The sequence below is a fragment of the Phascolarctos cinereus genome, unplaced genomic scaffold (genome assembly GCF_003287225.1).
Source record: "Phascolarctos cinereus isolate Bilbo 61053 unplaced genomic scaffold, phaCin_HiC Scaffold_3;HRSCAF=262, whole genome shotgun sequence".
Taxonomy (NCBI): domain Eukaryota; kingdom Metazoa; phylum Chordata; class Mammalia; order Diprotodontia; family Phascolarctidae; genus Phascolarctos; species Phascolarctos cinereus.
The window spans coordinates 88069323-88141411 of NW_027555736.1; positions in this window are offsets into that span (position 1 = coordinate 88069323).

Consider the following 72089-nt stretch of genomic DNA (forward strand, 5'->3'; position numbering starts at 1 on the left):
ATTATTAGCCCCATTTTATTTTAAATACTGTTAGATGAAATTAAATATATAAAAGTATTACATTAGATATAATTCATCTAATATTTGAAACGGAGACAGACAGAAGTGAAGTGACCTTCCCAGAGTCACACAGCTAGGCAGTATCTGAGGCTGGGTTTGTACTACAGAGCATATCTTCCTACCTCCAGGCCCAGTGCTTTATCCACTGTGCCACCTCATATAAAGACTACTGTCTCCTTTTTATAGTGGAGGAGACTGAGGGTTAAAGAGGCAAAAAGGCTGGTAAGAGATCTAGGAATAGAACCCAGGTATCTTGATATTCAGCCTTGTGTTCATTTTACTGCAACATGTTGACTTCAGAATTAATCCTTTAGTGAAGATTTTGGTTTACTTCCCTGTAGCTCAAGGTCCCCTTTATCAGGTACACAGTGGCTAGGAATGATTCTTGGGACATATAATAACGACTCATTTCTATGGCACTTTAAGGTTTGTGGAGCCCTTTGGAATCATTATATCATCTGATGTTTGCAATAACATTAGCAACACTCTAAGGTTTTTAAAGAGCTGCACATATATTATTTGATTCTCCCAACAATCTTAAGGAGGTGCCACTGTTATTGTTGTTCATCCTTTGGTCTTGAAGAGGACCAATGGTATCATGGGGTAATATCTTGACTTTTAAGTCAATTGGATTTGAGTGAGGCACAGTTGTCAGCCTCTCTCTTCCACAGTTATCAAAGTCCAGTGACAAGACAAAAGTCAAGATGAATGACGATGGCCCAGGATGCAACAGATGACCTTGGTGTCTTTGATGTCTGACCAAGCTCTAAGCACTGCCCATCACCTGCTTCAGTCACCTTTCATGGCTGTTGGAACAACTTGTTCTCATCCTCCCATTCTGCCATGGGAAGTCTTCATATAGAACCCCGTATACCTCTGCTGCTGTTATAATGTCTATTTGACAAATGAGGATCTGGCAAAAGCCCTGCAGTGGTTAGAACCTTGTTCACAATTGCCAAAGTCACCCCAAATTGCTAGTGTCTGAGGCAGATATTCTGACTCTATGGCAAGCTCTTTCCTTTTACTGGTACAGGCAAACATTTCCAAGAGCCACAAGTTTATTTTTGGCCTTCTCTGCCAAATACAAGTGGCCACTGGTAAGGAAATCCTATTTTGAATATTGATAAAATGACAAATGGGAACTTTGGCTGAGACAGAGAAATGGCAAACAGCCCACATTAAATACAAACTATAAAATCTTATAAAGGGTCAGCCTCCTTCCTGCTGCAGTCAGATTTTTTTTTCTTCTATGCTTTCTTTTTCTTTTAATGAGCTACAGGAAATTGATATCAGGAGTGAGAACAGGAGCTAGATGCTAAGCAGCGCCATGTTCTCACAATCCCACTGAACTACTTCATTGCTTCCTGTCAGAAGAATGCTTTTGTAAGTCCATTTATAGGTAGTCAAGCACCTATTAGTTGGAGGAGGGTTTGGCGGCTTTTCAATGTGGCAGTACAGATTTAAAGACTCTTGACAAGACGTGACAACTTTATATCAATTCTTCTGGCTGCATTTAGTTTCCTTGCTTTGTGAGTCAAATTCTTGTTCCTTACTTAGCTTTAAGTGTCTCTTTGGGTCCGTAGCTCTTGGCATTATAAGGCTCTCATGACAAGGCTCATGGCTTTTGGTCAGGTGAAGGCAGAGAGACAAGACCCCACCAGTCAGTAAAGTATATTCCTTATGGTCCTTCTAAGCCAAGGAATATCCACATTTAAAGGGGAGGAAAAAAAATAGCATGTAGTTAAGTTATTCCTGTGACTTGATACTCAAACCAAAATCTTCCAAATGGACAGGTGTAACTTACCCAAATGTATCTACTTCTAGGACTGTTAAAAGCAGAATGAAGCAAGTAGTAGATTCTGAAGGTACTTGCCTTTGCCTGAAGCTAAGCAGATCAGACGACAGACCCAACCCATTAGAAGCTACTTCCGTGATACTCTAAAAAGTAAAAACTTTGGTGACTTTGAGAGGTAAAGTAAAGCAACTGGACTAATTCCTACTTGGAAAGGATTCCTTAATCTTTTTACATTTTTGCTAATGCCTCTCTGATTGGAATGACCCTAAATGATCTTCGAAACTTGGACAGAGCCCATTGGACAGAAACAAAGCTATCAGAGCAGCCTAGCATCAAGGCTAGAAGGTTCTCCAGAAGTCATAAAATCCAATCTCATCATTTTACTGGGGAGGAAACAGGCTCAGAGACACTAGATTGCTAGCCCAGGGTCACATAGCTATCAAGTGATTTAGGCAGGATTTGAATTCAGTTCTTCCTGACTCCATATATTATCTTACCTGCATAGATAACACCTGTTTTTTAATGCAATGGGAACAGACCTGGAGTTAGATGGGCTTTCAGTGGCCATCTAGTCCAACCCTGTCATTTAGTAGATGAAGAAATTGAGGTACAGCTAAGGTTAGCGACTTGTCCAGAGTCACACAGGTAGTGTGCCTGGCACAGAGAAGGTGTTTAATAAATGCTCACTGACTGACTGCCAGGTGTCAGAGGCAGGATTGAAACTTTAGTCCTCAGATTTCAAAGCCAGTTGTCTTTCCCCTGTATCATGGAGGGACTTTAATGATAGTTATAAATAATTGTGGAGAGCTGAAGGGACTATCTATATGATGGGATCTTTCAAAATGTCAAAGTATCTCTTCTTTATCAACGTTTAGAAGTACCAATATATTGGCATTCTCCTGTGCATACAGTAACACCCTCGTTCACACATATCACAGATTTGGAGATACCATGAATTAAATCTCAGTTCCTTTGCATGTAGTACATCATACTGCACCCCTTTCATTATAACAAGGCAAGATTCTAACCTGGGACTTCCCTTTACCCCTGGCCATCTGCACTATACTTTTGAAGAAATGGGAGCCAAATAAATAGATTTTTTTGGACAGTTTTAAAAGCTGTTCACAACAGAAACTTCTTCTTTCCTTTATAAAACTAAAGGCAAAGAAAGTACCTCTGGTGGCTATGTGAATAAGTGTCCACAAATTCTTATCCTCTGCCTCAAGGGGATATTAATAAATCCTAAAAGTTGAGAGAAAGCTGGTCCAGGAGGAGACTGCCTTAGTACTTCCTAGGAAGCCTAAAGGTGTGGACCTCCTTCAGGAGCTAAGAGGGCTCTGTAAGGGAAGAAGTTATTGATCTCCAAGTGTGAATTCTTTGGCTTTAGGGAGATCAAATTCCTCCTGACTCTACCCAAAGGACCATAATTCTTTCACCTGTTTGATGAGCCTCCACATTATGAACTAACTTCAGACCCAGAGATCTGGCCACTCACACAGCCTTCAAAAAGTCTTTTCTCTCATCATGGACACTCTTTGTGCTTAGAAGATAGTGAATTCAATTGCCTGGGAAGGATTATTTGTGAGGTATTATCAATTAGTTATTCTGGAAAACTACTGTATGTAATGCTCCAAAGAAAAGAGTATTTCATTGTAAGTAAGAAGTGGATGGATGCCTCATCATTCCTGTTTGGTGCCAAAGAATAGTGCTAATCTTTACAGGCCCACTTGCTATGGCAGTGGCATAGCAATGAACTGCTTCCCATCCAGATCTTGAATGACTTTGAGCACAGACATCTAGGGATAGGATAAGATTATCCCATGGACAATCTGCAAACAAAAGGAAAGATACATGGCTTCTTGGAATAAAGCCATCAAACATGGTTGCTTGGAGCAACCAATCAAGTATTTCTGAAGTATCTCCTACATGCCCTGTACATGGTTTGGCTTTATTATAATAGGAAACATTTTAAAAGTCTTTAAAATTTTAGTAAATGCTTCACATCTGTTGTCTCACTTGAATCTCACAAATCTATGAGCTAGGTACTATACTTACCCCCATTTTATGCTGAAAAAAAGGAGACTGAGGGAGGTTAAGTGACTTGTGCAAGGTCACACAGGTGACTAATAGGTGCCTAGAGTAGGATTCTACCTCAGATCTTCTTGACTCCAACTATAGCAATCTATCCACTATGTCCTGTAGCTAACTGTTTCTACCTGCTGGAGGTGTGTGCTCCCTGCAACAATACCTGATCTAAGGTATATTCGTATGTTTAAAAGAATTGCCCATCTGTGGCTAGACTACAACATGGGGCTCAGTCTACTAAAATGGAATTTAATGGGAATGAATGTAAAGCTTTAGATTTTGATTTAAAAAATCAACTTGTTTCACTGCAAGATGGGGGAGGTATCACTAAAGTGTAGTTCAGTTAAAAAAGATTCAGAGATTTGAGTAGTGTTTCAGGTCAATATGAATCGATAGAGTGATATGGGAGCCAAGAGAGCTCCCACCATTTTTGGCTACATCGAGATACGTAACGGACGTGAGTAGGATGGTGATAGTTCCATTGTACTCTGCCCTGGTCAGTCCACATCTGGAAAATAATGATCTGTTCTGGGTTCCACATTTTAGGATGGATATTGATAAGTCAGAGATCATCCAACAGTAGGCAGTCAGCATGGCAAAGAGTCTCAAGACTATGTCATTTGACCAAAGCCTCCGAGAAAAATATGAATTGGTCCCAGGCCATGGAAGCGCTCAAAAACGATTTTGAGAAGCAAGTTAGAGAAGTAGAGGAAAAACTGAGAGTGATGCTAAAGGAGACCCAAAAATATACTGAAGAAAATAACACCTTAAAAAATAGCCTAACCCAAATGGCAAAAGAGGTCCAAAAAGCCAATGAAGAGAAAAATGCCCTAAAAAGCAAAATTGGCCAGATGGAAAAGGAAGTCCAAAAGATTACTGAAGAAAATACTTCCTTAAAAATTAGAATAGAGCAATTGGAAGATAGTGACTTTATGAGAAATCACGACACAGTAGAACAAATCCAAAAGAATGAAAAATTAGAAAACAGTGTGAAATATCTCACTGGAAAAACAACTGACCTGGAAAATAGATCCAGGAGAGAGAATTTAAAAATTATTGGACTATCTGAAAGCCATGATCAAAAAAAGAGCCTAGACATCATCTTTCAAGAAATTATCAAGGAAAACTGCCCTGATATATTAGAACCAGAGGGTAAAATAGAAATGGAAAGAATCTACAGATCTCCTCCTGAAAGAGATCCCCAAAGGAAAACTCCTAGGAATATTGTAGCCAAATTCCAGAGTTCCCAGGTCAAGGAGAAAATATTACAAGCTGCCAGAAGGAAACAGTTCAAGTACTGTGGAACACATCAGGATAACACAAGATTTAGCAGCTTCTACATTAAAGGACCGCAGGGCATGGAATATAATCCAAAGGGCAAAGGAGATAGGATTACAACCAAGAATCACCTACCCAGCAAAACTGAGTATAATCCTTCAGGGGAAAAAATGGTCATTCAGTGAAATAGAGGACTTTCAAGCATTCTGATGAAAAGACCAGAGCTGAATAGAAAATTTGACTTTCAAATACAGGACTCAAGTGGAACATGAAGAGGTAAACAGGAAAGAGAAATCATAAGAGACTTATTAAGATTGAACTGTTTACATTCCTGCATGGAAAGATGATATTTATAACTCATGAGACCTTTGTCAGTATCAGGGTAGTTGGAGGAAAAAAATTATGTATGTATATATAGATAGATAGATAGAGGGCACAGGGTGAGTTGAAGATTAAGGGATCATACCTGGAGAATAAAAATTAAGGTATGAGAGAGGATTGTAAGAAGAAGAAAGGGAGAGGTAGAATGGGGTAAATTATCTCACAAAAAATAAAAAAAACAACAGAAAAGTCTCTTACAGTGGAAGGGGAAACAGGGGAAGGTGAGAGGGAATGAGTGAATCTTATTCTCATAGGATTTGGCTTAAGGAGGGAATAACATACACATTCAATTGGGTATGGAAATCTGTCTTACCCTACAGGAAAACAGGGGGAAAGGGACAAGAGAGCAGGGGGATGATAGAGAGAGGGCAGATTGGGAAAGGGGTAATCAGAAGTAAATACTTTTGAGGAAAGACAGGATCAAAAGAAAGAATAGAATAAATGGGAGGGCAGGATAGGATTAAGGGAAATAGAGTTAGTTTTTCACAACATGTCTACTATGGAAATGTTTTGCATAACTGCACATGTACAACTTATGTTGAGTTGCTTGCCTTTTCAATGAGGGTGGGTGGGGAGGGAGGAAGAGAGAAAATTTGAAACCTAAAGTTTTAAAAACATATGTTTAAAAAAATGTTTTCACATGCTACTGGGAAATAAATATAGGAAATGGGGTACAGAAGTCTATCCTGCCCTACAGGAAAATAGAAGGGGAAGGGGATAAGAGAAGGGGAGAGAGATAGAAGAGAGGACAGAGTAGGGGAAGGGATATTCAGAATGCATGCCATCTTGGGGTGGGGGGAGGGGGGAGATAGGATGAAAATTTGGAACTCAAAAACTTGTGGAAGGGAATGTTGAAAACTAAAAATAAATAAATTTATATTAAGACTATGTCATTTGATAAGTGATTAAAGGAACTGAAGAAGAGAAGACTTAGAGGGATCATAATAGCTCTCTTTAAATATCCAGCTCTTTGTGTAGAAGAATTTGTCTTCTGTGGGCCAAGTGGATAGAAGGATATTCAATGAGGGTGAGTTGCAAGAAGGCCATTTTATTACAGAAATAAACAACAACAACAACAACAACAACAACAAACTTTCCAACAACTAAAATTAACCAAAAATGGAATGGATTTCCTCAAGACATAATGCCATTGGTGGCCTCCAAGTAAAGATGATGCAAAGACTTGAGAACAGGTTGTATGTTCTTTTTGGACTGTAGGTTGTACAAGATTGCCCCTGGGGTCTCTTACAACTATGAGAGTCTGTGATTCTCCCTCCCTTCCTTGATGGGAATCTTGCTGGAATCAATCTACCTGCTCTACATACAGTATTAAATGTGGCTGAGGAAGAGAACAGGAAGATTCTAAAAATTAGTAAACACTGTATTTTAACACTTTAAGGAACAATTTTGTTGCTAAATAGTTTTAAAAACACAGAAGAGCATTATTTTGATTGTTAATCAAAATCAGAAAGAAATTACTAATGTTAAAGTTTTTATGAAGTAGTTGTTGAAATTATCTTTATCCTATACTGTTGTTTTAGAAAAATAATCACATGCACATTGACTGCTCCTTTTAATTTATCTCATTCCTACTTATACCATCATGATTCTTTAGATGTCTTACCCTCACTACTAGACTGTAAAATCTTTGAGGTCAGAATCTATGTTATATTTCATGATTATATGCCCTGTGCCTGTAGAACAGGGCCTTGCATACAATAAGCATTAATTAAATGCTTATTAAATCAAATTGAATAATGCATACATTTATTTAATGCATGGCTTGCCTGAAGAAAGTTTGACATGGAAACTGGTTAATCCAGATCATCTTAGGAGCATTTTATAAATATAATTAGGAGTATAATGAATAGATAAGAAGTGAAACAGATTTACCGGTATATCTATGGTGATTTATTTGTTATGGTAGTTCCAATGGAACTACCACCTATCACTACCAATGGAACAATTGAAACTGGACACATAAAAGAAAGTCATACTGGTGATAACATAATTTTGAATTCACTAAGTGAATCAGTTATAAAGAGGTATCATGGAAAGGAAGATGCTAAAAGAATAGAAACAATCACCACCCATAACATAGCTTAAAGAGGTGATTGAAAATACATATCAGCATCTACCAATACGTATTTACATAGTTATAAATTTTTTTTATGAGAAGGGTCTATGGATATATCAAGGATATTCTTTATGAAAATATGAGAAGAGAACAGGCAGAGATTCATGAGGTTTTTGTAACAGACTAAATCTTTATGAAGGCAGAATTGGCTAAGAAGTATTACAGAAGGTAAGATCCTGTTGTGTTTATGGTATATTGTTCATAACAAAGCATTTTAGTTGGTAGGACAAAGTGTTGCCTTAAGAATTACCCTTCAGAGAACAGAAGAATTCATGACCAAACAGAAAATAAAGAACATTACAAAAAGCAAAATGGATAACTTTGATTACATTAAATTGAAAAGTTTTTGCACAAACAAAGCCAATGCAACTAAGATTAGAAGGAAGGTAGAAAATTGGGAAAGAATTTTTACAACCAGTCTCTATGATAAGGCCCTCATTTCTAAAATATATGGAGAATGAAGACAAATTTATAAGAATACAAGCCATTCCCCAATTGATAAATGGTCAAAGGATATGAACAGACAGTTCTCAGATGAAGAAATTAAAGCCATCTACAATCATATGAAAAAATGCTCTAAATCATTATTGATTAGAGAAATGCAAATCAAAACAACTCAGAGGTACCATATCATACCTATCAGATTGGCCAACATGACAAAACAGGAAAATGATAAATGTTAGAGAAGATGTGGGAAAATTGGAACACTAATGCATTGTTGGTGGAGTTGTGAAATGATCCAACCATTTTGGAGAACAATTTGGAACTATGCCCAAAGGGCTAAAAAATGTGCATACCCTTTGACCAGCAATAGCACTTCTAGGGCTATATCCCAAAGAGATCATACAAATGGGAAAAAGACCCACATGTACAAAAATATTCATAGCACCTCTTTTTGTGGTGGCAAAGAATTGGAAACTGAGAGGATGCCCATCAATTGGGGAATGGCTGAGCAAGTTGTGGTATATGAATGTAATGGAATACTATTGTGCTATAAGAAATGATGAACAGGCTGATTTCGGAAAAAACTTGTATGGTCTGATGCTGAGTGAAGTGAGCAGAACCAAGAAAAACCTTGTACACAATAACAGCCATGTTGTGCTTTGACTAATATTAATAAACTTAACCCTTCTCAGCAATACAAGGATCTAAGACATCTCCAGAAGCCTTGTGATGGAAAGTGCTGTCCACATCCAAAGAAAGAACTATGGAAGTCGAATTGCTATCACTTATTTTTACCTTCTGCTGAGTTTTGTTTCATTTTTCTGATGGTTCCTCCTATGGGTTTTAATTTTTACTTACAACTTCACTAATGTGAAAATATGTTTAATAGGAATGTAAATGTATAGCATATATCAGATTGTGTGCTGTCTTCGGGAGGGTGGGGGGGAGGAAGGGGGAGAAAAATTTTAAACTCAAAAGCATATGGAAGTGATTTTTGACAAATCAAAATAAATTGATAAAATTTAAAGAAAAAAATAATTACCCTTCAGGGCAGCTAGGTGGCACAGTGGATAGAGCGCTGGCCCTGCAGTCAAGAGGACCTGAGTTCAAATCTGACCTCAGACCAAACACTTCACATTTACTAGCTGTGTGATGCTGGGCTAGTCACTTAATCCCAATTTCCTTTTTTAAAATGGAAAAAAAGAACTACCCATCAAAAAAAAATGTCAGTCACTAAACATTTATTAAGTACTTATTATGTGCCAGGCACTATGTTAAATGCTAGGGATACAAAGAAAGACAAAAAAAAAACCCCGAAAACAAAAACAGTCCCTGCCCTCATAGAAGTTCACAGTCTAACAGGGGAGACAATATAGAAACAATTATTTATGAACAGATACACACAGGAAAAAATAGAGATAATCTGGGAGGGAAGGCACTAGAATTTAGGGTGACTGGGAAAGGCTACCTGTAGAAAGTGAGATTTTAAATTAAAAAGAAAGATGTTCATATCATAAAAGATTTCTTGGTAGGTGTAACCACAGAGACACTTTGTTCTAGCAGTTTAAGATTTTCACCAAAAAAAGACACAAAGAACATTCCCTTTGTAATCTCCTTTCATTATTTGTCACATTTCTCTTTATCTTCTGATGATGTATTGATATTCATTTTCATTTCAAAAGCATGACACTGGTCTGTAGGTTTGCATGATTTCTCTCTAAAGCATGTCCAGAAGAGAGTTTCCTCAATTCTGCATATCAGGTAATTGAGAGAGGTCTAATAGAGCAGAAGGCAGTGTTAAAGAAGTTATTACATTATTTTCCTATGAATAAAGTTCAATAGAAATGCATAGTCCAGTTCACTCAATATTTGACTGGCATTGAAGTACAGACCTCAATGAGATCTGTGGAAAGTATTTTATTATATTGTTTGGAAAATTATATTGTTTAAGTCTAACTTTACGTGACTAGAGATTGTTTGAACCCAGAATGTCACTCTGACCTCAGTAACTCTCCAGGAATGCCAGAGATGGCTGCGAGGAATTTTGGGTTCCCATAGGTCCTAGATCCACTCAAAACATTTATATTTTGAGTCTACTCACCCAGGTCTTGTTTTGGGCCCACCCAAATGCACATTTTGGATTTTGCTTGTGTTTTGGCTCTACCCAAATTTTATCAAATGTTTATATTTACTAGTATCCATTTCAATTTACCTTGCTTTAGAGTTGCATTCTCAGCAAAACTGTTTAACTGTGTATGTGTAGCTTGTGTGTAAGTACCTTTGTCTAAATCCTATATAATATAAACCTTCTAGAGCCTGGAAAAGAGGAAGCCCCACCTTTTTTCTGGCTTAGTCTCCTCCACCAAACGACATGATTAATTTCTTTCTAAAACTATTTCAAATTTTAGAGTTTGTACTCACAAATGACAGATCATAGATCCCATGAATATACACCAAGGTGTATATTCCCTCCCCTGGTGCAAGCCTTCTTCTCCTGAGATCCTTGTCCATGTTGTCCCATAATTCTTCTATGTCCCGGAATGGATCTATCCAATGTACTGAAAAGCCTTCTCTAGATGTTTTAAAATCTTATGCATACCACTGCAATATTGAGCTATTAGCTCGTTCTTGTTGTTCATTCTTGCTATTCTTATTACTCTGCGTAATATACTACCTCATATGTAGTAGGTGCTTAATAAATGCTTATTGGTTGAATGAACTAACTTCCTTTCCCAAGGATACATTTTCTGAGTGGTATCTCTTAAGTCACTTCTTGCATAATTCATCACCGTAATGTACTGCAGCTTATACATAATCGCCAAGCATCTCTCCATTACTTTGCATGTGTCACCAATTGTTTTGAATCATCAAAAATGATAGCATTTCATTTCTTATTGCTGGGTAGCATCACTGCAGGAACATTCATGTAAAAGGATAGGTTATTGTTGGGGACCAACTTGTAATAATTAAAAGACTGTTTAATATCCTAAATGAAAACTAGCTCACACTCTTCCTCTTATTTGATTTTGAGCCTCAGTCATTTTCCTTTTGCAATGCCTGGCTGAGATTTTGACATACTAACTCACAGCACTGTACATCCAACTGCTTAGAAGATGAATTAGAGGGGGGAAAGATTGGCTACAAGAACGCTTATTAGAAGGCTGTTGCAATAGTGCATGAGAGAGATGATCATGACATAAACTAGACTGATGGCCATGTGAGTGGAAAGAAAAGGACAAATGTGGAGGATGAATTGACAAAACTTGGCAAATGATTAGGTGTGGGCTAAGGGAGATGAGTGAGAGTAAACAGCTGAGGATAACTCCAAGTGGATAAATCAAGGTGGTTGTAAGATTTGTGGCCCTCTGTTTTATTTCTCAGTGGTTATGGTATACCCTGAACCCAAGTCACTTTTGTCAATCTCAGCAAGAGACTATAAACATATAAAGATGCCACCTCCTCCCTTCCCCTTGACCTATTATCAGCTTTTCTTCTATTAAATAACCTGTCTGCATAATTAGCAATTGAAAAATGCATTTGTTTTGGGTTTTTTGGGAAATCCCCTTTAGTTAGGAGTCTTTACACTTTGTCTTCCTTTCACAATAGCCTTATGATCATACTGCTTTACACTTGATATGTTATTATCATTTAGTCATTCAGACATGTCTGACTCTTTGTGACACAGAAGTGGCTTGCCCAGGTAGCAGATGACCAGTATTTCAGAGACACAGACTGAATCCCAATCTTTCTGCCTCTGAGCATAGTTGTCTAACCCCAGTTTTGTGCTGACTATACCTGCACTGTATTGTTACAAGGCACTTTGTATACATTATCCCATTTGGCCATCGAAGCAACTCAGTACAACTAGGACAAATGTCATTACCCCTGTTTTACAGATGAAACTAATTGGTAGTAGAGCTGGTTTTGGACATAGGTTTTTTGTTCTTTCTATATATACAACTATATCCAATGCTGCCTCTTTAAGGGTTCACTGACTATATGTACAGCACTCTGTGATGCCCGGAAAGTCATCAAAATATAAAAGCAAAAATCTATCATATTGCTAGGACAAAGGAATCCACAGTGTCTGAATCAGAAGCCCATTGCTCTAATAATGGAGCAACCATCCTGGATATATCCTAAAAATGGGGACAAGAGCAGAGGGTTCAGAGGAGAAGAGTTGGGGAAATCACTAAAAAGCATTCACCTCCTGCTACATAATTTCACATGCAGCCCTGGTACCATCACTTCCTTGGGTGTGCTCCAGGGTAAAGCCAGAGGCAGCATTCAATCACCAGTGCCCAAGGCTCATGCAAATTTCAGTCTGGGATGAGAAACCATCCTTGATTATTATTCATCCTAAGATGAATATGTATAACTCTTCCAATCACTCCTCCTCCTAAAGGAAAAAAAAAAGTATTATGTGTCCTCCCTTCACCAATGAGACTGTTAGCCAGCTTTCATAACTATAGGAATGTATCCATTTTTATAGAATTATTAAGTTGTAGGAAGGGTTGATTCTAGATGCATCATTAATGTATATAATTTCCAACAGCTTCATCAGTTTCTCTTAAATAGACTGGGCTAATATTGACAGCTTACTACATGATCTGCTCTATTGAGTCCTTATAGGTGGTGAAAACCGAGACCTCCCTCACCAAAGGTCACCCTTCAGTTAATTTGCAATCTATTTGATGCTGGGGTAATCTAGGAGATAAGTTGCTTGGCAGCTGCTGGGAAGACTGCACAGTCTCAAGGGTCATTCGTGCAAAATTCATTGTAAATGTGACAGTCTACCTGACTCTATTTTGTGAGGGTATGTGAGGAAGAACCCCCTGGCCTGATGTGATAGAAATCTACTTCCCATGGCTCTTTTTCTATCCATTTAAGGCTTTATTGTGAGCACTTGTGATGGGAGGCCTTGGTCCATTCATCATAGGGTAATAGGTGCTTAAAGCTAGAAGTAACCTTAGAAATAATCTAGTCCACTTTATCCCTTCATTTTACTAATGAGGAAACTGAGAAGCAGAGACTTTGAATAACTTATCTAAGATCATACAACATGTAGCAGAGCTAGAATTCAAAGTGAAGGCCCTTAGCTCTGTTCTTTCCTTCTTTTACCTAATGTATATTCCCTTCTCATCACTCACAGAGATCTGCTTTCTTTTTTTCCCATGGTGCAATGAGAAGCAGTCTGGTATAATGGAATGAGTGTTGAGCTTGGAACCTGAGGACCTGATTTCAAAACGTGTTTCTACTTTTTACTTCCTAGAGAATATAAAAGAAGTTATTTAACTGTTCTCAACCTGTTTCCTTGTGGGTAAATGGAGAGGTCACAGTATATGACCTTGAAAGTTGCTTCTAGCGCTAACTCTTCACTCTAGGTACCCAACAGAAATAAAGCCAAAGCCAAGGATGACTGAAGAGAAGGAGAAAACTTGAAGAATCAGCCCCTTAAATAAGTAGTTGTTCTAGTTATGGTTCCACATTTGGAGCAATGGACTTCTCAGAGCCTGATAATTAAACTATGCAGTTCCTTTAATCAAAACATATTCAGCAATTCTCAGTATAAGTGTTCCACCAGGTGGTAAAAAGCAGTTCACAAAATTATAAAAGCAGATAAGCAGCCTGTAAGGAGATAAAAGTGGTTCCATAAGGAAATTCTGTGAGATCTCAGATCTCCACCAGAGTTTAGTGCTATCTTTATATATCCATTGTCCAAAGGACCTGAAGTTACATCCTATGACAGTCCACCTAGGAGTAATGTTAACTCAGAGTGGCACAGGTCTTTAAGTGTCCCAATTAGTATTATGGGAGTGGGGGCATGGGAAGGTAACTCAAATTCTATTGACATCCTGGACCACAGCAGTTCAGGATGAGGGTTAAAGAAACTTGGACGCAGGCAGGTCTGGGCTAATAAGTTCTATGGCTCTGAGATATTCATTTTTAATTGTGAGTGGAAGAAAGGAGAGAAAGAAAAGGAGAGAGAGAGAGAAATTAAGAATCTATTCTCTACTACTTCACAGGATTGCTATGAAAATCAAGAGAAATAATATAGAAAGGAAGGAAGAAAGGGAGAGAGGAAGAAAGGAAGAAAGTGAGGGAAAAGGGAAAGGAGGGAGGGAAGGAAGGAAGGAAGGAAGGAAGGAAGGAAGGAAGGAAGGAAGGAAGGAAGGAAGGAAGGAAGGAAGGAAGGAAGGAAGGAAGGAAGGAAGGAAGGAAGGAAGGAGGAAGATATTAAGGAAGGAGAGAAAGACAGAAAAAAGGAAGAGAGAAGGAAGGAGAGAAAGAAAGAAAAAAGGAAAGAAGGAAAGAAGAAAAGAGGAAAGAAGGAAAGGAAGGAAAGAAGGAAATATTCTCTATGTACTTCATAGAGTTGCTATGAGAATCAAAAGAGATCATATAGGGAGGAGGGTACTAAAAAGTCTAAATTAATACACAAAAGTGAGGGATTATTATTTTTCCAAGCTTATCAAGCAGAACTCATAAGCTTTCATTTGGCAATCTTGCTCCTTCTTGCTCATTACAAACAATATTAACCCAAGGATTTCAGGCATATTTGAATACTGAGAGTATACAAGAAATGAAGTTGAAAAGAATTTTCATCTTCTTCAGTGCCTCCTCTGTTACATCTACTTTCCCTGCTCCTTTCTCCTCCTCTCTCTTTCTCCCCCTCCCTCTCTTCCCCATTGTTCTATACCAGTTCCCATTTTCTATTCTCTGTTCTTCTCTTTTCAGTCTCACCATAAGGGATGTTGCCCACCTCCAAGGCATTAAGTACTTTAGGTATTGCATCTCAGCCTGTCAGTCCAGCCCTGCTCCCTTTCTCAGTCTTTTCCTCTGTCTCTCACTCAGAAACATTTCAAAGAATATGATCATCTATCATAGATTCAGAGGCAGAAGGACCCTCAGAGGTGATTTATTCTAACCTAGTCACATGCACTTGAAATTTCAGGTATTGGATCCCAGGATCAAAAGGAAGAAGGAATGTAAGAGAACATCTTGTCCAAACACCCCAGATGATGAAATAAATGCCCAGAGACATTAAGTGGTTTGTCAAAAGTTACACTGATAAACATCAAAGGCAGGATTTGAACACAGATCCTCTGACCCTAATACCAATACTCTTGTTCTGAATGCCATTGTTATCTTCAGCTCCCTCTTTCCCTCCCACATCCAGTCACTCATCAACTCCTGTCCATTTCCTGCAATATTGGAAATGGTGACATGGAGGATGGAGTGTGGGATGCCCTGTATTGGCTTGTAAGATGAAGTAAGAGGAGGGCATCCTAAGGTAGGGGAAGATACACATAAAGATATAGGAAAAGAAAAAAAAAGTTTGTTAAGGAAAGTTAAGGAGATTTGGTGCTTGGCACATAGTAATTGCTAAGTTAATCCTTCACTCATGCACTTATGTCTCTTACGTCCATGTTTTTGTTTTATATTTTATGTTTTTATGTCATCAGTTTTGTATTTCAAAGTCAAATTCTCTATTTAGCTCTAGAATTTTCATCAGGCATGGTTGAAAGTCCTCTATCTCATTAAATATCCATTTTTCCCCTGACGCATTATACTGAGTTTGACTGGGTTAGTTGTAATCCTAGTTCCTTTGCTCTCCAGAATATTATATTTCAAGCCCTCAGATTCTTTAATGTAGAAGCTGCTATATCTGGTTATACTGATTGTGGCTCCATGGTACTAGAATGGTTTCTTTCTGGCTTCTTCACAATATTTTCTCCTTGACCCAGAGCTCTGCAATTTGGCTATAATATTCCTGGGACTTTTCATTTTGGGATCTCTTTCAGGAGAAGATTGGTGGACTCCTTCAATTTCTATTCTTCCAGTGGTTCTAGGACGTCAGAGCAGTTTTCCTTCGTAATTTCTTGAAAGATAATGTCTGGGCTCTTTTTTTGATCATTGCTTTCAGGTAGTCCAATGATTCTTAAATTATCTCTCTTTAATCTATTTACCAAATTAGTTGTTTCTCCAATGAGATATTTCACATTTTCTTCTATTTTTCCTTTTGATTTTGTTTTTTTTGGTGGTTTTTTTTCCATGTCTCATGTAGTCATTAGTTTCTATTTCCCCCATTCTCATTTTTAAGGAATTTTTTCTTCATTGAATTTTGTACATCTTTTTTTCCATTTGGCCAATTCTGCTTTTTAAGGCATTCTTCTTTTCAGTGGATTTTTGTGTCTTTTTTTTTTTTTTACCATTTTACATTCTTTTTTTCAAGGTGTTATTTTCTTCAGTATTTTTTGTGCCTCCTTTACTAAGTTGTTGACTCTTTTTTCGTGATTTTATAGCATCACTGTCATTTATTTTCCCAAATTTTCTTTTACTTCTCTTATTTGATTTTAAAAATCCTTTTTGAGCTCTTCCAGGCATTCTTTTTTTGGGCCAGACACCGTTTCACACTTTTCTTTGAGGCTTTGAATGTAACAGTTCTGTCTTGGTTATCTTCTTCTGAGTTTGTATTTTGATCTTCCCTTTCACCACAGTAACTTTCTAGGGTCAGGTTTGTTGTTTGATCATTTTTTCCAGCCTATTTTTGACTTTTAACCTTATGCTAATGTTTGGCCTTGCTCCTGTGGTGGATGGAACACTGTTCCATGTTTCAGTTTTTTTGTGCAGCCCTTTTCAAAGCCAGTTCTGAAGATCTATACATTTTCAGTTCTTCCGAGGAGGTATGATCTAAGGAGAGGTGTGGTTCACTGCTCTCCTAGCTTGTGCTGTGGCCTGTAAGTGCCCACGAGCATTCTTTCCTACCCTAAAACTGTGACCAGGGTCCCTGCTCCCCTGTGGCCACAAGCTCTGGTGTGCTAGTGCTCCTTCTTGCTCTGGGACTGTGACCCAAGACTACGACTTGGATCTGCATTACAGGCTTATGAACAGAGCCCTGCAACCAGTGTCAGCAAAGGGACCCCACAATCTTCTCCCAACCATTTGTCTGACCCTTTTACCATCTTGCAGATTCAGTTGCCCCCAAGGCCTACTGCCAGCTGCCTTGCTCAGGAGTACAGGGCTTGTTGAGACTCAGCCTGCTAAATTACTAGGGCATTGCCTGTGTTGTACTGTGTTTCATTCTCACCCTGGTGAAACAGACCTCTCCTCCCAAACTTCTAAGTTGTCTTGGGCTAGAAAACAGTGTCATTCTGTCCTTTGTCCTTCTGCTACTCCAGAATTCATTTTGAGGCATTAAAGTTGTTTAGAGGGGAATTAGGATAACTCAGGCTAGTCCCCACCTTTTCTCCACCATTCTAGCTCCCCACAGAAACTTCTTAAGCAGAAAAACCACATGATCAGTCTTGTACTTTATTGTTCTATCAATTTGGCAGCTATGTGGAGGATAGATTTGGGAAGGGGAAGACTGTGGGTAAGGAGTTGAAATAAGAGGCTGTCACAGTTGTCCAGGCAAGAGGCAAAGAAGGCTTGGACAAGAGTGAGTATGGTGTGAGTAGAGAGAAATAGACTGACGTGAGACATGGTGAGAAAATGAAATTGACAAGATCTGGCAATTGATTGGATATGGGAATAAGGGCAGAGTACAGAGCTGAGAATGACTCTTAAGTTATTAAGAATGGAATGCTGGTGTACCCTTATTTTAAAAAATGAAAGAGAAGCAGACTTAGATTTTTAGGGGTTCTTAAACTTGTAAACATAAACTTGTGTTTTTAATACTTTGATAATCACTCAATAAATGTTTATTAAGTACCTACTATCTGCCAGGTACTGTGCTAAAAGTACAAGGGATACAAAAAGAGGCAAAAGACAGTTCCTGCCTCCTAGTAGCTTACAATCTAATGGGGGGGCAACATGTAAACAAATATATATGAAATATATGAATATATATATTTGAATATATGAAACAAGCTATATGCAGGTAAATAGGAAATAATGGACAGAGGGAAGACACTGGAATTAAGAGGGATTGGGGAAGGCTTCCTGAAGAAGGTGGGATTTTAGTTGGGACTCAAAAGATGCCAAGGAGGCCAGTAATCAGAGCAGAAGGAGAGTATTCCAGGCATGGTGGACAGCCAGAGAGAATGGCAAGAGCTGAAAGGGGGAATATCTTATTCATGGGACAACCAGGAGGCCAGCATTGCCAGATCAAAGTCTACATATTGGGGAGCAAGATGTAAGAAGCCTCGAAAGGAAGAGAGGATAGGTCATGAAGGCTTTGAATGTCAAGGAGAAGATTGTTTTTTATTTGCTACTGAAGGCAATCAGGAGCCACTGGAGTTTATTGAGTTGGGGTGGGGAAGTGAAGTGATTTTTGAGATAAGCACTTTAGTTGCTGAATGGAGGATAGATTGGAGTAGTGGGGAGAGACTTGAGGCAGGTGGACCCACCAGCAGTCCCTGTACTAGAGTGGTGGTAGTGCAAGAGAAGAGAAGGGGGCTTATTGGAGAAATGTTGCAAAGGTGAAAGTGACAGACCTTGGCAACAGATTGGATATGGGGTGGGGGTAGATGAAGGAGTGAGAGATAGTGAGTTATAAAGAATGATTCCTAGGGTGAAAGCATGGAAGACTGGGAGAATGGTGTTTCCCTCTAACTGCATTTCAGTGTAATTGGTTTCCTTTGAAATCCTATGCATTTTATTTTATACATTTGAAAACATTATTTTGAGAAGGGACCCATAGGCTTCACCAGACTGCTAAAAGTTTCCATGATGTAATAAATGTTAAGAACTCCTTGTTTAAGGGGAAAGACACTGAATTCTGTTTGGGAGCATGATAAGTTTGGATGCCAAGTAGGACGTTGGAAGTGAGGGATCAGAACTCAGGAGATAAGAACTGGACTTGGGGATTTTTGAATCATCTTTATATGGATGATTGCTGCATCCATGGGCATGAATGGGATCACCCAAGAAGCACAGAGAGAGAGGAGGGACCAGGCCAGACTCTTTGAGCACAACCATGTAGGGGTGTTGGAACATAAATGATTAACCTAAAATGAGGCTGAAAATGGTCTGTCCAACAAGTAGGTAGAAGAATGATGACAGAGAAGTGCTACAAACACCCAGGGAGGAAAGACTCCAGAAGGAGGGAGTGGTCAACAGTGTCTAACTCTGTGCCTCTTGCAGTTGTGGTCTGTATCTTTCATGTAGTACTTAACATGTGCTGCCTTGCATTGTTAGCTTTTGTCATGTACCTATGTTCCATCTTCCCAACTACACTGGAAGCTCATTAAGAGTGACAAATCACAGCACAGTGCTTAGCACATAGGAGGATCTCAATAAATTGTGGTTGGCTGAATAAAATAAAACAGGATACAAATGAATAAGCATCATGCCACGTATGAAATCAAGTTATGCATATATTAAGATAATTGCATTTCCTTAGAATGCCTTTTTTGTTCTTATTTAGCATCATCCATAGGCAAAAAACTTCTCTCCAAAGGCATGCAATATCCATTTCTTCCAAAAAATAATAAATCTCCCCTGTTTTGCAATCAAGAGATGGGGCAACAAGCTTGTTTACCTTTGGACTTATTTAGCTCTTTCTGATGTGCAAAGGGACATGTATAATTAGAGAACATATTAAATTCCAGGAATGAAAGTAGGTCATCCAAAATCAATTTCAGTTTTCAATTTTTCAAGCCACCTCACTGCAGCAACAACATGTTAGGTTTTAGCAAATGATGAGGAACTCACAAATCAGCCCCTCTACTAGTGTTATCAATCAATATATTTGAAATTAACCCAATAAAGCAGTGAGGGATTTCATTCAGATTAAATTAGATTGAAAAGACCAGCCTTTTATTGCAGAGGAAGAATATTATATAATATTCACCACACTCTTCCTTGTATTTTAGTTACTTCTGTTCATTTCATACATCCTATGAAATTGGAAGCTTCTCAGGGTCAGGGAGAACAACTCATTAACTTTTGTATCATTCTTGAGACCTTGCATACACCAATAATTTAAATATCTCCACACTGACAGGTTGTGGCTTTTAAATTAAATACCTGTCAAATGTTTTAGACTCACCAATTTAATGGAGGAAACAGCATGTTTTATGAGTAGATAGTTAGAGATGTGATTTCCTTTTCTTATCACTCTATTGCCCATCTGTCAAAACCCCAGTCTTACAGGTGAATGACAGAGCCTTTGGTAGCCTCCACAGGGTGCCAGGCCTATGCATTCCAAAAAAATCTCTCTCCTCCATAAAGGCAAGAAACCTTCTTTTTGCTGGCAAGTCTTAAATCTCTATTATTTTATTCACCTTTTAGGGGCAAGACATTGTGTCTCCAAAAAGCATTCATTTTTATTTGAAGGGATAAAATATGTATCTATTAACTTCTTCCTAAAATGACTTTATCAGATTAATGACCTTCAGAACAGGACCCTGAGGGAATCAGATAGGTGCAAACCTAGACTGAGTATGGAGGGGAATAGAGTTTTGCCCCAAGTATTGATAAAAGAAGGGGGTTTCTTCTCCCTGGTAAAGCATGCTTCCACTCCTCCTTTTCAAGGTACGTGTCATGGCTGCATATGCCTCGAGGATAGCTTATATGGAAACTCAGAGGTTAACTAGTCGATGGTGGACCCCATAAAGCCCCACTAAATGAAAAAAAAAGTTTTATATATATGTAGGGTTTATTTTTGAAGTTTTTATTTGTATTTTTAAAATTACATTTCAAAACACAACTATAGTCCCTTGACACAGAGACTTTGTATTCAAAGGTATTTCTAGTGTTACTAGTAAGAAGGCTTATGGGTAGGCAATACCATACTAAATATCAGCATAACAAGGTTTACATTAAGGTGACCAGAAAAAGGAATTGTTTCCAGCTGCCCCCATAGGACTCTCTGCGGTATAGGCTGCCCCTTTCTTGCCCTGAGACAGACTTTCCTCTGTGTCCTGCCCAGCCGAAATGGATCCAAAGGTATTTTTAACAAGTTATGACTCTGGATATATGGCATGTACATTTTGATATCAATATGGGAAGAAAAGGGTCAGAGCTTTAGAACTGAAACGATCTAAAGTCCTCTAGTTCAATCCCTTGGATATTACTGTTTAGTAAATGGAGGTCCAGAGAGATTAGGATACTTAGCCAAGGTCACAAGGCTTGTTAGCCCATAGTCCAGGGCTATGCCAAGGAAGCGCACTCTCTAAGCTGCATCTTTTCTTCATTTACTATATGCTTTGACTTCATTCCTACTAGCTGTCTGGAATTGATATACAAAGATTGGCAGACACAGAATTTGAACTTTCCAGCTCCAAATCCAGCACTCTTTCCATAACCTCATGCTGTCAAGAATACTGCATTGGTTGGTAGGGTGGGGGTAGAGGACTCTACAATGAGTGTTTTGGGAATTTGGGGGCAGAGGATTTGGAGGGGAGTGGCAATGAAAAGTTGACCTATTTAATAATTTGCTTAGGGCCACCCAGATTGGCCTCCGTTAGTTGAATACTAAGCAGAGAGGGAGAGAAGTAAAACACACACACACACACACACACACACACACACACACACACACACACACACACATACAGACAACCAATAGCCTCAGCTGTTTAAGGTGAAAGCAAAATGTAACTTTTTTGGCTGTTTGTTTTTTGATTTTGCAACTGGGAAATAAACATGAGACAGCTGTATTCTTTCTGGTGTTGACCAGATAATTTGCTATCAATTTTCTTCTCCGTGTTTCCCTCTGGTGACAATGCTTTGATTATGGTGGAAGAAGCCCGATCCCTGGGTCCATGGAGCACTGAATAGCCCATATTAAAAGCCTGAGGGTTGTCTTTGATACCAATACCACCTGTCTTTAGTGGCCTTTAGAAACCTAAATGTTCATCTATTATTGATGGTCTTAGGGAAGGCAGCATATTGAAAAGGAAAGGGGAAAGAAGGAGGTTGAGTAACATTGCCATGATGGGAGACCCAGAGCAGACTGTTATGGTCTGAAGGCTTTAAAATGCTTTAATGAGACATTAGACCTGATTACACACCTGTTATATTAATCAGAGGAGTGTATGAATTCCATTCTTGAGTGGCCTATTTTATTTTTGTTTTATTGTTGCCTTTTATTTTTAGACCAGAGTTATTTCCCCTTAACCCACTGGATACCTCCTCCATTGAACCCTTCATTACATAAGGTCTAGGAACTCAGGGCTGTGATCTCACTGGGGCAAATGTTTTTAATGATAGCTGGCATCTTGTGAATTGTAGTCCTTTCCTCTCACCTTAATCCTGGAAAAGATGGTGGAATCACACTTAGGTTTTGAGATTACCGTACAAGATCTGGCAGCACAGAGTTTGAGTCAAACTGGGGCTGGGGATATGGGCAAAGAAGAATGGGGTTCCTGAGACAGATAAAGTAGACTGAGACATCTATTTTTTGCAATTATGTAAAATATTTCCATATTAGTCACTTTGTACAAGAAGACTCTAATAAAAGAAAAGAAAGAAAGAAAGAAAGAAAGAAAGAAAGAAAGAAAGAAAGAAAGAAAGAAAGAAAGAAAGAAAGAAGAAAGAAAGAAAGAAAGTGAAAAATATCATGCTCCAGTCTGTATTCAATCAATATCAGTCTTTCTCTGGAGGCAGATAGTACCCTTCATCATTAGTTCTTTGGAATTGTCTTGGATCATTGTATTGCTGAGAATAGCTAAGTCATACACAATTCTCCTTGAACAATATTGCCGTTACTGTGTACAACGTTCTCCTGGTTCTGTTCATTTTACTATGCATCAGTTCTCGTAAGCCTTTCCAGGTTTTCCTGAAGTCATCCTGCTTGTCATTTCTTATAGAACAATAATATTCCATTATAATAATATACCACAGCTTGTTTAGCCATTTCCCAATTGTTGGGCATCCCTTTGATTTCCAATTCTTAGCCACCACAAAAAGAGCTGCTGTAGATATTTTTATACAAATAGATCCTTTTCCTTTTATTTGGATGTCTTTGGGATATAGAACTAGCAGTGTTATTGTTGGATCAAAGGGTATACACAGTTTTATAGCATTTTGGGCATGATTCCAAATTTCTCTCCAGAATGGTTGGATCCATTCACAACTCCAGATGTACGTTATCCTACTCACTTGTTGCTTAATGGTCCTGCAGGAAGTCTTCCAACCCTAGAGTCTGGGTCTACTACACATTTATGTTATGTACCCTCCACTGGACCCTCATTTCAGCAAGGCAATCCTTTTACTCTTACCTTCTCTATCACAATCCCCAGTATCTATGTCAAACTTTCTCTTCCCCCCCCCCGAGCTTTCTCTATCTTTACAACAAGAGGATCTCATATATTTTACTGAGAAAATCAAGGTTATTCTGTATGAACCTCCTAATATCACCCCCTATTCTCTTCTCCTATACCTTTGTCTCTGGTTAAATGGTGGCACTTCTTGACTCAGCCAACCCTTTTACTAGTATCCTTGATTCTATTTCCTCCTTCAAGCTATCCCTTAATTTTCAACTTCTCTGTATTTACTTATTCCTTGTGGTCTAAAGGCACTTCCATTTTCTTCCCATTCTGGTTTCATTAGGAATTAAGCTCAGGAGACACTTCCTATATGAATTCTTCCCTGGTCTTCCCAGCTGTTCATTTTCTTTCCATAAGATTGTTGTTGTTGTTTCATCATTTTCAGTTGTGTCTGACCTTCTGTGACCTCATCTGAGGTTTTCTTGGCAAAGATACTGCAGTGGTTTGCCATTTTTTCTCCAACTCATTTTACAGAGGAGGAAACTGAGGCAAATAGGGTTAAGAGATTTACCCAAAGTCACACAGCTAGTTAGTATCTGAAGCCAGATTTGAACTCAGGAAAATGAGTCTTTCTGACACCAGGACTAGTGCTGTCTTTACTGTGCCACCTAACTGCCCTCCCCAAAATTACCTCACATTTATTTTGTATCTATTTATAGGAGAATCAAAAGTAGGTATTGCATCCCTAGCACCTTGTGCTAGGTGCCTGGCAAATAGCAGGGATTTAATACATGCTTACTGATGGATTTTGTCTTCACTCTGTATCACTTTATACAAGTCTTCCCCTGTATCTCTGAATTACTTTTATTTACCTTTTGTTATGTCTTTCACCCAATTAGAATTCTTGCTTCAGAAAGACCCCATCTGTAAAGTGAGGAACCTTATAGAACACTGTTCAAGGGACTAACACTAATTGTATTACAATGGTAATAATCTGTGAAATATTTTGATCACCAAGGAAATAAGCACTAAAATATATATATATAATATTTTTATAAAATCTATAAGATATGAAGATGGAAGGTGTGCTTTGATAAGTATAGCTTTATAACATCTATTGCAAAGGAAATTTTTTTTCATAAGGTTCTCTACTGAACTGGAAACAGGGATTTATAATACAATTAATCAAGAAACTCTCTGGGAAGTCTGCCAGCTCTGCCCTAACAGTGTTCTGGCCTAGCATTCAATAAGTTGAACAGTTAGCTTTCATTGCAAGAGGAAATCACACAAAGTATCCTTAAAAGCTGGCCTTGTTTGAGCCATCTCAAATTTTACTAACAACACTTAAGGAGTTCACTTAAACCTCTTGAGAATTATGATACTTGGAAGATGTTCCCAAGTTCTTTGAGTTCAGATAGAAAAGAACTGGTTTTTCTTATTATGGGAATAATTTTTCCTCTGAACCATCTACATTCAATATCCACAAGAAATCCAGTAAATGTTTATTAAGCTCTAGCTGGCACAAGGTCCTGGGCTAGTTACTATGGATGATAATCAGTCTTACCCTTGGAGGGCTTATAGACCAGCCTTTCTCAATTACTCTAGTTTAGTGCCATACCCCTTTCTCGGTATTTATTTTGCATACATTTACTTTTCTGTATAACTATTTCCCTCCAATAAAATATAAGCTCTTTGAGGGTAGATACTGCTTTAGTTTTTACTTTGTATCCCCAGCAAAGGGCAGATAGGTGGCACAATGGATAGAGTGCCAGGCCTGTAGTTATGAAGACTTATCTTTCTGAGTTCAAGTCTGACTTCAGACACTTGTATGACCCTGGGAAAGTCACTTAACCTTGCTTGCCTCAGTTTCCTCATCTGTAAAATGAGCTGGAGAAGGAAATGGCAAACCACTCCAGTATCCCTTCCAAGAAAACCCCAAATGGGGTCATGAAGAGTTGGACACAACTGAAAATGGTTGAACAGGAACAAATCCCCAGCAAAGTGCCTGGAATATTACTGACACAATATTTGCGGAATTGAATTGAATTATGTATGAAATGAGTAGTAGAGAATTCAAGGTATCATTGAAGGGCAGTCATTTAGTCAGCAATGATAATGATAATAATAATAATAACAGATGGAATTTATGTAGCACTTTAAGATTTGCAATGCACATTATCCACTGTAAGCCTTAGTTCATCACCTATAAAAGGAGAAAATAGTATTACCTGCTTCACAAAACTTCAGTGTGGAAAATATTTTGTAACTCTTTAAGCTTTATTTAAAAGTGAATTATTATTATAACATGAAATGAAGTCCCAATTAACTATTGATAGGTATGTCATTTACAGAAAAAATCTCTTTGAACTGTTTCTTCTAGCTACAAATAGAAAAAGTATCCAAATTTCTTTCATTTCCCTCTTCCTATTTCCAAATTATACCTTTATATCCCATGGGCAAATTAAAACTGAACATCTTTCCCCTAAGTCTTTCTCTTTCTCCACATTTCCCTCTTTCTGCCCCTACCATTTTCTCAGGTGCAAAACCTAGAAGTCATCCTTAAACCTCCTTTCTGTCTCTGCATTCCATTACCTTGCCATCTCTGACTCTTGAAATCCTAACTATTTTTCAAGACCCAGCTTTAAAGCTTGCTTTTCCATGGAGGTTTTCCTCCCCTTTTCTTTCCTAAGCCCCACTACTCATTCTCCTTTAATTTCTTATCTTATAAACATTTAAAGAAAACAGTAAGTTTTTGTACACTCTCTCCTAGTATATATGCATATCTTACCTCCTGTAGTAGTTTACAAGCTGCTTTATGGTGGGGACCACAGGAGGTAGAAAGAATCTTATGGATCATTCAGTACAGCCCTCTCATGTTAGAGATGAGGAAACAGGCCTAGAAAAAGGAAGTGAGGTACCCAAGGTCACACAATAAATGTCCTATTGGGATTTGGAACCTGGATCCCTCACTCCAAATTGAGTATTTTTTCCACTGCCCCATCCATACTAGGTCACATACACTTTTGTATCTCCCCTACAACCTAGCACAGTTACGTACACCATCATCACCATCATAGATAGTATTTACATAGCATTTTAAGGTCTAGGAAGCAATTTTTATTAACATCTCATTTTATTCTCACAACAATTTTGGGTAGTAGGTGCTATTATCATCCCCGTTTTAAGATGAGGAAACTGAGGCAAACAGAAGCCAAGTGATTTACTCAAGGTTGTAGATCTAGAGAGTGTCTGAGTTCACTTTTGAACTAAGGTCTTCCTCATTCATCTTCGTGAGTTCAAATCTAGCTTCAGACATTAGCTGTGAGACCATGGGCAAGTCACTTACCCCAGTTTGCCTCAGTTTCCTGCTCTGTAAAATGAGCTGGAGAGGGAAATGACAGACCACTCCAGTATCTTTGCCAAGAAAACTCCAAATGGGGTCAGAAAGAGTTGGACACAACTGAACAGCAACAACAGTTTCCTCGCTTCTGTTCCATCATTCCCCGGTGTCTTAGCTGTGTAGTAGTTGCTTAATAGATATTTGTTGAATGAATAGACAAATGGACAGATGGGTTGATAGATGAATGGAGGTATGAATCGGTTGTTAAGTCTCTTCAGCTCTACCTCCTTTCCATCCCCATTGCTTCCTCCCTGGCTCCTTAACCTCTCAGTGGAATTTCTTTAATAGCCTCCTTAGTCTGCAAAGGGTTACCAGAATAACTGTTTAAAATACTTTCATCACATTTCATCCTTACCCAGACATTCAATACTTCTTTCCTACCACAAGCAATCTAAGCTTTTATGCCTAGCTTCCTAAGCCCTAAATTGTAACATTGGGATCTTATACAACCTCATATCTTTCTCTTTCCTAGAATGCCTTTGATTTTGTCATTATCTCCATGCATTTACCCATGTAGTTTCCCTCCTTTATGTTATCTACTATCCAAATGCTATCTAACCTTCAAGGTCCATCTGCAGTTATGATGGCTCAGCACATCTAGGACTCCAGCTTTGATGACTCCAATCATTCTCCCTCTACTTCTCAGAGAACCTACAATCTGGATAGACTGTACCACATAATTTAACAGTTAATAACAAGATGGACTTGCATTGCTTACTGTTTTGTGTGTGTTAATCCAACATCTTCAACTAGATTGTGACTCCCTAAGGTCAGGCACTGAGTCATCTTATATCATAGGAAAGAGTACCTAGCATCATGCTGTAGATTTTGACAAATAGTTGTTGATTAATTAGGAGTCTGGTATTGAGACCTTTTCTCCAATGTAGTCATTAGGAGAATCTGTCACCCACAAAAGAGCATCTAGGCACAGTGGAAAGAGTCAGGAAAACCTGAGTTCAAATCCAGTCTCAGACTCTACTAGCTGTGTGACCACAGGCAAGTCATATAACCCTATTTGTCTCAGTTTCCTCTTCTGTAAAATGAGCTGGAGAAGGAAATGGCAAACCACTCCAGTGTCTTTGCCAAAAAAAAACCCAAATGGGATCACAGTTGGACCCAACTGAAACAACTGAACAACAACAATAAAAGTTTCCCACTAATCTGTCTTACTTGACTATATATAGTTTTCAAGGAGCTAACTAAATGTAGCTAACAATAAAGCTAACAAGATATAGATAACAACATAGTTAACTAAGCCATCTTGTATTACAGTCAATAAAGGGCTATGCTTAGTGTCAGTGTTTCCTAGGTTCAAGTCCCTCTCTGTCCCATAATTGTCATATAATCTTGGGCAAGTCACTTGAATTCTCAAGCCCCAGGTAACTCTCTAAGTGAGATAGATCTGCTTTCTCATTTTTAGGAATCCTTTCCTTATACTGAACTAAATTTATGACTTAATAACCGTTGATAGGAGGTAGTGTGGCATAGTGGACAGTCAGCTGGCATGGAAGGCAGAAAAACCTGGATTCAGATCTCTCCTCTGACACATCCTGGTGGTGTGACCCTGGGTGATTCACTTTAATTTTCACTTCTCTAGACAATACTCTAAGACAATAAAATGCAGAGAAGCTGTTGACCTGCATTGGCATTAAGGGTCACCTCTTCTGAGAGGTCTTAGATCAATGAAAGCATAGGTCTAGTACCTAACTGTATCCAAATAGCTAACATTAACCAAGCATTTAAAAGCTACAAAATCCATTAGTTTAAATTTTGCCCAGTAGAACTCTGAGGTAGGCACTACAGATGGTATCACCATTTTACAGATAAGAAAAATGAGGTTCAGAGACTTATTCATGATCAAGCGTGATCAAGTGCTGGAGGCAGGGTGAGAAACCATCTGCTCCTTATTGCAAATCGAGCATTTTAAGCTTTATTTATGTTCCTGAAAACATAAATAAAAATGTAGATTCTAAGTCAGTACCCTAATGTACCATACTGCCTCTACCTGTCCTCCTAGTGTTACCTTAAGAGACCAGGCAGAACAATTCTGATTGTTCTTTAACAGAATAATCTTTCTTATTCATGAAAACAATAGTTATCGTGGCCTAAGTCTTCTTGTCTCCAGGCCAAGCAGATCTCCAATTTCTACCATGGCATGTTATCCAGTCCTCTTTCTAGTACTTAGCATAGAGCCTGTGAAGGGAATTAATATTACACTATTATATTTATAAATAATAATTTGTGACCTACCCTTTTCCTTATATTTCTGTTAAAACCCGACTCTTGAAAAGGTCAGACCGCTTCTGAAGGGCATGGCTGAGTGATGAGATTAGCCCTCAAGGCACATGCTCCATAGTTGGGTAGGACCCTACCTACCCAAATGAGAGACCAAATTTCTGTTTACAGTATAAATGGAATCCAGTCTGGGTGAGCCTTTTCCTGGAGGAAGAATCCCCTGTCCTCGGTCCCCTCCATTAGAGTTTGGGGCAACCCATCCATGAAGGAGCAAACAAGTTAGAGAGGCCCAGATGAAAATGGCTTCCCTTGCCCAGATCGTTAAAGGCTCCTGAGTCTCATGGTCAAGCCACGTTCACAGCAGGACAAGCTGAAGACTTTTAGTCCAACTCCTCATTAAATGTTCCACCAATCAGGGTTGATCCTCACTTATCAGGTGAGGTTCAGAAAGGCTTTGAGGCATTTCAGGGTCTCCCTTGGTGTGTTGGTTACTAAGAGAAATCATGGATCATCAATTTATTGATTCCTGACTAGCCTAATTAATAAGTTGATTATTAATTATCCAGAAACTCTATCTCTTGAGGTTTTCATTCATCTTACCTACTGCAGAGTTGACAGAACACTGGGCCTGGAGTCAAGAAGACCTGAGTTCAAAGCCGGCCTCAGACCCTTCTTAGCTGGGTGGCCCTGGGTAAGTTACTTAGCCAGTTTCTTCATCTATAAAATGTAAAATAAGTTTCCTCATCTCTAAAATGAGCTGGACAAGGAAATGGCAAACACCCTGGAATTTTTGTCAAGAAAACCCCAAAAGGGTGCACGAAGAGTCAGACAGGACTGAAAAAATTCAACAACAACAACAACAATAAAAATAAATGCATATTGACTGATTGTTTGGCCACCATGCTCTTTGGCTTCCCCTTTATACCATCAAACTTATCAATGTCTTAAATATGAGCATATAGTTCCACTGTAGACCAAGCTATTGCAGACCCATCACTTCTTGTGTTCTGCAAACCACACTTCTGGTTATTAGGTCACCTGTCTGGAGAAAATTGCTTTTGAGCTATAATTATCTTTGATATTCCCACTCTTTTGTAGTTGGAAAAAATGACTATACCATATTATAAAATTCAAATACATACAATTATAGTCATGTCATAGAGTGACAGCTAAACCCCAGTGGCCACCTAATTAAGATTTATATGGAATTACAACACTGTAGGAAATCATACCCAACTACCACAAGAGCCAAAGTAGTCTCAAGCTCAGACCATCACTCACCATGGTGGAGGAAGGCATTGTCAATGCTATTTCCATTTTAACAATTAAAGCTACTGTGAAATGGACAATTTAATTTCAGTGTAAGTAAACATTTCACCATGATCATAATAATATACCAAACACTCTTATGTTCCTCAGTGCTCTGAAAAAGTCTTCCAAATTTTGACATCTAGAGATTATACTGCTAGATTAGAAATAATGATATAAAAGTGTAATCTCCTGATTGGAGCTTGCTCTGTTTTGTGTGATATATTTAAAGCATGTACATTCATTTAGATTAATTTTCAGTTGGATTCATGACAAAGACTTTGAGCATTAAGTTGGATATTTCGTTACTCTTTTAATCTGCTGTCAGCCAAGAGTTATAATGAGACATATCTGGTTTTTGAACAGTGCAAGGGTGGGAAGAGGATAAGGTTCAGAGCAGGCACCCTTAGTCCCTGTAAGAGAATAATAACAGCTCAGCCTTTAATAGGATTATAGGTTTAGAGAATGTTAGTAGTGGGAGGAACCTTACATACCATCTTTCCAAACTGCTCATTTTACAAACCAGGTCACTGAGGCCCAGAGAGGTGGTCATAGCATTTTATGGCTTAATCCATAACTCACATTTAAAGAGCAGCTGTAAATTTAATAACCAACATCATCTCTTTTGATCCTCAGAGCTACTCTGGGAGGAAGGTTGCACAAGCCTTATTATTACCATTTATAAATGAAGAGATTCAGAGAGTTTAAATGACTTCCCTACAATCTATTATCAGAGATAAGATTCGAACCAAGGTCTTCTATTCCCAAGCCCACTGCCCTTTCCATAGAGGTTAAATAATAATGATCAGGATCACATGTTGGAGAAAAATCTCATGGCTAGAAGGGATTTTAAAGCTCATTGACACCAATTCCCTCATCTTAGGGACAATGAGTCAGAGAGAGGTAGAAAGATTTGCCAGTCAATTAGTAGCAAAATCTAGATTAGAACCCAAATTTTCTTACTCTCAGAGGCCAGAAATTTTTCCACTATGTCATTCTATTGCCTTCACAATGTCCTTGTTTTTTATTTTATAAGTTGTTTTGATAGTCTTTCTTGAAAATGGAGTTGAAAATAAAAATTCTAGGTCAGAAAAGAAATCATAAAATGTTCAAAAAGGTGCTAAGTTATTGATCCAACATTTTAAAATGTTTGTCCTTTAAGTATCTTCCCAATTCTTTTATTTTTTTCAAATTAATAAGCAATCATTTTCTTTCTCTTTCACCCTCCCTACAAGTGAAATGAAAAAGAAAGCCCTTTTAATAAGTATTCGTAATCAAGGAAAATAAATTTCCATATGTTCATATATTATAAGTTCCTTGAGGATAACAACTGTCTTTCACCTCTCCTTGTATCCACAGTGCTTAGCACAATGCCTAGCACAAAGCAGATGCTTAACAAATGTTTATTGAATCTAAATGAATTGAAAAGAGCAACTCATTCTGCATATTTAGCTCATCACTTCACTGAACTGGAAACTAAGTGGGGGAGGGGAAGAAGAAGGGGAATCAAGTGGAGAATAACTGAACAGATTCTGGTATATGAATGTTATGGAATATTATTATAGCATAAGAAATAATGAAGGGAACTATTTCAGAGAAACCTGAGAAGATTTTTATGGACTGATGCAGAGTGAAGTGAGCGGATCCAGGTGAACAATCTTTACATAACAACATTATTGTCAGGACAAACAGCTCTAAGGCCTTTTACATATTCTCTCATATTCTGCAAGGTCAACGTCTTGTTAAACAATTTCATGTTTATGTCTGTGGCTGCTGAGCTGCCACTCTCAGCTGAGTAGCTTATCACAAGGGCCAAGCAAGAAGACATGGAAACACTGAATGTGTCATATCAGAAAAGAGTGAAGAGGAAGAGGGCTGTCACAGAAACCTAGATGAACACTTGAGAAAGCTAAGTGCTTTCCTTATATAGGAACTAATGGGAATTTAGCAACATGATGTGGAGGAAATTGAGTAAGCAGCTAAGTATAACCTAGGGGGCTACTTTGTGGGAGAATGAACTTAAGAGAAACAACATAGCACATCTCAGAAAAGTTTTGGGGTGGGAAAGGAAAGCCTAATTGTGACTTGATGTGGCTGCTTCAGATCAGTGAGAAGGAAATGGATCCCAGCCCTCTTTGAAGGCTAGTCTAGGACGGAGAAGAGTCTAAATTACTAATTTGAAGGAGGAATTGAGAAGAAAGAAAGGCATTTTCTTTACCACATTATCTTGTGTGGGTAGAAAAATCCCTGACTACTACTTTGGAGGAAAAACTTAAATACTATAATTTTGGGTGGAAAATAAGGTAAACAGTCTTTAATGACTTAGGAAGAAGACAGAAAAGGGGAAATAAATGTTATTTTGGTTAAGAGACAAAAGGCAATAATTATTCATTTTAAACAGATATTTATTAAATTCATCCTTACATACAAAAAAAAAAAAAAGAACAGGATTGTAGACATAAAGAGGAACTCAGAGCCATAGAGTCCAGGGGTGAGGAACTGGTGGCCTTGAGGGCACATGTGACCCTCTAGGTCCTCAAGTCCCTTTTGACTGAATCCGAACTTCACAGAATAAATCCCCTTAATTTGTAGCCACATGTGGCCTCAAGGCCACAGGTTCCCCACCTCTGATCTAGTCCAACCCCTTGCCTTTATAGGTAAGGAAATTGAGGTCCAGGAAGGTTATAACCTTGGTCACATTGCCCAAGGTTACATAGCCCAATAAGCGTCAAAGGTAGGATTTGAACTCAGATGATCTCACTCCAGAGCCAGTATTCTTTCCTGTATTCTTCAGTACATTAGACATAGTCCCTGCCCTCAAGGAGTTTGTAACCTAGTAGAGCAGATAAGTTATTTAATCAAGTAACTGTGGCACAAAATAAACTTTAATAAGTGAGTTTCAAAGGGCCATGAGAAATTGATGAAGGGAGTGATCACTTCATTTAACATTGGAGGGTGGGGAATTTTTGCTGGGTGACTGAACACTAATCTGCAGGGTTGGGATGAAGGTATACCTGGAAAGGAGGCAAGGCTGATGTAATAGGTGACTGGCTAATAAGGGCCCAGTCTTGAGAGCATGGCCAAGGTGTCTACAAGAATATTTAGTGAACCTGCTTCCAAAAGAACGTGATAGCCTGAAATAAAGAGGCCTAAGTCTGCACTTCAGAGCATCTGCAGATATTCTGTGACTACTTCTCCCCCATTTACTCAAGGGCAAAGATGTGTTTTTATATTGTTGCTGAGCCAAAACCAGCTGTGCCCCAAAAGACACTAATTGTTTCTTTCTCCTCACTAGTACCTAGTGAGGCAAAAACTGTTGTGAGGCACCTGGTGGGGGAAGGGCCTTGGACCCTCCAAATCTGAGTGCCATTTAGCCTGGAACATTTGGTACCTAACATGGCTTCTGGCCCTGTTATGTTTATTCTTTCCTGTTCTGAGGTGAAGGATGACTAAAGACAGAACTAGCTTGTGAGCTTTGAAGGGTTAGAAGAGCCAGTGGAATTTGTCTGCTGGAGTACCATTCACAGCCCTGAGGAGAGACCTGGCAGAGGATTGACCCAGCTGCTGAGACTGAGCCCTGAAAGTAAGGGTGACTGAATTTGGAAGCCAATTTGGTGGAAGAAAATGCTTTGTGGGATCGTTTGAGCCACTGCTCCCCAAAAACTGCTCACCAGAAACTACCACCCCAGAGGTGGTAGAGGGGGCAGTATGCCCCTAGTTCATGGAGGTATGCTGGGACTTCTGTTCCTGCTGTATCTTAATCAATAAATTTCTCTTTGTAAAAGCTAACTGATGCTAACTTGTGAAGTTGATAGTGTTCTGCTCACCATAGACAACTGATATTGGGGGGAACCTATTGCAATCAGGGCTCTAGCTCATAATATTAGAAGAACCTTTTCCCCCTCATGAGTACACCTAGAACTCTAAGATGGGAATCATTGTCAAATAATCCCTAATGAGCTGACCTGTTGGCACGTGTTTTTCTGGGGGAAAGTAAGTCCAGAACCTTGCTACACTGTTTTTCAAACTTTCAAATAAAAGCCCTTCCCAGATGACAGAATGGGCACTAATACTTTTCAGAGACATCTGGTATAGCGTAGAAAGACAGTTTTCTTTCTCTATTAGCAAAAATGTCATACTTAATCTATTATATCTCATAGGATTGTAGGTAGGGCTTAAGAATTTGGAACTCAGAGAAGTATGCATATGTTATATAACATAGCACTTCACAGATTGCAAAAGGGTACAAGTATTAACATCTCCATTTGACAAATGTCAAGAAGCCGTGTGTCATAATGGCCTAGAGTCTGACACATATTGGTTGTGTGACAATGAACAAGTCATAACCTCTTGGGGCCTCAGGCCCTTTTAAGACAAGGGTTCTTAACTTGGGGTTTGTGAACTTACTTTAAAAAAAAATTGATAACTATGTTCTATTTTAATTGATTTCCTTTGTAAGCCTTGTTGTTATTGAGTCATTTCAGTCACATCTGATTCTTCATGAGCCCATTTGGTGTTTTCTCCACAAAGATACTAGAGTGGTTCACCATTTCCTTCTCTAACTCATTTGACAGATAAGGAACTCAGGCAAATAGGGTTAAGTGACTTGCCCAGGGTCACATAGCTAGGAAGCCAGATTTGAACTGAGGAAGATGAGTCTTCTGATTCTAAGTCCTGTCCTTTATCCCCTGTGCTATCTAGCTGCCCTTTGTAAGCCTGGGTGTTTTATTTTATTCATTTAAATAAATTATTCTGAGAAATGGTACATAGGCTTCACCAGACTGCCAAAGGGATCCTCAACATTTGGATCCCTGCCTAAAACTATGAATTATAGATACATTACTAATCTGTAATGATGCATAGGATTACCATTCTGGGGGTTCCTTATACAGAATCACAAATTCATATCATCATAAAAACATTCTTATAGTCATCTGATTAATATTTCCAAAGCATTTTCCTCACACTAACCTTATCTATTATTCCCATTTTATTGGTAAACAACTAAGTCCCAAAAGGTTAAGTGATTTTTCCAAAGTCATAAGATCAGTCTGAATGAATGAAAACAAAAAAAGTGTTTATTGAGCACTTACTATATGCAAAGCACTGTCCTAAGTGCTAGAGATACAAATGTAAAAGTGAAGACAGTTCCTGTCCTCAAGCAGCTTTCATTCTAATGCAGAAAACAACGCAAAGGGGAGTGGGGGCCATTGTTTGGTTTGGGGAGTTATTGATGTGGGAGAATGGAGCCACAGGAAAATAACCAGCAGAACCAGAAGTATTGATTTGATTATTCTAGAACTAGAAAGCAGGAGAGGATACATACTCAACAATAAGGCAGCTGGTAAGAAGACAGCCAGGAAAGAGAATGAAGTCTGGTGGGAGCCATTGTAGAAGTGGGCCATATGAGGCACTCAGGAAGTCATAGAACTAGGGCACAAACTCAAGTCTTTATGCTCTGTAACACCAATGTTTTTTTCATTATACTAAACTGAATTTCCTAGGAGAGCCCTCTAGTAGGTATTATTGACCCATTAGGCTTACTTACAGCTGCTGCCTCTGATTTGAAGGAAAATTATAGTGTGCATATGTACATGTATGTACATATGTAGTAAATACGTATGTGTATATGTATACACGTATATGTGTGTGTGTAGTTTAAAACAAAAAAGTTCAGAGACCACTAATTTAAAACTTATAACACAGTATTTTTCACCTATATCTTAATTATCTCTTTTTATATACACATGCACACACATATGGAGTGAGAGAGAGGAAAAGAGGTTAAGAGCATAGGTGAGTAAATATATGTATATGTATGTGTGTGTATATATACATATACATATAACACACACACACACAAACATATGTATATATATGTATATATGATGGGGTTGGGATCTGGACCCCAGAAAGTAAAACCCTGGACTTTCGCACATGGCCAAATTTCTGGCTTTTGCCTGAGGCTATAATCCCATCAAATAGCCTTTCACTACACTCAATCTCCCAATTCTACCCTTAATGTAGCCTAGCCCTCCATTGTCTTACCTCCCTATGGCCCCAGACATTTCCCACCTTTAATCCTATCTAGGCTCCATTGTCCCTTGGCCATGTGGTCAGGTCCCTGACATTCTATTAGCTCACAGTGCCCTCAGACTACTTGGCCACTCCTAGATCCCTTCCAGTCTTTCTGTGTATAAGGTCCATCTTGTCTCCATTAAAAGTGCCTAGATTCTTAAAATCTAGCCACTGCTCAGATTCTTATAATCTAGCCAATAGCTCACTAACATTCAGACTCCTTAAGAGTCTGGCCAATATGACAGATGTTCTAATAAATCTTGCCTTTGGCTGAAAGAAGGCTTGAGTTGAATTCTTTCAGGCAGGATCTGCATATTGTGATTTTGGGGTCCCAGCACCCCTAAACCTCATCATATATATCTACAGATATATATACAGATAAGTCTACATACACACACACACACACACACACACACACATATATACATGTTTAATTGTACCTAGGGGGAGGGGGAAAAAGAACAAAGCAAAAAGTAGTACACAGAGAACAAAAGATCAAAATATGTTATAAGGAAGCAAAGGAAAAATGGACAGCTCTGAACACAACATATGGTATTTATTATATAGGTTTCCTTGAAATGGAAATTTATTGCTGTATATTTTGAATCCTCTCACGTTCTGCTGCGCACATGGCAATGCTTGTTTTTCTTATCTTATTTTGTATTTGTTTTAATATTTAAGTTTTTTTTGAAGAGTATAGGTGAGTAATACTATGTCATAAATTACAAATTAGTAGTCTCTGAACTTTTTTGATCATACACTCCTTTCAATAAAATGTTTTGAGACTATACCATCTATATATATTTATATATATATATATATTTATATATATATATATTTATATATATATATTTATATATATATATATATATATTATATATATATATTTGCTTAATTGTAAATATGATGTATTATTGTCATAATTACATATATTATAAAACTTAGACAAAATGTAATTTAAAACAGATTAGATAAAGATGAAAGGATATTTGATCCCAAAGTCAATAGACACTGGAATCTATGAGTTGGACTTTAGGAAAATCACTTTGGCATTTGTGTGGAGAGTAGACTTGGGAAGGGAAGGTGAGGCAGGAAAACAATTAGGATGATTTTACAATAGTCCAGGTGAGAAGTGATAAGGACCTGAATCAGGCTTGTGACTGAGTGGAGAAAAGGGGAGAGGTCAGAGAGATGTACAAGTAATAATAAATTAGTTTGGACCGCTAATTGGGCATGTGAGTGAGGAGGAATCTTAATGGCCACTGCCTAAGGGGCAGCTCTGCAGTCACTAGATGACTTGGGGGACAGGAAGGGAATGATGATGTTGTTGAGAGGAGAGGTATGTTGCAGGGGAAGGGAATTTTTACTCATGCAATTTGAACAACTGCTGCTGAATGTGCCTGGGTAGTGGTTGGGTTATAACTGCCTTGAGGAGCTTATAACCTCCTTCACACACACACATACCATCAGAAGGGACAAATTCAAGCTTGTATGATGGTGGGGGACAAGGGAAGGTGTAATTGTGTTGAAGACAAGCCCCACTGTTGGCCAAGGATGGGAAAATGAAATGAAATCTGTTTCCCCACAATCCAAAAGATTGACATCTCTCACACACACACACACACACACACACACACACACACACACACACACACACATACCCCTCTGGTGGACCCTCCACTTCCATATTAAAGATAAAGAGTTGGTCTTCCAGTCAAGAACATGTGGGTTTACATACCTCCCTTGGCACAAAATGGCTGTATCACCCTGGGGAAGTCACTTAGACTTCAAGTGGTCCAGGCAGTTCTTTAAGACAACAGAACTCTTGTTGCCATGAATCAGTAGAGAAAGTTTCTTCATAAAGTTCTCTACATACATAAAATCACAGTTCTGTAAGGATATCTAAATCTCATTTTCTTATATCTCCAAAGCAGCACATGCTTATGATGCATGGAAGGGTGCCATCTTATCTTATATTAGCTAACTTATGTAACCAGTATAGGAAGGATGCATGAAAGACTTTGAAATTCTCCCTTCTCAACTTTCCCGTCAAAGACATTGCAATTTACTCAACTATTACTGTAAATGACTGGCCATATGACTATGTACAAGTCCCTTAACCTCTCGGTGCCCCAGGCAATTCTCAAAAAGTCTAAGTTGCTTCAAAGGTACTATTCTTCCTGGGTACAGACAGTTCCTCACCTAGAATTCCCATCAGCTTACATTGAAAAAAAAATGACCAGTTTGTGAATTTCCAGTGGGATCATAGAGTCTCCAACCAAGCAGAGCCAGAAGTCATTTTAGGGGTTGTCTAGTCTAATCTCTTTTTCACAGCAGAAAACTGAGGCTCACAAAAGGAAAGTGGCTTGCAAAGTTTACAAAGTGACTTCCTGCTACTACATCATCACCATTTTTATAATATATGCTGCAGAAAAAGATAAAAATCAAAACATTAGCCCCAGTCTCAGTAGATCGAGTTTCATGTGCAAATTTGGCACTAATTTACCTTGGGCAAAACACTTTACCCTCTGTGGACCTCAAATAAGAGTACTTGACTAGAAAACCTGTAAGGCTTTTTACTTCTCTAAGATGCTAGGATCTCATTTCTTTTTTCCTCTGAGGAGTATGAAAGGGGGGTGATTGTTTAGTAACAGGCACTGACAGTACCTGATTGCCATTCATTTTCTCAGCTAAAATTTTAAACAAATTTAAATTTAAAAGCAAAACAAAAATCGAGATCATAAAACCTCCTTCAGCAACAAACACATTAATGTGAAAATTCCACAGAAATAGGGTAGTACATTGGAATATCAATCTCAGAATACAGCAAATTTCAATCCAATGCAATAAACATTTAGTAAGTGCCTGTGAAGTGCCAGGCACTGTCCTAGGCACTGAGGATACAATTAATAAAAAGATAGTCCCTGCCTTCAATGACCTTACAATCTAAAGGGGGAGACAACACACAAAAGGAGGAAGGAAAGTATATAGGAGACAAGACACCAAGAAGTAGCTGCCATTGGGGGATCTTGTTCCATGGAGCTGAAACCATGCAGGGCAGCGAACGCAAGGTGGAGTGATTTCTGAGTCCAATTTCTGCCCTATCGGGGAAGGCATAAGGAAGAATTTGATACTATGTCATGCAGCCCTACAGTCAGAGGGGAAAGGAGGCTGAGGCAGGCTAAAAGGCTTGAGTTAGCAGCATGGTGTTGAGCTTAGAAGTGATGTTGAAACTAGGAAGGGCAACAGATGCAAAGTTTGCAAAGCAGATGCAAAGTTTGCAAAGCAGATGCAAACTTCAGGGTAAGTAATTTGCATAGGTCTTCCATTGCCACAGGGAAATGTAAGATATATATTTATTATATCACAATGTGATATTTAGAAATATTTATTATAACATAACAAGGTATATTAAACAATATAATATATAATTTATTGTTATATATTATACAATATACATATACATATATACACATATACATATACATATACATATACATATACATATACATATACATATACATATACATATACATATACATATACATATACATATACATATACATATACATATACATATACATATATATATGCATATACATATACATATACATATATAATCACACTGTGACTTCTGGAAATAGTCACCTCCTTTTTAGATGGCTTTGTACAGGGCTCCCATTTTTCTATTCACCAAGTTTTTCAGAAAGTTCTTCTCAGAGACGGGTTGGATAGATGCCCACATAAGACTTTTACTGTTATGGGCTCATTTTTCAGTGACAGATGGTCTTCACTGTAAAAAGTTTATCACCATCTTGTTGATGGTCTCAAAATTCATCAGATTTGTCTAGCCACTTGGCCAATAAAGTTGGCATTGGCCCCTCTAAGTTTGCCAACCTCCACATTCATAGATTACAAGCCCAAAGGAGTCTTTTTGACTAGTAATCTAAGCTACAGATGAGGCAACCATATTCTAGAAAAGTGAAATGACTTGGCCAACATTGCATGTATTATGCTTATGTTGGTGTTCCCCATTAATCAATCAATCAACATTTATTAAGCACCTACTATGTGCTAGGTATTGTGCTAAGTACAACTAAATACTAGATGCTCCTTTCTCCACAAAGCTTGGATTTCTGTTTGAGCTCCAAAGACATCTTTCATAACAGGGCAACGTCCTGCTGTCTTTCCTAAGCAGAAAAAAACAGTCCCCAGATCACAAGCTGGGGCATGGGCTGCTTGTATCCTCTTAACATCTCTGGACTATATTCTAAGTCACATCATCTGTCAAATTCCACTGATTTTTGTATCTTGTCATTTAGAACTCTCCTCCTCTTTAGATACATATGAGAATGTATGAGAAAAGGCAGAGGAGGGAGAATATGAAATCTGTGCAAGGGATCAAAAGTAATAATGATGACAACAATAACAAGAATTCACGTTTATGTAGCACCTGAAAGTTTACTAAGCACTTAACATATATCATCTGAGCCCCACAACCCTTTGGGGGAAGTATTATTATTACCATTTTACAGATAAGAACTAAAGAAGAAATCCAGTTTGTCTCGGAGGCATAGTATGTGGAGGGGGAGTACTACAAAACAAAACTGGAAAGTCAGGGTGGGGCCACATTATGGAATAGCTTGAGTGCCAGGTTACAGAATTTGAATATTATTTTTTTTTTTTTTGCAAACAGTAGGTGTTAGACTAGAGTAAAAAAAAAATAGTGAAAGACAAATAGCTTGCTTGGGAGGTAGTAAGGAAAAATCAGCTGCTTCCAGCTACCAATTATGCCCCAGGCTTTTTTAAAGGGTAGGAAAATAGATGCTGGTGTAAGACATACCATGGCAGAAACTGGCCTCTGGGTGTGATTATTTGGGAAGAATCAATTGAGGGGTCATGTGGAGAGGGGTCATGAGTGCTGTAAAGACTGAGAAGAGAATTCGGTGAGTCTGTATATAGCAAGAAAGAGTAACTACCAGAGAAAATAGGGAGATTGTCATACCCTGTCTCTACACTGAGTCCTGAAGACAGAGACAGTTCATGTAGATCTCAGTCCTAGCGCCTTTGCCAAAAAGAGATGTCAATGATAGGAAGTCACGACTAAACAGCTTAATCAAATTTGGTTGATTAGGTGAAGAGCAAATTTCTGAGCTCCCAAATCACTGCACAGAGGGGAAAAAAAAAAAAGATGTGCAAGGGATGCCCAAACTCCAGATACGAGTGAAAATGAATTCTGGTAACACTTCAAGGTTTACGATTGAAGAAATAGGCCCTGAGAAGTTGTTGGTCATTTAAGCCAAGGAATGACAGTAACAAGAAGTCTTCATAAGAAAGCTAAGTCTGGGAAAGGTGTGACGCATGGTTTGGAGGGATGTAAGAGTAGAAGTGGGAAGATGGTCTTGGAGCATATTGCCACTGTCCACACAGGTGGCAGTAAGGGCCTGGCCTAGAGCAGAGGATAGATAGAATTAAAAGCAACTGAATGGATTTGGGAAGGGAGGGAGATAGACACTGCTAAGGGCTAGCATCGACTGACTTTGGGTACCTGGAGTGGCTAGGCAGCATGTCTCAGAAGTCTTAGTGCGGTTTTAGGTTCTCAAAGTTTAAAATGGCACTAAGGTTCCTGAGACCCACTGCAGTTTACCAAACATTTCACATACATTAGCTCATTTGGTCCTCACTAAAACTTTGTGAGGTTGGTGCCATTATCTCTATTTCAAAAATGAGGAAATAGAGGTTTAAAGATATGATGAAGTAACTTGCCCATTCACCTCCGAAGGGCCGGCGGGAGGACTTTGAACCTGCACCTCCCTGAATATACCAAGATGACATAAATAGGGAAGCCAAGAAGAGGAACAGGTTTGGGAGTGAGGGGTTAACCCTGGGGATTGAACTAGCTGATTTCTAAGATCCCCTTCTCATGTAAACAATCTATGGCTCTCTGGGTCTGTGGCCTTCTGAAAGGCCAAAGAATGGTGCTTCAGAATTAATAGCCCACTCTGCTGCATACAGCAAGCAGAGTTCTCTGTTCCCTTACTGGCTTCAGACATACTTTGATGAAACCTTGATAAAATCACACTTGGGCCTGACAGCTCAAAACCTGGAACATTCTTTGTTTGCTTGTACTGGGACTTTAGATTTCCCTTAATTACAGTACAAATGAGAGAGAGGAGCTCAGTGTTGCTGCAGGATCCCAGATGCCTGTTAATCCAGACTTCTCTCCTACACGACAAATTGTGCAGACCAGCAGGACGCAGTAGCAAGAGTCTTTGTAAAGGGCTCTCCTCACCGTGTTAAGAACTGCAGACCACTTCTTATCCAACGGCTAAGGGAACCTTGGGCTTTCCCCTTGTTAGAAGACAATTGTACTACTTGCAAATGGGGCCTGACAGATGCCAATAATCATTGTGGTATTTCATTTCATTGTAACTGACCACATTCTTCAAAGTTTTCACTGTGTGTTGTCATATTCCTCACTGGGGCCTTTTGCTAGAGTAACTGACCCCCCAGAGCATGTATTATTCCATCCAGCTATAGCAAGAAGAAATACATCTGCTACAAAGACCAGAAAACTGGATGTCTGAATTGTGCTCGTTCTGACTCCCTACTTCACTTTGGGCAACTTCCTTGACTTCTTTAGGATGTGAAGCTAGTAATGTTTACTGCCTACCTGGGGTGGCTGGTACTTAATTAATTAAATGTTTATAAAAAAAAGGATTCCAAGGGTTTCTGACAAGTGCCTGGGAAAGGCCTAAAGCTGGTTTTGCTTCTACAAGACAGAAAAGAGCTGCTCCCTTGTGACTCCGGTGAATAACAAATAAGAGAGAGTGTCTCCTCTGAACTGATGGACTTATTTTATTTTCTACTTCTCTGGGTTTGGTGAAAGTTTTCTTCACTCTCTGTGGAGATTTCAATGTGAAAGGAACAGAAATATATGGAAAAAGAATAAAACACACAGGACACAAAAGTTAAGCAAACAACAAGTTGCAACTCCATTTGGCAGGTTGGTTTGCCATCCTGGCCCTCTGTAACACTACTTTTTAATGTGCAGTCGTGTGTGTGTGTGTGTGTGTGTGTGTGTGTGTGTGTGTGTGTGCACATGTGTAATATTCCTAAATACAATTGTATTTACTCTGTATTTTGTAGGGGTAGAAGATGGGAGAGGGTAATATATATTCAAAGGCAGTATAAAGACCTATAACATTTGATAACTCTGATTTCATAAATGGCTGCCCAGCACAGCCTACAAGTAAGGGTCGTGATGTATAGAAAAGATTGTGAAAAGACTGAGGTTACACAAAGATGACATAAAAATTCATGAATTATCCCATATTTCCTGTAATCTTTAATATTCTTCTCCATTCTCACGCCCATAGCCCCTATACTTGATTAGATCCTCATTACCACCTAACAGGTGGTAATTGAAAAAAATTTTTTTTTAAATTTCATCTTAATATTTTGATAGCCTTTTAACTGGTTTTCCTACCTCTACACTCTCCCCTTCACAATTCACTTTTCATCCACTTCCAGCCTAATTTTCATTATTGTATAGGTCTGCTTATATCATTCTAATTCTCTAAAACTTTTCATGGCTCTTCATTGATCACTGTAAAGGTCTAAACTCCTTATCCTGGATTCAAAACCCTCTACAATCCGATGCCACCCTAATCTTCCAAATGTAGTTCATAGTATCTCCTTGATACAACTATTTTCCACCCAAATTGGATGATTAACCTACCATCAAATGTTTGCTACTCTTCTACCTTTGAAACTTTGTTTATTCTGTTCCTGAGACCTGAAATATCTTTCACCCAAATCTCTGCTGATTTCATCTCCCAGCTTAAATACTACCTCCTCCATGAAACTTTACTAATCTCTTCAGCTAAAAGTGATCTTTTCCTCCTCTGATTTCACAGCACTTTAAATTTATCTTATCAATTGTACAGTTATGTTGGGAGAGGAAAAAAATGACATAGTGGGAAGAGCTCTAGCTCTGGATCACTAGGACCCGAGTTCAAATCTGCATTTGATGTTTAACCTCTATGATACTTACTACTTGCGTGATTTTGAACAAATTATCACCAATAGACTATGTTAACGGAAATTCTTGTTTTATCTCATAAATAGTAAAACAAAAAAACACAAACTCTCTAAGGTTTAGTTTTCTTATCTGTAAAATGATGAGCTGGGTTCACCTGACATGATGGCATCTTAGCTCTAAAACTCTTGATATCGTGTGCACATTTTATGCAATTGAACATAAATATGTGGGCAATCCAAGGATTATTCCCTCATTCTTTCTGTGTGACCGGTACTCCTTCTTTCAATTGTGCCTCTCCCTGACTTCTTCATACTAACGGTCAATTCATCATTTTAATGTGTTACTGCTGGTTCACACCCACTATGTGACTTTTCATTGTCCTTTGGGGGAACCTGCAACTATAATTCTTCAGAAACTCTGATATTCTCTGATGCAAAGTTAAATAGTCAAATAATATCTCCAGTAAAATATTTTTAAAAAGAGGGACCCTTACTCCCAGGCAGTGGTTGGTGGTCATTAATATCATGTCACAATTTCCCAAAATCACTTGAACCTGCCCTTCTCCTCTTATGCAATTCTTAGGCCAATTCATTGTCCATCTGCAAAGAAGGACCAGTTCTATAGGTTTTTTATAGAGCCTACCTACAGTCTGGATAACAGGTCTCTTTATCCACTTGATTTTTCCAGTGCGGATAACTAAACTGAATTTGTTGTTTAATCATTTTCAGTCATGTCTGACTCTTCATGACCCCATTTGGGGTTTTCTTGGCAAACATACTGCAGTGGTTTGTCATGTCTTTCTCCAACTCATTTTACAGATAAGGAAACTGAGGCAAACAAGGTTAAGTGACTTGCCCAAGTTCACACAGCTAGTAAGTGTCTGAGGCCAGATTTGAACTCAGGAAGATGAGTCTTCCTGACTCCAGATTCCAGAACCAGCATTCTATCTACTGTACTACCTAAATACTACTGTATGCATTAAATACTTAAAAAGATACAATATAACATACTCATATTTATATATTTTATATGTATATATTTGTATAAATATTTACATATCATTTTTTATAATTTTGTATTTATATAAATATATATATATTATTTTTTATAATTTTGTATTTATATAAATATTTATATATTTATATTTATTTATATAACTTTTTATATTTATTTATATATATACATAACATATATACTACATTACCATACCACATGTATACTAAAGGATATATACCTGTATGTTTATGTATGTGTATGTATGTATAACCTATAACTTAGATCAATGTTTTAAAAATACTGAGGGTTCAGACCAAGGCTGTGAGATTCAGCCTGGGGTTACAAGCATGGAGGTGGCAGAGATGTGGGGAGAGACCTGAAGATGATTTCCCTACAGCTCTGGTTCCTACCAGAGTTTACTAAATGCAGTGCCAATACAGAGAATGAAGTGACTCAGAAGGGACTTCTTGTAGCTTATAATCTCAAATAACCTGCAGCAAGTCTGAATAGCATCTTTCTTATTTCCATTGTGTTAAGAGTAGAATGGAATTTGATTCACAACTTTCTTTGAAGGTGTAGGAAGGTTATCTCTCAGTAGATGGCCGGGAAACATACTGGTTATGTTATTCAGTTCCTTGCTGTTTTGATTGAACACTTTTTGCCTTCTATCCATGCATCATCTTTTGTTTTTGTTGTTGTTATTCATTGGAAATGGGGGTTTAGAGCTATGATGGACCTTAGCAGATCTATGACTCTGGATATAACTTTCAGAGGGCCTGGCCTGCAACATAAGAACAAACAAGGTGGCAGCTGTGTGGAGATTCAGTGACTAAGTGATTTTTTTCTTAAACCCTAGGGATGACTATTTTCTCTCCATCTCAATAAGCCCCCTCACATTACACATCTCAATGGCTCCTTATTACCTCCAGGATCAAATATTTCCTCATCATTTTGACATTCAAAGCTCTCTATAACTTGACCCCTTCCTAACTTTCTATTCTTCTTACATCTTACTCCCCTTAATACATTCCATAATTCATTCACACTGGCTTACTTGCAGGTCCTTGAACAAAGCACACCCTCTCTCCTATCTCTGATCTTTTGCACTGGCTATCCCTCATGTCTGGAAGGCTCTGCCTCCTCACCTGTGCCTCTTGTCTGCTCTGGTTTCCTTCAAGATTCAGTTCAAATCCCATTTTCTACAGGACGACCTCCACTCATCATCTGCCTTCTACTCTGTATATATCTTGTACGTACTTAGTTATTTACATGTTTATTTATTTTTTTATTTATATTTTTTTTCATTTACGTGTTCATATCAAAGTGAGAACTTGGAAAGACCTTAGCTTAAAAGGGCCAAGGTCTCCCACTGCATCCTGGGCCATCTCCAGTTGTCGTGACCCATATCTGGCCTCTGGACCCAGATGGCTCTGGAGGAGAAAGTGAGGCTGGTGACTTTGCATGGTCCTCTCTCCCTCAAATCAAAGTCAATTGCAAGTCACGTCATCATCTCTCTGATGTCATGGTCCTCTTTGAGAACAAAGGACAAACCACACACACACACACACACACACACACACATACACACACACACACATACACATTTATGTTTATATATTTACATCTCCCCCATTATAACATAAATTTCTTGAAAGTACAAAGTGTTATTTTTTTTCTTTCTACCTCCACTAAAGTCCCTGACGTATAATAAGTGTATAGTGAATACCTGTTGACTGAGTAGAGGCAGTGAAGACCAGTGAGGAGGTTTTCATAATACCATCTCCGCTACCCACCCTCCTATCTCGGGATCAGATGTGGTTTTCCTGCCACTGTTCTGGCACAAATTAAAGTTCCTAAGTCTTAAGTCAACAAGCTTTTGCTAATAAGTGCCAGACACTGTGCCAAGTGCTTGGAATACAAAGAAAAACAATCTCTGTCCTCAAGAAACTTTGATTCTAGTGGGAGAAGATAACATACAAAGAGCTGAAAAGCAAAAGTGCAGGGAGAAGAGGTATCCACATGGGAGCATGGTAGTGAAGTCTGGAGAATGAAAGATGAACATCACAGGCCCTTTCTTAAAATGGAGATTTTAGTAAGAACTCACCATAGGATGCTTTCTTATATAACAGAAACTTATCCAGTCTAACAAAAAGTGGTCTGTTTGTTGATGCTACAAGACAAAGTTAATTGAAATACAGACCACATGATTTGTTCAAATTATAAAATACTTGTTAATTATAGTGTTTATCAGATTCCCCATATCATTGATGAATTTTAATGGGTCATAGCATTTTTTCCAACTGTTGGTTTACTGTGTCAACATAGGGGCCATGGCAGCTTTACAACAGTGTTAACAGGGTCCCAGAGCATCACATAAGAAATGCAACAGGATTACAAGTTAATACTAATTGCAGCAGTGAACTATGAAATTGTAAGTACATTCCTACGATTTAACTTTGCTTATGATGTTCCTGAGCAGGATTTGTTAAGAAATAAGGACCTTTTGGTCAATGTAAAATGCTACATTGTCTTTGTAGCAATAGTCTTGTATTTCCATCAGCCATCCATTCCAAGTTAACTCAAGCCTCCTCTGTTGATTAAGTATCTTATTAGCCATTGTGTCTTAAGAACAGGCAAAAAAGTGAGCATTTCTATTTTTTGGAACATTTTAGCAACATGCTGGAAATTGCCTAGCAATGTTACTTATAAAGGTAAGCAGATTCAATTGCCCTACTAGCAAAAGTTGCTCTCTGCCCCACTTCTTGCTATATTCTCTGTAGGAAGATGTTCATTTCTCCTATCACTGTCACTCTTTCTGTTTGCCTGGTTAAGTTTAATCAGAGACCAGAAATCTTGATCCCTCTTGGGAAAGCTCTATATAGTGGCAGAGCATGGCTCTGTAAATGGATACAGCCCATAACTCAGTGTCTATGGCCAGGGAGAAAGATAGCAAAACAACTGATTTTACAGAGAGATATATTAGGCACAATGAGGTACACATGAGAGAGAGAGAAAGAATTTGGATCGTATAAGCAGAACTTAAAGAGGATAGGGGGTGGGGAGAGGAGGAATCTCCATTTCTGATCAGCTTCGAGAACTGAGTCGTACTAGTGGAGAAGGGTCATTAGGCTAATAAGATAATTTAATTGCTTTATTTTAAAGCACCTTGAGTTTTGGCTCTATTCCTTGGCATTGACCTGTCTAGAGATCTATTTATTCTTCTATGGTTTCTTTAAGAAGTTTTGATTCAAACTACCTTAGTATATTGATTCTCATCACACAGAAACTTTTTTTTCTAATTATCTAGATATTAAAGATAATTATACACACATATGCATACTTTGAAACCAGTTTTCCAGCTGTCCATCGATCAACAGAATAAGATAATGATTTCAAATCCCCATTGGATTGTTGTTGTGATTCAATGTACTCCGCAACATGAGATGAAGTGGAAAATTATGACAATCATTTGGTTCCACTAGCCCAACAACTTTTTTTTATCAGAAATTTCTACATAATGGAAGCAAAAAGGTTTGTTTGGCTCAAGTTACTCAAGTAATTGTTAAAATTCACCTTCACATATATATAAAGACATAACTTTTGGAAAAAGAATGTTTGAGATGGTTTTGTAACCTGTTAATGAATTTACCAACCTTTCATTATTCTCCATTAATTTTCATATGCTGGTATTCTAACCCCTCCAAATGTACCTTTTGGAATGTGTACAGAAAGGAGAACAATTGAATGAATAAGTGCTGTACTCCTGCATTATAACTCCCAAAACATTGATAAATGGTGCTTAATATGTTCTATTATTTCTTGTAATATTGAGAATATATTAACCTAGTTTGTTTGAAAAATAGATGGAAGAGCCAGATTTTTTCCTCTCTAGCTAACTTCAAAGCAAAAGTAGGTTTGAAAAAAATTGTCCTGGAGAAATTGCACAGCCACCTTCTTGCATTTTCTGAAATAGTATAATGGGCATCAGTAACAGAAGAAAATCCAAGCCTATTATCATGGCTTCTAGCCATCAGACGGAAACAGCTGTGTGCACACAAACAATCTGTATCACTGATGAAAGGACGGGGATGGAATCCAAAGGACTTTGCTGTTGGAGCACTTTGCATTTAGCATCTATATTACAAGATATAAAAAACTATTGATGATGGAGAGTCAAATACCACACTGCTGTCATTTTCAGGTTAAATGCTTTTGCTACATTGAGCAGGGTAAAATGGCTGGTTCTGGGGGCAAGAATGAACACAGAGGGTAAGGCAGGAAAAATTAATATTGTGGTGCCTCACTATGTGCAAGATTCATGTTTCTTCCCATTCTCAATGCAAGGAAAACCTTGAGAAGTAGACATAAATGCCTTTCCTTGTTTTGAACCCACATCATGATTAGAGGTTTGGGCTCATATCTATTTGACAACTGAGGCCCATTGGCCTTTGCTGAAGGATAGCTGAGGGTCTTCATGACAGAATAAAGAAGGAATATAACTTCCATGGACATCAAATGGCTCTTACTGCTTAAAAGAGCTTTTGAGGCAATTGAGAACATATCCACCACATTTATAATAAATGCTTGTTGAGTTTGATGAGACTGGATTTGAACCCTCCTTTAGTGAACAAGCATACTGTGGGAACATTATGAAAGATGCATAGCCAGCTCCTTCCTGGCTATTAACGGAGGACCAATGGACACAATGTGCCCTTGTCTGAAGGGAAAAACATGAACTTTGCAAGGACACATACGAGAAGTTCCTCTCATCAGAAGTCAGTCTTAGATTTCTTGAAGATTGACGATGTTGTCTAAAATGTATAGTAATTGCATTCAATTACGCTAGACAGCTTGTGAGCCTTCATGTTTTCTGTACTGATTGTTAGTGATAAAACTACAGCAATGAATTATTTTGGAAAACAGGATGAAGCTGGGGAAATAGTTTGTTTCAACATGTGCATCATAGTAATGCAGTTTCTTTTCTCTAAGTTTTTCCTGCTTATTTATGATGATTTTCTGTTCAATCATTCTAACAGCTGGCACAGTGAAATCATTATTCCCAAGTTCATTATTGATAGCGACTGCTATTTGAAATGCTCTACTATACTTAATATTGGATCATTGGGAGCTATTTCCCTAAAGGTCAGCCTTAGGTAGACAAAATACTTGTAGATGCTGAATTTATTTGAAAGGCAATCTCCTTTCCACAATTTGAATTTTTACAATTCTTCAAGATAATTTAGGCTTTCAAAGCAAACGTTTCAATACTTCCCTGGGTAAAATCAATTCTAATGTGTACCTGACCTGTGTTATTGTGGTAGTGAAAGGCAGAGCAGTTGAGCTGTTGGATCAAGAAGGTAGTAACCACTTCAGAAAGACCTATTAAGGGGACCAGCCTCCCTCTTTATGACTAGCTGTAGGTATCAGATAAAAGGAAGCTAAGAATATTGCTTATTATAGGCTATTATAGGGGCAGGGAACGTGTGGCCTTCAGGCCACAGGGGGTCCTCTAGGTCTTCAAGTGCAACCATGTCAAAGGCCACACTTGAGGACCTAGAGGGCCACATGTGGCCTTGAGGCCACAATTTCCCTATCCCTGGAACACATTCCATTATATTATGGTTGCTGAAAATTTTAGAAGGAGAAAAAGTGTAAAGTAGGTTAGACTTTATCTTCATGGAGCACTACATGAAGTTCCAGGAGCCTAACATTCCTGTGTGGCTTTCCCACTTTTTGTATTCTGTTATCATATACATCTCTGTGGAAGTCTTGTACATTTGGCCATGTGACCACAGTCTTGGGCATATAGAACATCAAAAGGTCTGAGTGATGATGATTCTGTTCTGATGTCGCTAGCACTTGTCTCCTTGAAAAAACTTTCAGAGCCATTTCTCATTTTCTTATCCACTCAGCTCAGTGCTAAGAGAAAGGATTCCTATTTTCCTAATCTGCAAAATGCAAGTGTGGGAGGGAAAGTAGAAAGAGATAAATTTTTTAGTTCCCTTTGAGAGCTAAGATCCTAAGATTCCAAGTTTTGAAAGGCATATTCCTTTCGTCTCAAACTTGCACACTACAAAAGTTCCCTTAGTAAAGTCATTCTGTGATAACATAGTTAATATGCTGTAATCAAGTCAACAAGCATTTATTAAGTACTTAACATAAGCATAGGGGATTCAAAAAAAGGAGGCAAAATTCAGTCTCTGACCCTCAAAAAGCCCCACCAGAAAGACACAAAATCTTCCTGGTAACTGCATATGGTCAATTCCCCCATATAAACATTTTCCAACAGTAAAAAATGTTCCCCTGATGTGTTCTTTCACTAAATATAATTTATTTGTATTACTAGTTAATGATGTTTGGTAGAGTACTTCTATATGTATATATGCTATGAACCTGTCAAAGAACGTACAATTTTTTTTCTCATTTGGTTCTGTCACAGAACAGTATTAGAGTGGAAGAGACCTTCAGTTCATCTCATTAGCAACAGATGTAAGTGTAGAAGAACATAGCTAAGGCAAGGCACCAGGGATGAACTTCAGAAGGTCGCCAACAGCTAGTTTAGGGAAAGAGAAGGCATTTCACCTCTCTTTATATTTCTTCCAGTGCTGGTACAGCCACGTCTAATGAGGTGATCTTTTGAAAGGTTCACAAGGCAACATGTAGAACATTATGGAAATTAATTGCCAAGAAGAGCTACAGGAAACATACAGTGGCTCCCCTGTGTTGACCTGAATTTTCTTTTCAATGTCCTTTGGTGCTATTGTCTATGACCCTGTTTGACATACTTTCAAGGAAAGCAGTTAGAATTTCATGTAACATCCTCCTTAAAATATCTAAATGATTTCTTTGGAGGCCATCTCCAGCCATCTTGATCGATATCTTGTCACTGGACCCAGAGGGCTCCAAAAAAGAATGTGAGGCTGGTGACCTTGTACAGCCCTTCCTGACTTAGATCCAATTGACTTGCAGGTCATGGCATCATCTTCCTGATATCATGATTCTCTTCAAGAACCGAGGACAAACAACAAATGACTTCTTCAATTAGGCCCCAAAAGTAGAAAAAGACTGGAACTTACACTTTTCAAAGAAATAAAGATCCTTGGAATACTTCCCCCGATTTTAGGCTGGCATCATAAGAGCGGGTATTACATCTAGAAGTCTGCATTTGAGTTCCAGAGTTGTTAACTAGGACAAGTCACTTCTCTCCAAGTCCAAGTTCCTTACATTTATAAATTGAGATGAGACTGAGGTGATCTGAGCAATAATGATGGTTACTGCAGAATCAAACTAAAAGCTATGCTTCTGATCTTCATACACTGAGCACCATCTCCTCGTCTGTGGGGAGATTATCCAGCAATAGGAATCTTTGTTTCACAATCAGGCCAGCTCCCTTATTAAATAGATGATGGAACTTCAACCAAGGGTGGGGAAGTGACTTATTCCAAGTCACAAATGGTAAGTGGCAAAGCCGGAACTCAAACCCAGGACTCTTAGCGTTCCAACCTTTCAATTCTACCAGCCTAAGGAGGTCTAAGGAAACCTTCCATAGGACTCGGTTTCTTTGGAGTGCTAAAGTTCAGTTGGGGAATGGCCAAGTAAATTGTGGCAAATGAATGACTATTATTGTACCATAAAAAACCAAACAAACAAACAAACAAAAACCAATATGATGGATTCAGAGCAACTTAGGAAGCCTTGTATGAACCAATACAGAGTGAAATGAGCAGAACTATGAGAATAATTTACACTATGACCACAAGAACATGAAGAAAAAACAACTTGGAAGGACTTTAGAACTCTGATCGGTGCAGTGTCTAATCATGACTTCAAAAAACTAATGATGAAGTACGCCTTCCATAGTTTGGCAGAGAAGTGATAGACTAGAGCAGTCCTTAACCTTTTTTGCATCACAGACCCCTTGGGCAGTCTGGTAAAGCCTACAGATCTTTTTTTAGAATAATGTTTTTAAATGCATAAAATAAAATTCATAGATTATGAAGGGAGCCAATTAAGTTGAAATGCAATGATCAAAATATTTTTAAAAATCATGGATCTAAGGTTAAGAATCCCCGGACAAGAAGTATAGAATAAGACATAGATTCAGATCTGGCTAATGTATTAAATATTAAAGCTAATTGATGTTAATTAGTTAAAAGGAACCGAGGTGCTAACAATTGGGGGTGGGGAATAACAGCCAATGGGGGTCTCTAGTCCATGACATTTAAGAATGAATATCCCAAACCCTTTACAATACCCTGGAACCATGAGGTTAAAATGTAGCTGGTCTGGCTCTGGGATAGTAAACCAGAGAACACTAGCTATGTAATTTTTTAAATGTTAAATTCTCTTTTCCCTTCCCTGCCATCCCCTTTCCTCATTTCAAGTCTCAGCAAAAGAGGACATTTAGATATTGTAAGGTGACGATTAACTCTGGCCACTTTTTGTACCATTCCATCTAAGTTTCCAAAGCTAAAAGCAATAACAATAAGCATACTTTGTACGTTTTCATTTGTGGGGGAAGCTGATGAGGTTTTGTTGCTGCCTCTCAGACTTGACACTAATCAGTATGGAGTATGCCAGAGGCATCTGTGATTACCCAGCATCCCCTCTGTTCTTTCAGTGCCTAGGGAAGGGAGGTGCCATTTTATGCATCACTCCAGGCTTATTTCTCTGATTACACAAAGGATCCTCACCTTCACCACTGGTGTCTCTAGTGGGGTGGGGGGAGTGGATAGGAAGAGGTGATGAAAGCAGAACTCAGAATGTCAGGCAGCTTTCCGTCTGCCATCACCTAGCAAAATGAATTTACTATCACAGCAAGAGTGAAATTACCTAAACACCCTGGGATGAAGTAATATCATTTATGTCATATCATAATGCAGATATGCCTAAAGGCATAGTTGCTACAAAACAAAGAATGAGTATTTCCTTCTACCCTTTCTATTCACTGTCCAAGTGCATTTAGAGAAATAATTTTGCTCTATAAAATCCTGGAATTGTGTGTTGCAGTTGTCTTTGACTCCCTCTCTTTGCCAAACATGGCAAATATAAGCTGATTTTCAGATATGCTGCATTTTATAGGTTTGCTTATACAGGTGTGTCTAGTTTTGATGTCATAGACTCATGCTCTTCAGATGTGGAAGGGACCATAGAAAGGTAATCCAATCCTATTATTTTATAGATGAGAGAACTGAGGCTCAAGAGGGGAATGATTTCTGAATATATATTTAGAAATGAACTTGTTGCACATCACAAATTTTAAATGCATTAGGGAAGCTGACTGTTTAAAGGAACCTCAAGGTGAATCATTTTCAGGAAGGGAGAATCCTTTTAAAATGTGAATAATGAAAACCATATGCAGAATTTTCTGTAAGGTATGTATGAGAGGGTTTTAAATCCGATATGAAATTATAGGTAAAGTGGGCATTGGTATCTATCAAAAGTACAGAACCCAAGCTGTATTCTTTTTAACATTGATTGACTGCTCCTCATCCCCAGCCTCCCCTCCCCAAAAAAAGAAAAGAACAAGCTAAAATGCCTATTTTCTCACAGAATTATTTCCTTCATATTGCCATGGAGTCCAAAGAAAATTATTCCAATTTGCATGGCTTTGAGCTCATCACAAGAGGAGCCCAATAAAGTGGAAGAGCTCTACTAAAATTTCATTTTTTAAATTTATTTATTTATTTTATTTAAATTTAAATTTGTCAGAAGGGAGCAACTAGTAGGCCAGCCCCAGTGTTTTAAGAATTGTGAGAACTGAATATTTCTCTCTTGTATTTAATAACCAATTACTGAATTAGGACCAAGATTTTTTCCCCTTTTCTGCTTCCTCATCCAGAAACCAACCAGTGTGGGAAATTTCTCTTAAAGATTTACCCAGACCAATATCTAAAAAGACAATAAAATAAATTCTAAGTTTGGGCTAATGAGTGTATTTGCTCATTGTGTTTCCTCAGATAGGTTGGGGGAGTGTTGATTCTCCCTTTTGTCAACACAGGTGAATATGGAATTTGATGTTTCTTTGACCAAGATTTGGGTGACCCAAATCACATACCCCAAGACCCTTGTTTTAACATAATCTCTCTTCCATTGTGTTAACCGATCAGAGTTAATTGACACCCCTCAGGAACATCTACTCTTCCAAGAACATCTAAACTGTGAGCCCACTATCGTGAGGAGTCTTGGTCTAAAAGAGACAGCCAAATGACCATTCTTTTAATAATAAAAATGCTGGCCTTATTAATAAAATGGTTAAATTACCCTGAAACTATGTCTTTCAAACCTTTTTAATCACCATAGAATGAACTTTGGTTCAGAGGATTTTTCATGAGATGATCCAAATCTGTTGTACCAAAGAAAGATTAAAAGCCCACATCTCTTTGGCTTCAAGGTCCATGGTCTACCTGATACTGAACTGGATGTACCTGTCATATCATGGAAGAAGCGAAACCTCTGAAATTCAGAAACTTGTCTCAATTATGTCAAATAGTTCATTCCTAGCCCTCATGTTCTTCACTCTAAAGTTTCACTGAGTTTTTATTCCACCTTTGATTTGTTCACACTAGCTTTCAGCTTAATCTTCAAAACCTCTCTGTTCAAAGTCCTCCCAATTCATCACCTTGTTGGCCAATGCCATGAAAATCTAGATGACCAACATAGAAGGACAACTTATCCAGAGACCCAGCTTCGAATCGAGTGTCCTTGTCATGTGCTATTAGCCTCTCTTTTGGTTCTTTGAAATGTCGTTTAAGAAGGTCCCGATTCACAGTTATAATGTAATCTAAGACCTGGTGGTAGTATACCTGGTTGAGAGAGGAAGAGCATCATGTGGCGACTGCTTCACAGAAGAGCACTAATATGATGGAAGCAGAGCTGTATTTCCACATACAGATGCCTGATAAATTGCAGTCTTCTCTTTAAAAAAGGAGATCTTTGTGTACTTGAGGCTAGTGACCACAGTCTTTGCTAAGTGGCTAAATACAGCTTACTGAAATATCACATTCTGCGCCCAAATGCTGTGCTATTCAAAGAGTCACTTCATTTGCCCAATGTACTCATTTTGGACTTCATTGGCTTCTCTGCTGTGCCCCCATACCTGGTATCTTCCCTTATCCTTTTCAGTTTTCTTTTGTCCATTTTCTTCCTGTAAGTTTCTATACTCCTTGAGGGAAGAAAGTCTTTCTTTTTTGTATTCATATCCTCAGGGCACAGCCCCTAGCACATACTAGGTGCTTAATAAATATTTACTGAATATTGACTATTACCCTTAGGACTTTTCCATATTCTATACTCCAGAGGTACTAACAGAACTCATGGGACAGAACTCTAGGCTCTGTATTTATATAGACTGGGTTCAATATCAAAGGCAACCCCATCCCCCAATCATATAGAGTTGGGTCGCTTTTTGCCCCCTCCAGTTTTTTCTCATATCTGTGTAAGCACTCAAGGTAACAGTTCATATTGGCTACAAGACAGCTTTTATTTCACCTCACAGAAAATGCAAAACATAAAAAAAAAAACAATAGTCTGACCACCACTCAAATAGGTCATGGAGGGTAAAGTCCAGGTTTTATCCTCCACATCTTGGTTCAACTTCTTACTCTCAAAATAATAAATTGGGATTCTGGTTGCCCATCAGAAGACACTTCCTAAAGCCACAACTTGTCAAAGGAGTTGAGTATTGCTGGGAGGATGAGACACTATGGATGGCCAGAAGATAAAGATTTTGGTAATGTTTGCTTAAACATTACATTTGTTGCTCAGTTGTTTCAGACTTTTCCAGACCCCATTTGAGGGTTTTTTTGGGGGGTTTTGTTTTTGGCAAAGATACTGGAGTGATTTGTCATTTCCTTCTGTAGCTCATTTTACCAATGAGGAAACTGAGGCAAACAGGGTTCAGTGATTTGCACAGAGTCACATAGCTACTAAGTGTCAGAGACCAGATTTGAACTTAGGAAGATAAGTCTTCCTGATTTGGGGCCCAGTGCTCTATCCACTGATCAACCTAAATTCCATCCCTGCCCACCAGACAATAAGTATACAAAACTGAAATACCTGTTTAGCAGGATCACAAAGTGTTTCATGGTTTAAGTACTAAGTCCCAAGGAGAACAAAATAGGAGTGATACATTTTGGTTTGTGTTTTATATATTTCTATTGTCATGGAGAAATTAGTTGCCCTACACCTTATTATTTACCTTGCAGAGAGAATCTTTATAAAAGAGATCCCACGGATTTCATAAAAACTTGAAAAGACTTGCACGAATTGATGCTGAGTGCAGTGAGCAAAACCAGGACAACACTGTATATAGTAACAGCAATATCGTGTAATGACCAACTTTGTTAGACTTAGCTCTTCTCAGCAATGCAATGATCTAAGACAATTCCAAAAGACTCATGATAGAAAATGCTATGCACATCCAGAGAAGGAACTCTGGAGTCTGAATGCAGATCCTTTTGGTTTTTTTGTTTCGTTTCTCATAGTTTTTCCCTTTTGTTCTGATTCTTCTTTCACAACACCACTGATGTGGAAATGTTTAATATGATTGTATATGTATAGCCTATATCAGATTGCATGCCATCTTGAGGAGGCAGGGAGGGTGGTAGAAAAATTTAGAACTCGAAAGTCTTATAAAAGTGAATGTTGAAAACTAAAAATAAATACTTTTTTTAAATTAAAAAAAATAAAAGGATCCCATTTTAATTATAGCCTAGAATCTGGACTCTAGACTTTGGCAAAACCTAAGCTTTGTTGAAGAGCTTTTCCACAGAGATCTGCTCTCAAGAGGGAGCATGATGAGCCAGTGTGAGGGAAAAAAAACAACAACAATCCCCTCACTTTGAGGTCAGGCTCCTCTAGCACAAGGCTTCTTAAACTTTTTCCACTCACAGCCTCTTCAGCACTTCTTAAACTGTGGGTCATGACCATGAAACTAGGGCCACATGATCCCAGAGCTACCTCCCCTCCCTGTACCTTCAACTTACTTCCCCCTAGTATGAGTTTGCTCTAAGACTGGGGTTCTTAACTTTATTTGTGTCACAGACCACTTTGGCAGCCTAGTAAAGCTTATCCATCCCTTCTTAGAATAATTGTAAAGAAAATAAAGCAAATTCACATTTTCAGTTAGGGGTTAATGAAAATAAAGATGTCGTTTTCCCCCATCCAAGTTAGACTTCCAAGTTAAGAACCTTTTCTGTGACAGTTAACATTTTACTCTTCCTCCTCCCTCCTAGTCACCAGGATTTTTAAATGCTGAATATGAAGGAACAATTTACCTGAACACCTAATTATCAAGAATAGTAGTTAAATAGAAAGCCACTGAATGGCCTGATTCTGCTGGGAGCTGGTAGGTGATCAGCCTGTCCAGCAGCAACTCCATGGTATCCTGGAGTCTGCCTCCCCCCGAGGGGGTCTGCACCCATATTTCCAACTCTGGGTGCCTTTAGAAGACTCTTGTCCTTGGAGTATTTGTGGCCCCTGGTCCAAATACAAATAGCTCTTGTTTTATTTGGTTAATACTCCTGGAGCTCCATGAACCCTTGCCACTCCTCCTGGAAGCAGGAATTCAGAAACTCTAAACCAATCAACAAGCTTTTTGTCAAGGCCTGTTATGTACCAGGTGCTATGCTAAGCTCTGGGGACACAGACAAAAGCAAAACTTGCCCTCAAGAAGCTTCAATTCTACAGGAGAGACCAAATATATTTATTAAAGTATATATAAAATGAAGACACAGTCATGGGGGCCATGCAGGTCTCAGAAATCAGTGATGATGAACAGAACTGAGATTTTTTTTCTTTTCATTTCCTGAATTTTTCAAGTGATTTTATATATGTATATGCATGTATATATAGATATATATATATATATACGTATGTATATACACACACACACACACACACACACACTGACAGAAAAAGCTACAGATTTGAGAAATAAAAGGATTGAATGATAATCTCCATCTTAATTTTTAATATTGTATACATGGAACTAAACTTTATGTATTAATGTATTTTTCAATAACTAAAATTAAATCAAGTAAATACTCTAATTTTAGCCACTTGTAAAGTGTAATTTAGAGAAGTAATTTATTCTGAAAAGCCCAATCTTCCCTTTGCACCTTCCTCTACTACATGGCCATATGGTTCCTACCTCCATAGCTGCCATGTCTCCAGTGACTAAAGAAACTCTGACCCCAGCTCTTCCCAGGCGCCATCTCTAGAGCTGAGGTGGTAGTGTTGGTGAGTAGTCTGTAGTAGAGTTCGCTGGTTACACCATTTCCCCCCATGTAGCCACAAATCAAAGTCTATTCTAGGTTCTCACCTCTGTCACAAAACAGACTACCCCAAGTCTCTATGCTACCTTTTAAAGGCCCAGCACAAAGGAATATCTTCCCTCTTTCCATTCATTCAGATTCATTCAATTCCATTCATTCAATTCCCCATGCTGAGCCTTAATCAGTTACCCTCAATCTGATGGGAATGAATCCATAAGTCCTGAGCTTGAGAACCAAGAGACTGCTCAAGCTCTGTGAAAATGCTCCTTGTCTTCAGTCATCCCAAAGGGAGTTGCTATCAAAATTCTCCCACCTTCTCCCCTTAAGGATATTTGTACCCATCCAGAAGTCACAAAGGCTTTTAGACATCATCAAAGTTATCCTCTAACCTCATCAAGTTTATCAGGCTTATTGAGCCAGCTTCTACATGAATATGCTTGGTAAATGGGCAAAGAACTCCAAACCAATGCTAAAGAAGACAAGCAAACCAAAACTGAACATTTCTGTGATTATAAGATTTCTTTTTTGAGGTAATTGGGATTAAGTGACTTGCCCCAGGGTCACACACCTAGTAAGTGTCAAGTGTCTGATCTGAGACTGAACTCAAGTCCTTCTGACTCCACGGCAGGTGCTCTATCCACCGAGCCACCCAGCTGCCTCTGATTGTAAGCTTTTTGAAGGTAAGGGCTGTGCTGTATGCACATTTGGTCTTCCCAGTGCCCTCTATACAGTAAGAGATTTTTTTAAAAAAATGTTTAATTGAAATTAAGGCAGGGCTTCTAAAACTTTTGTCCTTCAAAATTCCCTACAAGACATCAAATATTCACTCAAAGTCAACAAAGCTACCTCCATTTTCTGCACCAACAAGAGGAATATATAAGAAAAAATAAATTCATAAACCAGCATTACTCACCTTGGCCCTCATCGGACTTCTCCCAGAGCAGCTAGTCAGAAGCCATATCACTGGTTTGGGAGGGAATAGTCACTGCCTTGCTTCAGCACAAGGACAGTTGCTGGAAGATGAGGGAGCAAGGAGTGCAGAAGAACTAAGATTTGACTGTTGACGGTTTTCCGATTTCAGCATTTCCCTCCACCCCATTCATTACCCAGCATTTCTCTTCCTGCAGCCAGCTTTGCTGATCTTATTTCCCTGCTGGTCTTCAAGCTACTCATTAGCTTGCTCTCTGTTGCATTTTCCTGTCTCTCTTTCTGTTTCTCTGTCTGACTCTCTCTCCCTCTCTCTGACTAATCCTCAGTGCGGGGCCCAACTATTCTCCTGTATAATCAATGTGCTGCCATCTACAACTCACAGCTGTAGCCAATAAGGCTAATCAGGAAGACATTAGCATCCAGCTCTTTGTTTCAGTACTTTGGATCCCTCTTGTTCCCTATTAGGTTCATTCCAGATGTCTGTCCTTCAGTTCCAGAGTACTCTTTCAAATAAACAGTCAATTTGTTTCCCTCATCTTCTGTTTCTGCCATGTTCCTTTTGAATGGAATGTTACTTTCTTTCAGAGGGATGGCATATTGGCATAACTGTAACTAAAACACTAAATACTGAGGAGAAACAAATATGTAACACTAGTCATTACTTGGTTAATGTGCATTGGCTGTATTTCTCAAATGCATATTTAGAAATCCAATGGTGATTTTACCTTTTATATTTAACAGCACAGAGAATATTTCTGTTAGAGACAGACATAAAAAAGGAATCAATTATACAAAATCATAATACTTTGGAGCTAGAATAAATTCTATATATAATCCAGCTCACACTCCTCATTTAACAGATTAGGAAACTGAGGCCCAGTGAAGGAAAGTTACTTCAGGTCATGTAGCATGTTAGAGGCTGAACCATGAGATGTAGTAGCTAGTAGATCCACATTCAAATTCTCGCTATGAAAATTATTAGGCAATTCTTCTTATTTGTTGTGGCCCCAGTTTTCCTCTATTCAAAATGTGGGTAATAACTTTCACACTACTTTTCTCATAGGGTTATGATGTAATGAAATCATTTTCTAAACTTCAACACGCTATCTCAATATTATTGTCATTATTATTATTGGTGCTATTAAAACTGGCTAGGTCAACCTGATTTTTCATCAAGTGGATTTTCTACCACATCCTGTTATCTTTTATGAGGAAATTTGGATGCAAATCAATAAATACTTAAAATGCTTTCCCATCAACATTCATTGAGTCAGGAAATAAAGGAAGCAACCTGTGGGTAGTTGGAGCTTACGAAAGGGTTTCTGACAACCATCTCTGACCTCTGGCTAATCTTTTTGTAGTTCAAACAACAAAATACATAAGACACCAGAGGCAGCTGAGCTAAGGCATGGGGTGGAAGACCTTCTGTAGCTAAAATAGTTGTAATTTCCCTAGAAACCCATCATAGCTCCCCTTATACCCAATTCCTTGATTACAAGGTACCAAAATTTTTCTAGGGAATTTACTACCACCAAAACCAGTCTCAAAATAGTGCTAAAAATTGGAGAAGCTTAAAACAAATAAAAATATAAATATAAAACAATATAAATAGTAATTTTTAAATAGAAGGTAAGTGATGCTGAGGAAAATTCACAAAAAACTTCTGAGATAAAACAGTCATGATGTCTAGCAGTAGGAGCATCACGTCCACTGAATGGTCAGTGATATTTCCAGCACTGTCACTAGTCCATATCACTGATAAGAACCATCTAAATTAAAACACCTAGGAGACCATAGCCTTCTTGCTTGTAACCTGGCCAGAGGCTTAATTTGATACCTGGACTCACTCTATAATACTATCAGTATTCCCAGATTTGTCTGCCAAAATTTCCACCTCTTTAGGAGTCCTATTAGGTATATCAAAATTTGAATACTTCAGATGAGGGACTATCATCTTATTCCATTGGGTTTAGATCAAGTCTTCTCTTTATCTTGATCTATAGACTTAGAATCATCACCAAAGAGGTCAAAGTATTCCATTTTCTTTAAGTAAATTCCTAGGCATAGCAATTATTAAAAAGATAAGTAGCCAATAATTATTTATTTAGTACTTCCTATGTGCTGGTCACTGTGCTACATGGTGGAGATATATATATAGATATAGATAGATAGATAGATAGATAGATAGATAGATAGATAGATAGATTCTATTATATAAATACACATACATATACACACATGTGCATAATATACATCTACACACATCTACACATATACAAATATGTGTATATATTAGAATATATATATATATACAAATATATACATATATACACACTCATATATATCTATATCTATGATGTATATTACAGATAATCACAGAGAGGAGAAACTTACATTTCAGGAGGAGCCAGAGATCCTCCTTGCAGAAGATGAGATTTTTAGATGAGAATTAAAGAAAGACAGAGAAGCCAGGAGGTAGAGATGAAAAGGGAAAGCCCATTTTTTAAAAATAGAAGTCCTCCCTAAAATTTCACCCTTCAGGTTTCCAAACCCTTTCTAGGAAGAAGCTGTTTGAATCATGGGGTTGGGGAAGGGAGAAGAAAACCTTCCAATTAAAGGGGATCTGAACCATTCCTCAAGTTAACATGATCCTTTTGAGGGGAGCAAAAATTTTTAGGATTAAGTGGCCTTTCATTAAAGATAGAATAAGAAAAGGCTAGCAAAAACTAGGATCCTATTCAAAAGCAGTCTATCTCTGTCAGGCAAGTCCTTCTGAAGGGGAGAGTGGAGAAACCTTCCCCTTTTGGAAAATAGAGCTGATTTATCAAAGATACAGGCTTTGGAAGATTAAACACCCAACCTCCATAATTCAGAGCATGATGATAAAATTGTTTAGGGCTAGGATGCTTGTGAGACTCTTATTTTCCACATGAAGAACAAATGCTGTTGCAAGCCAAGATTTTGTGAAGCACACCCAGGGTAGTTTGGTTGACCTGGAACTTTGCTATGGTTCCTGTGTCATAGAGTAAATAAATACATTTTTAGAACTTTGTCAAAAAGCTCTGAGAACTAAGGAAATTTCCTTGTCAACTACCTAACAGCTTTTATCTGTTTTTACCACTTTGTAGACTATTTTTATCTGGCTATTATTGAATATTTCCATTAAATTAATTATTTATTCAAACCCTCAGTCTTTGAGTAGTCCACATTTGAGACAATGATTTTATTAGGTTTTCTAAGTAAACCATCATATCATTTGCAAAAAGCTACAATTTTTAGACTTGTTTATAAATATTTATTTCTTAATTTCTTTCTCTTGTCATTCCTACAGATAGTTTTCTAGTTCTATGTCAAATACTAGTGGAAAGAGGGAAACATCTTTGTTTTGCCCCTGATCATACATAAAAGCTTCCAGTGTTTTTTCCATTGTACATAATACTAGTTTGATCATAGTAAGAATACGTCTTCTATCTTTACTCTTCTTAGTGTTTTTTTTAATATAAATGAATACTGCATTTTGTCAAAATCTTTTTGGCATCTGCTTATATGATTTTCATATATAAATATGCATTATATGTAATATATAATATGTAAAATTACATATAATCATATGATCATAGAGGCAGAGTAGTATGGTCGTTATGGTACTATACTTGGTATAAAAAGTATGACATAGGGGGAGCTAGGTGGCACCGTAGGTAGAGCTCCAGCCTTGGAGTTGAGGACCTAAGTTCAAATCTGGTCTCAGACACATGATATTCACCAGCTATATGACCCTGGGCAAGTCACTTAAACTCAATTGCCTCAGAAAAAAAAGTGACATGGACTCAAATCCTGCCTCTAACATACACTGTTTGAGCCTGAAAAAGTCACATAAGGTTTCTGAAATTCAGGAAAATCCCTAGGATTTATAAGCTAAGTTATAGATAGTTTGTAATGCAGAGACTTCTCACAATAAGAGTTCCACATGCTGATGAAATTTCCGAACTTTGGTACTTGAATCCTGATACAATTCACTGAATTTTTTTCTTAATGTTTATCTGTCTTAGCTACCTGGAAACTTAAAGGGGGTTTTACAAAGTAACCAGACAGGTCAGTCAATGCCTAAAGCCTTTATTGTAGATAACACATGCACAAAGGAAGACAAAGAAACACTGGGATCAAGGATGCAGAGGAAAGATCAGCAAAGGAAAGGATACAGTCAAGGTAGTTCAGCAATAGCCTCACACCAGAATAAAAGAAGGTATACAACCAAGTTGGCTAAATGATGGAAGGAAGGGTTATAGGCTTTAAAAGGAGAGAATGTTTTTTCCTCAGGTGTACCTGCTTGGCTTCCTATATCTGGTATCAGGAGACAGTTGGGTGATATCAGCTGGGGATTGACCAGCAAGGTCCCAGCTGTGCCAGCATGGGATGAGGGTGGGAGATGCTGCAGGGAGGTGGTGTGGTGCTGGTGGTGGTATGAAGCTTTCTAGGTATTTGTAGAAAAGGGCAAAAAGAGGAACCACATTTCTATCAGTGGCAGCCTGCCTGCCACAAGAATCACTTGGCCCAAAAAGTCATGGAAATATTTTTGACTGTTACAATATAGTTAATTATGTGAAATGTTTTCATCATGTTGAGCCATCAAAAGATATGACTTTGTTACAATGAATAATACTTTAAATCAATTTCTATAATCTCAGCTAATACTTTACTAGGAATTTTTGTTTCAATTATTAATAATATGAACCTTATAGTTCTCTTTGCTTTATTGCTCTCTGATTTGGATGTCAGAATCATATTTATTGCATAAAAGAAGTCTGGTACAGTGCTTTCTTTCCCTACTTTTGAGGACAATTTAAGTAGGGTTTGATAGCATTCCCTTACTCTTTGGCTTAAGGTTCTAAAAGTTAATTTATGGCACTCAGTTTCTCTTTCTAAAATGGAGTTGGTTAGATTCTTTGCTTCCTGTTTTATTAATTTTTTGGTATTTTGTACATTTTTTGATATTCATCCATTTCCTTTGCTGGATTAGACCTGAGCATAGCAATTTCTTTTTCTTTTAGGCAATTAGGGTTAAGTGACTTGCCCAGGGTCACACAACTAGTATGTCAAGTGTTTGGACTGAGACTGGATTTAAACTCAGGTCCTCCTGACTTCAGGGCCGGTGCTCTCTCCACTGTTCCACCTCGCTTCCCCTCAGCATAGCAATTTCTAATAACTTTCTTCCTATCTCTTGCTAGTTGTGAATTTGCCTTGTTCACTTTTAAAATTTTGGCAATTTGATTTTTGACCTTTTTATCAACTTTTATTAATGTTTTGACTCTATTGTTCTCTTTAAAAGTTTTTTGAATTGCTGTTGTACAGTGGATTATTTTCAACTGGATCTATTTTTTCCTGATTTTCAAAATGTCTTAATTTGTTGATCTCGAAATAATTTTTAAATTGCATGCGCAGTTCTTTAAAATGTTTTCAAATGGGGCAGCTAGGTGGCACAGCGAATAGAGCTCTGGCCTTGGAGTGAGGAGGACCTGAGTTCAAATCCAGCCTCAGACACTTAACACTTACTAGCTGTGTGTGACCTTGGGCAAGTCACTTAACCCCAATTGCCTCACCCTCCCCCCCAAAAAAAGTAAAATAAAATAAATAAAATAAAATAAAATAAAATGTTTTCAAAGAGGGAGCAGCTAGGTGGTGCAGTGGATAAAGCACCAGCTCAGGAGTCAGGAGGACCTGAATTCAAATCTGGCCTCATACACATAAATACTTCCTAGCTGTGTCACTCTGGGCAAGTCACTTAACTTCAATTGCCTCACTAAAAACAAACAAACAAACAAATAAATAGACAAACAAATAAATGAATGAATGAAGTGTTTTCAAAGACAATTTTTTTGTTTTAGAAGGCTGTTTTGAAATCTCATTTATATTGTCTACTGTTATTTTCTTTATTTATTGTTTCCATTAATCTCTACTTACATTGATATCTTTTGTTAATATTTCCTTTATTATCATGTTTATTTTTTAATGTTTTGTTATGGATGTATTTACTTTTTCTGGCTTTTTGTATTTATTTATGAGTTCATTGTGCCCTAGCACATGATCAATTTTTTAAAAGGAACTATGTTATATTGAAGAACAAATATGCTTTTTAATGTTTTTATTCCATAATCACTGCAGGTTTGTTAAATTTACCTCCTTCCCCATTTTATTCAGATCCATAATTTTTGTCTTGTTTAGAGACAGCATAGCATAGTGCATGCAGTGGTAATTTTGACATAAATAGTGAAATTTGGAAGAGGGTAGGGTTTGGGGAAAGATAATGAGTTCTATTTGGACATATTGATTTTGAGATGTCTATGGAATGTTCAGTAAAAGATGTCCAGTAGGGAGCTGATGATGTGAAACCGGAGGTCAGGAGCAAGCTTAGGGCTAGATAAATAGATCTGAGGGTTGTCTGGGCAGACAACATGCCTCACTGTTTCCCACGGCCACATCTGAGCTCTGATTCTTTAATTCTACTTTTATCATTATTCCCTTCTAAAAATAACAACATTCTCCTCACCTAGCTTACAAATGATAAAAGGATCCTCATATCTTTTCCATTACCCTCTTTGTTCAAATGAATTTTATCTGTAGTGCTTCACTCCAAAAATATTAATTCAGTTGCTTCCACCTCCAGAATACTCTGTAATCTAATTTCCTTTCATACATTTTCCCTTTACATGCTCTCTTCTTTGCTCTCTCAATGACCTTCATACAAGGCAATATTACCAAGAGACAACAGGCCTGTCTCCATCTTTGCCTAGTCTAGACAAGACGGGGGTTCTAGTTACTTCTTTGTTAGAAAGACTTTCAGCTGTGATGTCCCATTTCCAGAAGTATTCACTGATAGGAAGCATCTGTTCTATAGCAGTGCTTCTTGAACTGTGGGTCACGACCCCATATGGGGTTGCCAAAAGTCTGGCAACAGTAAAAGGTTTCTGAATGTGCAATGCCCAAAAATTAATTCAAAATCAAATAGGTAATGAATCTGAGTTGTTTCTGGCAGTGCTTGCCAGGGTTGCATAGCAGAGCTTCACCTTAGCCTTGGTTCTGAACACAAAGCATGTGCACTTTGCATTGCACATGCCCTCAGGCCACATAAGACCAAAGACAGTGGCTGAAATGTGAAAGTGGAAAAAGTTTAAGAAGCCTTAGGCTAGAAAGAGATAACCCCTCATTTCCAAATCATACTTCATGGGCTTTCTCCATAAATGTTCTGTCTTCTCTCAATAATCCTCAGAAGCAAGATTTCTAAAAAAAAAATACTAATCTTGAAATCATATTAACATTGTAAGCGTCTAAACATTCTGGCATATCTTCATCTATTTGGACTTTGTTTGTCTTTGGTTTCTTCTGTGTAATAGAGTTGTATGTGAATATCACATTCACTCACCTCTGGTTTCTTTAGCAGGAATAATTCAAATACCTCCCTCCTATTAAAAATCAATGTTTTTTTCATCAGCGGCTAAGTTAAGATTTATAGAACATGATATTCAAGGGATCAAACTAATGTCCCTTAGTTTTCTGAATATCATAGTCCAGGTATTCCCTTTATTTCTCTTAGTTAATAGTCTTGCAAATTGGTACTATTTTTCTTTGGTATGTGAAGGGCTTTCTCCCTGGTGATTTCCAAGATTCTTCCTCTAATGCTAAAGATCTGGACCGGGGTGTGGAACGTGCAGCCTTGAGGCCATAAATGGTCCTCCATGTCCTCAAGTGTAACCCTTTGACTGAATCCAAAAGTCACAGAACAAGGGGTTAGGGTGCTTGAATTCAGTCAAAGGGCCACACTTGAGGACCTAGAGGGCCATATGTGACCTCGAGGTCACAGGTTCCCCACCCCTGATCTGGACCATAATGACTACTACATTTCAGGATGAATTGCATTTGAGGTACTTGCCTTCCATTCTGCAAATTTTATCAATCTGTAATTGGACCTGTTTTCTTTATAACTTTCAGCATTCAAGCTTAGTGTTTTATTGTGGGTTTTGGTTGGCAATAATTCTCAAACGGTTTTGATGTGTTATGCCTTCAAAGTCAGTTTTTTGGCTTACAAAGAGTTCAAGGGCCCTTTCAATAAGTCTTTCTTAAATTCTTTCCTCAATCTCAGAATTTTTGAATTCTGAATCTCCTTTTTCAATGTCCACTGCCTTACTGAGTTTTCCCACTGAGTGATTATGTTATTTATAGTAACTATTTTATCAAGATGTCCAATTTCTATTCCTATTTTTCCTTTGGAGAACATCTAAACCACTCAGGAAGTTCTTGAGTAGTTTAATAATGTCTAGAGGCATAGTTGAGTTGTTTTCACAGTATGATTCCTCTTTCTTTGAGGTTTCACAGCTTTCTTTTATCCCATAATATTTACTCATCACACCAGGATCTCTTTATTTGTCATTTGCTCATTTTTTTCAGTCTCTGCTGATTTTTGTGAGATTTTCCTTGTGATGAGTTATTAGCTGTCCCCTTCTTGTTGTTTTTCTAATTTTACTTTAGTGAACACATTTATTCTTCTTTTGAGAAGATAAAGAGCAACTGGGCTTAGATATGATCTCTTATTCAGACATTTTTGCCAAATGCCCCAACATACTCTTTATAAACTTGGTAATCTGATTCTTCAGCCCACAGGGGATTAGAAGCAGTAGAACTGAAGGAGATTTGGAGACAAGAGGACACTTTAAAGGCAGGAAGCCCTAAACAACAATAAAAGAAAATTGAAAAACAAACTAAAAAGTAGACATAGAATTATATTGCCGCACCGTGTAATGATGATTTTTATTACAATGATTCTGAGTCATCAAGAGAAGGTTGTGAAATATCTCCTTTTAATGGGTTGTTGTGGACAGATAGATCAAAGTATGAGTTATATTGGTAGGAAGTATAGGAGAGTAGATAATGTTGGACCTGGAGTTATGAAGACCTGAATATCAATTTTAGTCCTTACTATGTGACTGAGCCTCAGTTTCCTTACCTAATAGAACACAAGCTCCTACCAGGGAAGTCTCATTTTGGTATTTTTATTTTCTACACCTAGTCTAGTGCTTGACATATAATAAGTACTTAATAAATGTTGGTGGATTCATTGATCTTCAAAATGCAGATTACTATATTTCCTAGCTCACAGAATTATTGGACAACTTGATGAGACAGTTTGTTGATGTATGGTAGATAATTAGATAATTTATATATAGCTTTTCTAAATATTGAAGTATTATGTAAATATCAAGTGTTTCTGTAGTTTTCATAAGCCCCATCCATTCAATTAATTCAAATAAATATATAAATCATATATACTTGCACACTTATATGCTTATGCACACATATACATGATATAAATATACAACATAAATATATTCACTATGTATACACACCTATGTGTATTTACATACGTAGAGAGAAAAGAGGAGTAGGAAGAAGGAGAAGAAGAAAAAGAGAAAGAAGAAAGCGTTTATTAAGTATCTATTATGTTCCAGGTGCTATGCTAAGCCCTTTAAGAATATTATCTTATTTGATCCTTACAACAAGTCTGTGAGGAATGGTCTATACTATCCTCATTTTACAGTTATGGAAACTGAGGCAGACAGAGATAAAATTACTTTCCCAGGATCACACAGCTGGAAGGGCCCAATTTAAACTCATCTTCCTGACTCCAGGTCTAGCACTCTATGCACTGCACTATTTACTTACACACACATGTATCTTAGGTGCTGAGAATGGAAAATAGGCTAAGTAAGCCTAGAACTGAGTAGTCAGAGAAGATAACAGTTGATAATCACTCAGCACTTCCATTTATCTAATCCTTGCTACAAAATCCATCTCTTTAATAATAATGTTCTCCCCATGATGTAGCCTGATCTCAAGCTACTGTGGAGCAAGTTAACAACTGCAACCTGCACAATTGTGACATAAATGATATTCTTGAGGACTAGAATACATAGCTTTTCCTGAATTAAGAATGAGAAATAATATATGGGCAACTCGACTGATACATTAGTGCTCCTGAAGTATTTTTATAAAGCCTTCTAGAGCATCCTCTATGATGAATTCTCTACGATGAATTGATGAGAAATGTAGACAAGACTCACCCACAATGAGAGGCATGAAGCAGTGGCCATTTGAATCAATGGAACAAGACCCCACAGAAATGAAGTCACTAATCTCCCAGAATACCACCCAATCAAGAAGTATTTAATCAGGAAATGTTTAGTAAGAATCTACTACATATTAGGCTAGTACTTGGCTGGCTGGTTGTTGTCCTTCATTCTCGAAAAGGACCAAAATGACATCACTATGTTAGAGGCATATATCATAGATATAGATACATACGTGTGTGTGTATGTATATACACACATACATATATATGTGTGTGTGTGTATGTATGTATGTATGTATGTGTGTATGTATGTATATATGGTAGTCAAGTTACACTGTGTCCGACTGTAGCTGATCAGACTAACATGAGCTCAGAATGCTCTACCACAGGTTGGGCACAAATAGTCCATGTGGACATTTGAGGCAGATTCTCTAAATTTGCACATCTTGTATTTCCTTTGAGCTACTTCAATTCTACTTTGCTCAAAGAGCATAGCACCTTCTCTGATGAGGGCATGCCATTCTGGTCAGTCCTCTGCCAGTTTCTCCCATGTCACACGATCAATTCCAAAGTTCTTAAGAGAGACCTTGAGAGTGTCTTTGCGTCACTTTTTCTGACCATCATACCATGGGAGCACTTGCCCTGTGTGAGTTCTCCATAAAATAGTCTTTTTGGCAAGTATAAGTTCGACATTGGAACGACATGGCCAGCCCCTTCGAGTTGCTAATACTAGTAAGGATAGGAAGGCAAAAATTGAAACATTACCTGCCCTCAAAGAATTTAGAGCCCACTTGAGGGAATTTTGGGATAAAGAATATACAAAACAAAGAATAAAGAATATACAAAATAAAAGGTAGTTTGTTGGTGAGGGGAGGGACAAATGGTTAGGGAAATCAGGATGATCCACTGCAGCAGGTGAATTGAAAGGTAACTTGAAATTCTAAGAGTAAGAGGTGAAAAGAGAGTGCATTTCAGGTATAAGAGACAGTTGTAAGAAAAAAAAGGCACAGAGCTAATAATCCTTAGACAAGTGGTTGCAAATTTAATTCATTGAAAGGAGAGAGATATTGGGGTCACTGAGTCTTCTTTGTAACATGGCAGTGTAGCTCTGGGAGGCCTAGTTACCTCCATGGCTTTCTAGGTATTCCTTCAGTCTTGTGTCGGGGCTGTGCTATAAGTTATTTAAGCTCTTGAGCTGAAAACACCTTCAAAGACTGTGCAGAGATGACTCTATGTCACAAGTTAGTGACAATTGCACCCATGGTTAGACCCTCTTAAATCATCCCTGCTCCCTCTGCAATGCCTCCTTTAAAGGCCACAGGCTACTGGTGGTTAGTGGTGATGGGACTCTAATGTTGTGCTGCTTT